At 44.4% G+C, this 71,334-nt stretch overlaps 2 protein-coding genes across 11 annotated transcripts; one reads left to right on the top strand and one right to left on the bottom strand.

Moving 5' to 3' along the window:
- The first annotated feature begins 46,804 nt into the window (after positions 1 to 46,804).
- On the top strand, positions 46,805 to 58,361 carry TARDBP (TAR DNA binding protein). Of its 5 annotated transcripts, XR_011560810.1 has the most exons (8): positions 46,805 to 46,954; positions 47,942 to 48,189; positions 49,702 to 49,865; positions 50,095 to 50,235; positions 50,868 to 51,038; positions 51,413 to 53,635; positions 54,403 to 54,499; positions 58,013 to 58,361. XR_011560810.1 is itself a non-coding variant. In XM_019976315.2 (6 exons), the coding sequence occupies exons 2-6, from the start codon at positions 47,952 to 47,954 to the stop codon at positions 51,941 to 51,943; spliced, it is 1,245 nt and encodes a 414-aa protein (XP_019831874.1). In that variant the 5' UTR covers positions 46,805 to 46,954; positions 47,942 to 47,951; the 3' UTR covers positions 51,944 to 58,361. The 5 variants fall into 5 exon arrangements, 1 of the variants encoding a protein (XP_019831874.1); XR_002182467.2 differs by having other exon boundaries at positions 51,413 to 52,621; positions 53,356 to 58,361; XR_002182466.2 differs by having other exon boundaries at positions 54,403 to 58,361.
- On the bottom strand, positions 55,744 to 70,406 carry MASP2 (MBL associated serine protease 2). 6 transcript variants are annotated; one of them, XM_070768229.1, is made up of 12 exons: positions 70,287 to 70,406; positions 69,975 to 70,203; positions 69,678 to 69,855; positions 68,782 to 68,913; positions 66,472 to 66,668; positions 66,251 to 66,398; positions 62,684 to 62,802; positions 60,852 to 60,930; positions 58,585 to 58,716; positions 58,010 to 58,084; positions 56,253 to 56,788; positions 55,744 to 56,007 (listed from the first exon to the last, which is right to left on the bottom strand). In XM_070768229.1, the coding sequence occupies exons 1-12, from the start codon at positions 70,289 to 70,291 to the stop codon at positions 55,984 to 55,986; spliced, it is 1,854 nt and encodes a 617-aa protein (XP_070624330.1). In that variant the 5' UTR covers positions 70,292 to 70,406; the 3' UTR covers positions 55,744 to 55,983. The 6 variants fall into 6 exon arrangements, 5 of the variants coding, with proteins under 5 accessions (XP_070624330.1, XP_019831870.1, XP_070624331.1 ...); XM_019976311.2 differs by having other exon boundaries at positions 55,744 to 56,788; XM_070768230.1 differs by lacking the exons at positions 66,472 to 66,668; positions 70,287 to 70,406 and having other exon boundaries at positions 55,744 to 56,788; positions 69,975 to 70,113.
- Positions 70,407 to 71,334: the final 928 nt, after the last annotated feature.

The raw sequence follows: 71,334 nt of genomic DNA, 5'->3' as shown, positions 1-71,334 counted from the left end.
CAATCCAGGGATCAAACCTGGGTCTCCCACATAGCAGGCAGACTCTTTACCATCTTAGCCACCAGAGAAGCTATAGCTTAACTCTGTCCTCCAACTATCTCCAGTGCCAGCGAGGATGGGAAGTGGAGGACATTAGCTCGGGATCTTTAATACCCCCACCCCTACTCCATCCCATTTCCTCCCAGCTTGCTCAGACAACAGCCCAGTGGACCCAGGCATCCAGCCAGTGCCCATGAATGTCTAGAGGAGAACTGTGCCACCTGTCACTTCCAGCTGCCACCTGTGGGCCCAGCCACATCTTGAGGCTCAAGAGCCATGGCCTCTGGAAGGAAACTCGGCCTGGGAACCCCAACCCCACCCTCAGGCCTCTGAGCCCTTTAGCTGAATGAACGTGGGCCAGCAGTGGACACATTCTTGCCCCCGTCTGGACATGATCACTGGACACTTCATTATGTAGCAGTCACTCTGCTTCAAACTTTCACCCCTCCTTTGGGATATTCTGATTTCTAACCCATAATTTGTTTTCTGGAAGTAGAGAAAAATTCATGTGTGCAAATGAAAGAGGAAAACATAGTTAATAAGCTGCAATTATAGGTCAGTGACTGTTCATAGCAAATATGATTAACATCAACCCACTGGAAGCTGGGCAGTTCTCATGGAAGAGTCTAAGAAGTGAGCTGAGGCTGCTAGGGATGAAAATCTGGGTCCAGCTTCCAGAATCCAGTAGTTCAACCCCCACCAGGGAAGCCCTTAAAGCCAAGGGACACTTGTGGATTTCAGGAAAGTCCAGCCTTGCCAGACTGAACATCCCTTGACCGGTGTCAAGCATCTCCTCATATCTTGTCTCCCTTGACCCTCACCGATATCCCATAGGGTTGGCTTTCTTATTCCCATTTTACAGATGAATCAGTTGAGGCTCAGAGGAGGTAAATAGCCAAGCCAAAGGCATGTCGCCACTCTGAGACTGCCTGGCTCATTCCAGCACTCAACCATGAGCAAGACGGATCTTCAAAGATGTCAAAGCAGTGGTTCCCATGAGGGATGCTGGAGTTGACCTCAGTCAGTCACACAGCACATACCCAGGTCAGTGCTATGTGGTGGGGCCTGAGAAGAGAGTGTATTGGTGGGGTGGGAGGTGGGGGACATTAAAGAGGAGAGTGATTACAGAAAGGAAAAGAAAGAGAAGGGAAAGGAGAGTTACTGAAATTTCTCCCCCACTATGGACCACAACCCTCCCGGGAGAAATTCTGGGCTGGGTTAAGGGAGGGAGGACAAAAAATGAAGGAAAGAGGAAATGGAAGTGAGGAGAAAAACAGAAGAGGAAAACAAGAGGGTCCAAGGAGCAGTTCACACCCTCCTGGGGGCCAAGCAATTGAATGAAGCGACAGGTGTGCTCAGGGAGCCGCAACCCTTGGGCTCCCAGGCCATCAGAAGAAAGTGAAAGTGTTAGCCGCTCAGTCGTATCTGACTCTTTACAACCCCATGGCTCTTCTGTCCATGGAATTCTCCAGGCAAGAATACTGGACTGGGGAGCCATTCGCTTCTCCAGGGGATCTTCCCCACCCAGGGATTGAACCCGGGTCTGCTTCATTGCAGGCAGATTCTTTACCATCTGAGCCACCAGGGAAGCCCCCCAGGCTATCAGTTGCTGCCTAAATCAGGGCGGCTTCTTGTCTTCCTGACTCTCAAAGAAGCATCTGCCGCCCCTCTAGCCGGCATGAGCCCACCCCTCCAACCGCAGCTCTGAAACCTGCTTCTCTGAGCCTTCCCTGGGCATGGTCCAGGTCGTATGGGGTCTGCAGCTTGTGTAATTTGGAAGAAGGTGGTTTTTAAGAAAAAAATACAAACATATCTCACTTTTGCAAATTGTACTGAATCATATGGTCTTGTGAGTAATAGACCATGCATGTGAGGGACCCTGAGCTTATGCTCTATCAGCTTCACAGTCAGTCAGCATTTTATTCACCCCAACCCCCCATTAAGCAATAATTGAGCGCCTACTATGTGCCAGGCCCTAAGGCAAACACTGTGGGGGTGACTCCCTTCCCCAAACACACTCCAGACCTACCAGGAGAAGCTGTGTGAGCAGATGTTATTCATCAGGGTGGCAGGTGTTGTGGTAGAAGCAGGTACAGTGCGCAGAAGAGGAGTGATCCACTATTAGGAGGACTGCCTGGAGAAGGCAGCATCTGAGCTTAGCAGTCTTCCTAGATCTGTGCCCATAAACTCTGAGAAGGCAAGACCTGATCTTCCCTCTGTCCGTCTCTCAGCTGGGTTTCTATGGAGGAAGGGTGGCAGTGTCCCCTTTCTGGACATCTGAGCTCAGGCTTAGCACCTTTGGTCTCCTAGAATGGAAGCTTCCCAAGAGACATCACCAAGTCTGGTATTGCCCAAACCCACCTCCTTCTGCATGAAGAAGGCTAAGTATCAGGCTTGTGAAATGAAGATACCAGGGCTTCCCTGATGATCCAATGGCTGAGATTCAGAGCTCCCAGTGCAGGAGGCCTGGATTCCATCCCTGGTCAGAGAACTAGATCCCACATGTTGCAAATAAGAGTTCACATGCCACAACTAAAGATGCCACATGCTGAAACTAAGACCCAGTTCAGTCAAATAAATAAGTAAAAATAAATGTTTTTTTTTTAAAGAATGAGGTTACCATCAGGATCATGATGCAGGAAGTGGTCACATTTGGCAGGAAAAGAATCCAAGCGTTTGGGGGCCTCCAGGTCCCTGTAATGAGAAGAGGACAGAATCATGGGCTGAACCTGCTCAGGCTACTTCTCTGCGAGGCTGGAAATCTCGGACACCCAGATAGAAGCTAAAGGGCTGCTCTGCCTAGAAGCCCCTTACATGAAATAGATTTTTTAAACAGCAGTAATAGGAGAAAGTCTGGAAAGGTACACACCAACAGGATATTCCATGGGTTTGTTGTTGTTTAGTTGCCAAGTCACGTCCAACTCTATTGTGAACCCATGGACTGTAGCCCACCAGTCTCTTCTGTCCATGGGGTCTCCCAGGCAAGAATACTGGAGTGGGTTGCCATTTCCTCCTCCAGGGGATCTCCCTGACCCAAGGATCAAATTTACATCTCCTCCATTGACAGGTAGATTCTTTACCACTGAGCCACCAGGGAAGCCCTCACATTGGTTTTACCTTCAAAATATACCTAGAATCCAGCCCCTTCTCCCCACTCTGGCCCTGGGTTTCTGCAGCTTCCCCTTCCCTGTTTCTGGGCTTCCTCCCTCACCCCTGTTTGTCTTCATTCCATGCAACAGCTGCAGGAACTTGTTCAAAACTAGATCAGATCATGTATCTGCTCTGCTCAACCCTCCCTATTTTTCACTCCAAAGAAAAGCCAATGTCCTTGAAGGCCTTTCCCCTCTCTGACCTCCTCTCCCACCTACTCACCTCCCTGCCCCTGCTCCAGCCACCTTGGCTTCCTGCTATTTCTCAAGCATGCCAGGAACACTCTTTCCTTAGGGCCTTTGCACTGGCTGTGCCTTCCGCATGAACTCCTCTTCAATATCTGCACAGCACGCGCCCCGACCTCCTTCAAGTCTTTGCAAAAATGTTGCCTTTTCAGTGAGGCCCACCCTGACCTGCTTTATCCTACACCTCTGCTTCCTTATTCTGTAGCACTTGATACCTTCTAATCTGATTTGTTATATTTAAGGTTCGCCTCCCCCCTCCCCACAAATGTCAGCTCTGTGGGGCCAAGGAGTCTTTTTGCTTATTGCTGCATCTCTAGCAGGGCTTCCCCAATGGCTCAGTGGTAAAGAATCTGCCTGTAATGCTGAAGACGCAGGACACGTGGGTTCAGTCCCTGGATTGGGAAGATCCCCTGGAGGAGGAAATGGCACCCCATTCCAATATTCTTGCCTGAGAAATCCCATGGACAGAGGAGCCTGGTGGGCTAGAGTCCATGGGGTCACAGAGAGTCAGACACGACTGAGCACATATGCATCCCTGGTGCCTTGAGCAGTCAAGCATCTAAAGGGCTGTCAATAAATACGTGTTGAATGAGTGAAACACACAAAGGACTATCTCTGGATAGAGAGATTATGGGTAGTTTTTAAATTTTCTCTAGTCGCCATAATTATCTCATACTGCTGCTGTCATGATTTTTTGTCATTTTTAAAAGCTCACGGTTTCTTTTTCAAATCCTTGACTCAACTGTGTATTTGATAGAAGATGAATGTGCTATTTCAAAGAACAGCTCTGGAAGCCTTTCTGGGGGACCTGGAGGGGATTCTCTGGCAACATATTTTCCTTTTAAATGCACACAGCTTCCACCTCTATCTTTAGCAAGCGATCAAGGCCGTGCCTCTGGCAGAGGGAAGTTCTGAAAGGTTGATCGCTGGGGAAATAAAGCGTCTTAGCCTGGATGTGCAAATTGACCTGCATCGTTTTAGTTTTGCATTCACGTTTGCACTTTGTAAATATTTGCCTGGCATCCCGCTGCTCACACCTGCTTGCTGTCCCCTCAAGTTTATGGAAGGCAGCAGGCACTGTCATTTCTCCAGCCCCACCTGGAGCTGCTGCAAGAAAAGGAAACGCGCCCGCGAAAGCCACAGGTGTCTCTGACAGCGCCTAAAACTAATGGCCTGTGGCTGGCCGCTGTGACTAATTCTCTGATTATTGACTTTATGATTTTACGCTTAAAACTTCTTTATAATAACACACAGAAATGTTTAATGGGCTCTATCCAGAGCCATAAAAATTACTTATTGAACAAGCGTTTTAAAACTATTAATCTATTGTTTTCCATTAATAATGGCTCTCTAAAGAATGGGCGACAGCTTAATGTATCCACAGCATTTCTCCTCGAAAAGTGCCTTTTTAATACATAAATGCCACTCCCCAGGCATCACAGGTTGGCCGGCCATTGGGCAGTTGACCCTCCCAGGACAGATTCAGGCTTGGCCAGTCCCAGAGGGTACTTTAAGGATTTCCAGAATGAACACGGGCCCTGAGAGATGTTGCTAGTCTCTAAAAGAGAGCAGAAAGTCCCTCTTCTCAATTTTTCTCTTTTCATGCAAAAGAGAAGAGGAATTTCAAGGATCTGCTCTGCAGTGCCCAAGATGGAGAGAACAGAGGAAAGCAGGCAGTTTACACTCTACGTGTGTTCCTGGATTTCCCTGGTGGCTCAGTGGTAAAGAATCCGCCTGCCAAGCAGGAGACGCAGGTGGGATCCCTGGGTCAGGATGATCCCCTGGAGCAGGAAATGGCAACCCACTCCAGTATTCTTGCCTTGTCCCACGGACAGAAGAGCCTGGCAGACTACAGTTCATGGGGTCATAAAGAGTCAGACACAAATTAGCAACTGAAAAACAACAACCACCCTTGTTCTTTCTGGAAGGTTCCAGGTAACCATCTGGTGGCACCCACCGCCCCCATTCTTCTGTTGGCAATCCCATAGCTGAAAGTTTTCTGTGATACCATTCCCTTTTTTTTTTTTTTTTTTGCCATTTTTCCTGACACAGTTCTCCCACAAAGCATGAGATGGCTTCCTGCTTCAACTGTGTAGAAATCACCCCTTGAAAATAAATCATCCATTTATTTTTCTTGGTAATTTTGATGGTGGAGCTTATCAGCACCAGATGGGTATTTCTTCGAAAGGCTTCAGGCTCTTCGCTCTTTCAGTGAATATTTATTGAGCATCTACTAAGTACCAGGGTGTGTTCCTGGTTCTGGAGACATAGGAATAAATCAGAAACACAAGGGCTTTGCCTTTGTAGAGCCCTTCTGTTGGATGGGAGTGAAGATGACAGCAGTTGAACATTACAGAAGATCATTTTAAGATCATTTAAGTAATATGTGCTGGAGGTAGGCGGGGACTGCTTTGGATGGAGAGTCAGGAAGGCTTCTTGGGGGAGGTGGCCTTTGAGCAGAGATTTGAGTGACAAGAAAGTCCCAGCCATGAGACACATTCCTGGCAGGGGAAAGGCAGTGCAAAGGCCCTGGGATGCAGTATACCTATAGGCATCTCTCCCTAGGTGAGGTATCTGCCCAGATAACAACTGTCCCTTACCTGGCAAGTGTGGGATCTCTCAGCCATGCCTCAACCCCCCGGAGTGGCTCCTGGGATCCAAAAGGCATGTACTGAGATGGCCAAAAAGATGGTTTGGGTTTTTCCAAATCAGCGTGTGGAAACCAGAACAATCTTTTTGGCCAACCTAATAGTTTGAGACATACACTACTTCATCTATTGAACAATAAGATGCTTCTCCCAGCCCTACTTCAGTGGAATGGTTGGGAAGAGGCACAGAGGAGTCTTACTCTCATAACTGAGAAAGACCCTTTACTCCATGCAGAGATCATACCATAGAAAGTCAGAGGGGATATGCCTAAAGACACAGCTCAATCTTCAGGTGCCTACAAATCACCTGGGGGTCTTTTTCAAATACAGATTCTGATTCAGCAGGTCCAAGGTGGGTCCTGAGATTCAGCAATTCTAACAAGCTCCCAGGTGATGCCAGTGCTGCTGGTCCAGGGACCATACATTGAGCAGCAAGATCCTTGAGGCCATTAAACCTCACCACCATGTTTTATAGGGGGAGACGGAGAACAATGTGACTTAATGGTAACAGGAGACAGGACACCTGGGTTTGAATCCCACTTCTGTTCTCTGTGAGTGTGGGTGTGTGCACGTATACCAGTTCCTTAGTTTCAGTTTCTTTCTGTGAACTGATTGTATGATGACAATGTCAATGATGATGGTCACAATGGTGGTAGAGATAGTGGTGATAATGGTGATGGTGGTGGTGATAGTGATGATGGTGGTAGTGATAATGATGGTAGTAATAATGATGAGCTAGACCTAGACAGCAGATTAAAAAGCTGTCATTTTTAATTCAACCATGGGGTCGCAAAGAGCCAGACACGACTGAGCGATTGAACTTTACTGAACACAGTCAAAGACTTTAGCATAGTCAGTGAAGCAGAAATAGATGTTTTTCTGAAAGTCCCTTGCTTTTTCTATGATACAATGGATCATATAAGTCATTCTCTGTCTGACTTACTTCACTCAGTATGACACTCTCTACGTCCATCCGTGTTGCTGCAAATGGCATTATTTCTTTTTAATGGCTGAGTAATATTCCATTGTTTATATGTACCACATCTTCTTTAGCCATTCCTCTGTCAATGGACATTTAGGTTGCTTCCATGTCTTGGCTGTTGTAAACAGTGCTGCAGTGAACACCTGGGTGTACCTACAGTTCAGTTCAGTCGCTCAGTCGTATGCAACTCTTTGCGACCCCATGGACTGCAGCATGCCAGGCTTCCTGTCCGTCACCAACTCCTGAAGCTTGCTCAAACTCATGTCTATCGAGTTGGTGATGCCACCCAACCATCTCATCCTCTGATGTCCCCTTCTCCTCCCACCTTCAATCTTTCCCAGCATCAGGGTCTTTTCCAGTCAGTCGGCTCTTCCCATCAGGTGGCCAAAGCATTGGAGCTTCAGCTTCAGCATCAGTCCTTCCAGTGAATATTCAGGCTTTATTTCCTTTAGGATTGACTGGTTTGATCTCCTTGCAGTCCAAGAGACTATCAAGAGTCTTTTCCAACACCACAGTTCAAAAGCATCAATTCTTTGGCGCTCAACTTCCTTTATTGTCCAACTCTCACATCCATACATGACTACTGGAAAAACCATAGCTTTGACTATACGGACCTTTGTCGGCAAAATAATGTCTCTGCTTTTGCACCTACAAGTCATTTTTAAGTAGCCACAGTCCCAGCAGCAAGAAAGATTCTTTTGAAATATGAGGGCAATCCTGTCCCTTCCTTGCTCAGATTTCTCCAGGGCAAGAATCTCCATTCTTAAGATAAAGTACCAGTCTTCAATTTTTTTGTTCTGCCCCCTTGCCTGCTCATCTCACCTTGTGCCCACCACCTGTCCCTTAGTCACCGGCTCCAGCCCCACTGACTTTCTTTCAGTTCCTTAAACATACCTAACTCATCCTCTATTTTAGGGTCTTTGCACCTACTATTCCATCTGCTGGGGATGCCCCCTCCCCAGAGTTTCTCTTGGGACTACTTGACACATCATCTTGGCTCAAATACTACTTCTTAGCAATGTTTTACCCTGATATTGTTGTTCAGTCACTGTCATGTCTGACTGTGACCCCATGGACTGCAGCATGCCAGGCTTCCCTGTTCTTCACTATCTCCCAGAGTTTGCTCAAACTCATATCCATTGAGTTGGTGATGCCATCCAACCATCTCATCCTCTGTCATCCTGATACAGGAAACTCGGAATAAGCAGAAAAGATTACTGCCTGTCTCCAGTGTTAACAGGGCACCCTTCCTGCTATCTGACTCCAGCTTTTCATCGTTTCTGAGATATTTTACAGCACTGGAAGTTGTAGAGCACCCATGGCAATGAGTGATCCTTGTCTTTGGACGGGCAAATAAATTGCATCCAGGGGAGTTCAATTGACTTCCATCACCCTCCGTGGAAGAAGCCAATTTCAGTCTATTTCTAAATTCATTCCAACATTTTTCATCTATAAATGTGTCTATTCTTTGATTTCTCCTTTGAACTGGTTGTAACCTCTGTCCAATTTCCTCATTAATAATTAGTTAAATAAAATCATTAACATTTAAAAAAATCAGTACAAGAGTCATGATGTTACCTTTTTTTTTTTTAAGTTATCTTTTAACACTGACCTTCCTCCACCCAACTCTTCGTATTGCATTGCTTTACTTTCTTCAGAGCTAGATCGTCTTCTGAGATTACTTTGTTCATTTATTTCTTCACTTGTTTTTTGGTGAGTCTTTCCCTGTCTTGGTCATGGCACAGGGTGGGCACTCCAAATAAATATAATGGACTGAATGAAGGAAATTAGATCGTTAGCAGCTGTCCCACCCACAGCCCTTCCCTGTTCCTTTGTCTTATCTGTGTTCACCTGTGGTGCTCCTAGGGCACCTTCCCTTTGGGTCAAACAAGGACAGGTTCATCCCTGTGTCTGAAGTTTTCACAGGTAAATGAATGATGTTTTTATGGCTTGCATCAGGCTTTGGCAATTTCCCCACTGAGCAGACTAATAAGCAGCCTGGTGAAACCGGGTCACTTGGGAAGTAAGAGGCCTTCTATAGGAGCCTGGATTTTTCTTTCCTTTTTTTTTTAAAGTTTTTTTCTTTTGGATAGTGACCATTTTTAAAGTCTTGAATGAATTTGTTACCATGTTACTTCTGCTTTATGTTTTGTTTTTTTGGCCCTGAGGCCGGTGGACTCTTAGCTCTCTCCTTGACAAGAGATGGAACCCACATCCCCTGCATTGGAAGGCCAGATCTCAACCACTAGACCACTAGCGAAGTCTCAGAAGCCTGGATTTCAGTTTCTCATTCTCCCAGAGAGGAATTAGGAGGCTAAGTGCTGATGGTCATGTCACTGGCTAGTGCCAGAACTGGGGCTGGATCCTCTGACTCGGAATTCAGCACTTGTTTTAGTAATGAAAACCACCACACGGAGCATGTGCCAGGCCTGCCTTCAGGGATTTATGTCCATTAACCCATCCTCATGACAGCATGACTTTTAGATGAGGAAACCAAGGTCTAGGGGAAGGAATGGCTTATCTGAGTTCCCACAGCAGTGAGCCAGAGGATTTTACCCCAGCCAGTGAGGCTCTGCCACCACACCAAATAGAGGACACTAGAAAAATAGCATGTCATGGGACTTTCCTGGTGGTCCAGTGGTTAAGACTCTATGCTGCCACTGCAGTGGGCCTGGATTTGACCCCTGGTCAGGGAAGTAAGATCTGCTTGCTACATGGCTCAGCCAAAAAGAAAAGTAGCACATCTTTGTTGAACACTTATTCTAAATGTTGTACGTACATCGTCTCATTTTATCTTCTTGGTACCCGAGGAGGGAGGTGCTGGCTCAGGGGTCCCCAAGACTAACCTTGCTTTTGACACTAGCTTCAAGTTGAGGGTTCAGTCATTCATTAAAAGGACTCACAGAACTCAGAAAAGCTGTTACATTCATGGTTCTGATTCATCATAGTGAAAAGATACAGATGGAGATCAGGCAAAGGGAGAGGCACACAGAGCAGAACCCAGAACAGATTCTGGTACAAGCGTCTAGTCACCCTCTCCTGGTGGAGTCGAGTGGACAGAATGACCCCCTTCCAACAACGATGACAATATGTCAGGGTACTGCCAACCAGGAGAGCTCACCCCAACCTCGGGGTCTAGAGAGTTTACTGGGGATCAGTCACATAGGCATGGCTGACCACCTGTGTGGCTGACCTTAGTTTTCAGCCCCTCTAGAGGCTGAACTGATATCATAAAATTCAAGGTCCTCTACCATATATCACATAGTTAGCACAGAGTATCTTGTGTGGTCCAAGGCCCCCAGGTAGACACAGAAAAACACTTACTGGGTGAGATAATCCAAGGGCTTAGAATTTATCTCCCAGAAACTGGGGGCAAAGGGCCAAACCTTTCTATGGGCAAATTAGTCCTTTACTGAACATGTGCCCATTTAAAAGATGTATTGATTTATTTTTGGCTGTGCTAGTGGTTGTCCTAAGAGGGCTTCTTATTGTAGTGGCTTCTCTTGTTTCAGAACATGGGCTCTAGGCACGTGGTCTTCAGTCACTGCAGCACATGGGCTCAGTAGTTGTGGTATGCGGGTTTAGTTGCCCCGAGATACATGGAATCTTCCCGGACCAGGGGTTGAACCCGTGTCTCCTGTGTTGGCAGGCTGAACTTCCAGGGAAGTCTGAACATATGCCTATTTTGCACAAGAGGAAATGGAGTCTCAGAGATGTTAAATAACTTGCCCAGGTCACACAGCTATATCCAGGTTCTGAAACCTGACAGTCTAACCCCAGGGCCCCATGTATCTTTATTCTTTCCAGCAGCTTTAATGTCTCTGTTGAGGGAGAAGTTAACCCAGGAGATAAGATTTTTCCATCTCCCGATTTCTCCAGTTGTCAGATAAGTCATGTTTAGAGTCTATTTAATTTAAGGTCTCTATCAACTCTATGCATTAGGGAGGCCTGGGCAAGGCTCTGTTTGAGGAACTATATTATGTCCAACAAGATTATGCCATCTCATTTGGTATTGTTTCCCATGTGGTTACAGAAAACTGCACGTATTTGGAATAAAAAACATGTATTTAACATTTATTTACCAGGCACTGGGCAAGGGATTGGAGTGCTATGGTAAATAAGTTAGACACAATTTATGCCTTTTCATGGAGCTTACCTCTTATGGGTCAGGGGGAAAAGGGAAATAGACAAATCACCAGACCATTACTTTGTCCATCATTCCCTGTCTTCTGGGCAGACTAGGCTGCAGCCAAAACCATTTACTGGAGAAATATTTACTAAGCAGTTACTGTGTGCCAGGCACTGGCCTTGGGAATAGAGTGTGAACAAAACAGTCAGTCACTGTCCTTCTGAGCTTGTTTTCACTTGAATGAGAGACGAGCTCGTCTGCGCCTGTTGTTGTTGTTCAGTCGCTAGGCCGTGTCCAACTCTTTGAGACCCTATTGACTGCAGCACACCAGGCTTCCCTGTCCTTCACTAACTCCTGGAATTTGCTCAAACTCATGTCCATTGAGTTGGTGAAGCCATCCAACCATCTCATCCTTTGTCGCCCCCTTCCCCTACTGCCCTCAATCTTTCCCAGCATCAGGGTTTTTTCCAAGGAGTCAGCTCTTCCCATCAGGTGGCCAAAGGACTGGAGCTTCAGCTTCAGAATCAGTCTTTCCAGTGAATATTCAGGGTTGAGTTCCTCTAGGATTGACTGATCTCCTTGCTGTCCAAGGGACTCCCAAGAGTCTTCTCCAGCACCACAATTCAAAAGCATCAATTCTTCAGCGCTCAGCCTTCCTTATGGTCCAACTATCACATTGTACATGACTACTGGAAAAACCAGAGCTTTGACTATACAGACCTTTGTCAGCAAAATGATGTCTTTGTTTTCTAATATGCTATCTACGTTTGTCATAGTTTTTCTTCCAAGGAGCAAGCATCTTTTAATTTTGTGGCTGAAGTCACCTTCTGCAGTGATTTTGGAGCCCAGGTAAATAAAATCTGTCACTGTTTCCATTGTTTCCCCATTTATTTGCCATGAAGTGATGGGACTGGGTGCCATGATCTTAGTTTTTTGAAAGTTGAGCTTTTAAGTCAACTTTTTCACTCTCCTCTTTCACCTTTATCAAGAGGCTCTTTAGTTCTTCTTTGATTTCTGCCATTAGGGTGGTGTCATCTGCATATCTGGGTTTGTTAATATTTCTCTCAGCAATCTTGATTCCAGCTTGTGATTCATCTGGCTTGGCATTTCATATGATGTACTCTGCATAGAAGCTAAATAAGCAGGGTGACAGTAAACAGACTTGACATACTCCTTTCCCAATTTTGAACCAGTCCATTGTTCCATGTCTGGTTCTAACTGTTGCTTCTTGACCTGCATACAGGTTTCTCAGGAGGCTGGTAAGGTGGTCTGCTATCCCCATCTCTTTAAGCATTTTCCAGTTTGTTGTGATCCACACAGTCAAATGGAAGAAAAGCCATGACCAACCTAGGCAGCATATTAAAAGCAGAGACATTACTTTGCTGACAAAAGTCCATCTAGTCAAAGCTATGGTTTTTCCAGTAGTCATGTATGGATGTGAGAGTTGGACCATAAATGACTTATATCCCTTACATATGGAATCTAAAAAAAAAAAGATACAAATGAACTTACAAAACAGAAAGAGATGCACAGACTTACTGTTGCTGGGGAGAAGGATAAGGGCAAAGGATAGTTAAGGAGTTTGGGATGATCACATACACTTGCTATATTTAAAATGGATAGCCAACAGGGACCTATTATATAGCACAAGGAACTCTGTTCAATGTTATGTGGCATCCTGGATGGGAGGGGAGTTTGGGGGAGAATGGATACAATGGCTGAGTCCCTTTGCTGTTCACCTGAAACTATCAGAGCTTTGTTAATTGGCTATACATCAATACAAAATAAAAAGTTAAAAGAAAAAAAAATTACTTTTAGGGAATTCCCTGGTGGTCCAGTGGTTAGGACTCATGGGCTTCCATCACAGGGGGCACAGGTTGGATAGCTGATCAGGGAACTAAGATCCCACAAGCTGCGTGGTGCAGCCAAAAAAATTAAAATGACTTGTAGGCAAAAACCTAAGCTTCCTGGGAGGAAGTTTTCCTTAGGGAAATTCAGAAAGTAATCCTGGAGCTAGAAGCCAGAAAGAAGGACCGATTACAACAGGAAGAGACAGTAGGATGCAGTGCAGTGAGAAAGGTCGTGCCTTCCAGTGGGAAGGAGATTGGCTCAACGTTAGGAGCCTGATGTGCGTGTGCAGTGTCAGTCATGTCCAACTCTTTTCGACCCCATGGACTATGGCCCGCCAGCCTCCTCTATCCATGGAATTCTCCAGGCAAGAATACTAGAGCAGGTTGCCATTTCCTGCTCCAAGTGATCTTCCTGACCCAGGGATTGAACCCAAGTCTCTTGCATCTCCTGCACTGGTAAGCAGATTCTTTACCTCTATGCCACCTGGGAAGCCCCTGGGAGCCTGGTAGGATCTGCTAAATCGAACATACCTCCACCCTCTGACCTCTAGTAATTCCACTCCAACAGAAGTGCAGACACATAGGCACCAAAAGACACAGAGAAGAATTCACTGCAACACTATTACTTCCTAAAACTAGAAACTGCTCAGATGCCTGTCAATACTAGAACAGACACAGCAGTTGTTGTTGTTGTTCAGTTGCTTAGTCGTGTCCTACTCTGCGACCCCATGGACAGCAGCACGCCAGGTTTCCCTGTCTTTCCCCATCTCCTGGAGCTTGCTCAAACACATGTCCATTGACTTGGTGACGCCATCCAACCATCTCATCCTCTGTCATCCTGTTCTCCTCCCGCCTTCAATCTTTCCCAGCATCAGGGTCTTTTCCAGTGAGTCGCTGTTAGCAACTGGTGGCCAAAGTATTGGAGCTTCAGCTTCAGATTCAGTCCTTCCAGTGAATTTTCAGGCTTTATTTCCTTCAGGATTGACTGATTTGATCTCCTTGTAGTCCAAGGGACTCTCAAGAGTCTTCTCTAACACTACAGTTCAGAAGCATTAATTCTTTGGCGCTCAGCTTTCTTTATGGTCCAACTCTCACATCTATACATGACTACTGGAAAAGCCATAGCTTTGACTAGATGGACCTTTGTCAGCAAAGTAATGTCTCTGCTTTTTAATATGCTGTCTGGTTGGTCATAGCTTTTCTTCCAAGGAGCAAGCCTCTTTTAATTTCATGGCTGCAGTCACCATCCACAGTGATTTTGGAGCCCAAGAAAATGAAATCTTTCACTGTTGCCATTGTTTCCCCATCTATATGCCATGAAGTAATGAGACCAGATGCCATGATCTTCATTTTTTGAATGTTGAGTTTTAAGCCAGATTTTTAACTCTCCTCCTTCACCTTTATCAAGAGGCTCTTTAGTTCCTCTTCACTTCCTGCCATAAAAATGGTGTCACCTGCATATCTGAGGTTATTGATATTAATACAATGGTAAGTTCATCCAATGAACAACTATTGAGTAATGAAAAGGAATGAATTACTGATATGTACAACAGCATGGATGAATCTCAGAAACACTTTGCTGAGGGTAAGAAGCCACACACAGAAGAGTATATGCTCTTCAATCACAGTGATAGAAGTTTAAACATAGACAAAAGTAGCCCTTGGGTTTGGAACCCGGAGAGTAGTTGCCTACAGGGAGGAAGACAAGAGAAATGAATGAATGAGAAGAAGCCCAAGAAGGACCACCAAAGAGATGATGATAATGTTGGTATGTTTCTTGTTCTGGATGGTATTTACAGGAGCGGTCACTATGGAACAACGAATGAAGGAGTCATACGCTAGAGCTGAAGGGAAAACTGAAATCCTTTGAAATAGATTTCAAAGATTATTAGGTGTCTTTATTGGAAAACTAGGAGTTGTCTAGTGCACACTTCCAGATTATTTGGTTCTGTGCACCTTTCATCAAATGATTCTTGTCTGGGACTTCCAGTGGTCCAGTGGCTAAGACTCCATGATCCCAATGCAGAAAGTCTGGATTGGATCCTTGGTTGGGGAACTAGATCACACATGCAGCAACTAAAAATCCCACACGCTGCAACTAAGACACCCCCCCCCCCCCCACCGTGCAGCCTAATAAATACATATTTTTTAAATGATTCTTATCTACAAAAATGGGTATATTGTATCCAGTGGAGTTTTGGAGTTACAATATTGAGCAATTTTGTATCTACTAAGCAAATTCATTCCAGCATTCCTGACTACCTATATGTGTGTCTGTTCTTTGGAGTCTCCTTTGAGCAGATTATAATGTGTTACTTAAATGAGTTAATATGTGCCTTTTTTTTTTGGCTGCAACCTACAATATGCAGAATCTTAGTTCCCTGACCAGGAATCAAACCTGTGCCTCTTGCAATGAAAGCCTTGTGTTCTTATTACTGGACAGCCAGGGAAGTCCCTACGTGTTCATTTAATATTTGTATGAAAGTCACGATTACACTATTTTAAAAACTTCTCCTTGAACAAGATCTAAAGGTTTTTTGGCCTATAACTTCAATTTTAAAAGTTAAATATATGGGGTGGGAGGTGAAAGGAAGGTTCAAGAGGGAGGGAACATACATATACCTATGTCTGATTCACATTGATATATAGTAAACCAACACAATATTGTAAAGCAATTATCCTCCAATTCAAAATAATAAATAAATAGTGTGTGTGTGTGTTAGTCACTCAGTTGTGTCTGATTCTTTGCAACCCCATGGACTGTAGCCAGCCAGACTCCTCTGTCCATGGAGTTCTCCAGGCAAGAATACTGAAGTGAGTAGCCATTCCCTTCTCCAGGGGATCTTCCTGACTCAGGGATCAAACCCGGTCTCCCACATTGCAGGCAGATTCTTTACTGTCTGAGCCTCCAGGCAAGCCCAAAGTTAAATAGAAAAGGGCAGAGCAGGGCATTGTGATTCCATCTAAGACTGTTGTCATCGAGCCTTGGGCCAGGGCCAGGCCAATTGCCAGAACCCACAGCCTTCCCAGAGTGAGTTGGCAAGAATGACAGGGTGATTCCCTGGCCGGGAATCTGAGCTGAGGCTGCAGCCTGAGAGCCAGAGGAGCAGGAAGCTGCCAGCTGCCTAACTTTATTCACCAAATTCACCAGCTACTGGGATCCCCTCAGAGGAGACGGGCTCCTCCCCACTCTCTGAATCTTCTGCGTCCATTGGCTCTCAGTAGGGGCAGGGAGCATTATTATTATTTGATTAATTCAGAAAACAAAGACCTGGCTGGGACAACTGGGCTTGAAGTAAGTTTCTCTGCAGGGGAGTAAATCTGAAAGGAGAACAGAGAAATAGACCAGGGAAGGAAAAGAGTCATCTCTGACATTTAGCACCGTCCTCACGGGGGAATTCCTGCCTCTGCCTCTGCATGAAGGAAAACTACCCAAAGTTGACCTTGCAAAACCGGACATGGGTGGACAGCCACCCCCGCTTCTGTACCCAATTCTCCTCCTTGAGTTTCTGACCCACTGCAGATTGACAAACAATTCGGAGAAAGATGCAGATTTGTGTTTTGCACCCTCATTTCTGCAACCCAGCTGAGGTGGCCCCTGAATCTGCCTGTCCCAGCTGCAGGGTGGAATGACACCCCATCCCGAAGCTGAGCCCCCTCGTTGGGCATCTGTGAGAAGTGGGTGGGTCCTGGGGACCTCAAGGAGGACAGAGCCCAGGCCTCCTCCTGGCCCACCCTCCTCCACCCACAAAACTGGAAACAGAAGCCCTGCAGTCATCTGCCAGCTCCCACCCCAGGGGAAGTGACAACAGCCAGCTACTGTTGCCATTCAAGCCGGCCCTTGGAGGCCTCCCTTCCCACTCACAGGAGCTTTTCAAAGTGCTTCTGAAAAGTGGTCTCAGCTGGGCAAAGGAGGCAGCAGTCCTGCTGTTGAGACCAATGACATTTTCTCCACATCCTGACCATTCACTAACTTGTGACCAGAGCCCCTGCCACTTGAAAACTCCTTGAGGGACTTCCCTGATGGTCCAGTGGCTAAGACTCCACATTCCCAATGCAGGGGGCTCAGGTTTGATCCCTGGTCGAGGAACTAGATCCCACATGCCACAACTAAGAGTTTGCATGCCGCAACGAAGATCAAAGATCCCGTGTGCCGCAACCAGCCAAAGAAAAAATGAGTAAGTAAAAATAAATATTTAAAAAGAGAAAAACTGCTTGAGATCAAGCATCTCTCAGTCAATATGAACCCTAATTTGTTTTAAGGATCCCCTCTAAGAAAAACAAGGCGTGTTCCAGTTTCTCCTTCACAAGACAGAATGACCCAGACTTGGTCACACCTCACACCACCCACTTAGCTGCAAAGTTTCAGAATTCTGATGAAATATTTGGCTTCTGCTCCAAGCAGTGCTCAGCACTCCAGTGGCCTCCCTGAGTCCCACAGTAGCCAGATGAGACCTTTGGGGACGCCCTGGATAAGTAACACTCATCAAATGACCACTGGGAACCCTTGTCATGTCTTCAGGCTCAGCAGTTCTCTCTAGCACTTGACAATTTCACCCAGAAGCAGTTCCAAGCACATGAATGAAAGGTCAGCCTCTCCCTGCCTCCTCCAGTGCAGGTCTCAAGGGTCACTCAGGAAGCATCCCCCAACTCCTGTTTTAGCTCTGGGGGCCCCAAGTAAGAGTGGGGATCAGAAGGATGACAATAGATCATCATTCTTTTGTCATCTATGCCTTCTAATAGAAAGGCAAGGGCTCAACCTCTGCGTGCAGGAGCAGCCTGTGGAGGGAGGAAAGAAAAGTTTCCTAGACCTTCTTAGGGTCCCTGGGGTCTCAAAATTGAACTGATCAGGCAGAGTAACAGGAGAAAAGCATACACATTTATTTCACAGAAGTTTTACAGGACGCGGGAGCCCTCATAAGACAATGAAGACCCTGAGAAATGGTTCAAACTCCAGGAGCTGGTGATGTACAGCAGGGCCTGGCGTGCTGCAGTCCATGGGGTCACAAAGAGTTGGGCACGACTGAGAGGCTGAACTGAACTGAACTGAAGAAATGGTTCAACCCAAGTGTTTCTATTCGAGGTTTGAGGAAGAATGGAAAGCCGTGGAAAGATAAGACTAAGGGTATGAGTGAGAGCAGTCAGCTGGACACGACTCAGTGACTGAACAACTAAACCACAGCATAGTTGATCTACAAGGTTGTGTTAGTTTCTGGTGTACAGTAAAGTAATTCAGTCATAGATACAAGGAATGATGCTGAAGCTGAAGCTCCAGTACTTTGGCCACCTCATTCAAAGAGTTGACTCATTGGAAAAGACTCTGATGCTGGGAGGGATTGGAGGCAGGAGGAGAAGGGGACAACAGAGGATGAGATGGCTGGATGGCATCACTGACTCGATGGACGTGAGTCTGAGTGAACTCCGGGAGTTGGTGATGGACAGGGAGGCCTGGCGTGCTGCGATTCATGGGGTCGAAAAGAGTCAGATACGACTGAGCAACTGATCTGATCTGATCTGACACATATGTACTTACGCTGAGTGCTCAGTCATGTCCGACTCTGTGTGACCACATGGACTGTAGCCCACCAGGCTCCTCTGTCCATGGAATTCTTCAGGCAGGAATGCTGGAGTGGACTGCCATTTCCTCCTCCAGGGGATCATCCCAACCCAAGGTTCAAACTAAAGTCTCCTGCATCTCCTGCATTGCAGGAGGTCTCTTACTACTGAACCATCGGTGAAGGCTCTCATGTACATATATCCATTCTTTTTCAGATTCTTTTCTCATATAGATTATCACAGAGGATTGAGTAGAGTTCCCTGTGCTATACAGTAGGTCTTTGTTGGTTATTTATCTTATATATAGTACTGTTCATATGTTCACCCTAAGCTCCTGATTTATCCCTATTTCCAACACTTTGCTAATATTTCCCCTTTGATCAGACTTTATTTTTAGGGGCTCCAAAATCACTGCAGATGGTGACTGCAGCCATGAAATTAAAAGACGCTTATTCCTTGGAAGAAAAGTTATGACCAACCTAGGTAGCATATTGAAAAGCAGAGACATTACTTTATCAACAAAGGTCCATCTAGTCTATAGTTATTCCAGTGGTCATGTATGGATGTGAGAGTTGGATTGTGAAGCAAGCTGAGCACCGAAGAATTGATGCTTTTGAACTGTGGTGTTGGAGAAAACTCTTGAGAGTCCCTTGGACTGCAAGGAGATCCAACCAGTCCATTCTGAAGGAGATCAGCCCTGGGATTTCTTTGGAAGGAATGATGCTAAAGCTGAAACTCCAGTCCTTTGGCCACCTCATGTGAAGAGTTGACTCATTGGAAAAGACTGATGCTGGGAGGGATTGGGGGCAGGAGGAGATGGGGATGACAGAGGATGAGATGGCTGGATGGCATCACTGACTCGATGGACGTGAGTCTGAGTGAGCTCCGGGAGTTGGTGATGGACAGGGAGGCCTGGCGTGCTGCGATTCATGGGGTCGCAAAGAATTGGACACGACTGACCTACTGAACTGAACTGAATCATAAGTCTGTTTTCAGGATCTATAGGAATCCAGTTACTTCTGTTCATCATTTTTGGATTTTTTAAATGGAGCTGGAAGAAAATTACCCCAGTTATATAAAAATTTTAAATTTGAGGGTTCAGGGATAACAAGACCTTATTTTTCAATTGGGTCTCTCCCTTTACCCAGCATTTCATTATGATAATTTTCAAATGAACAGAAGTCAGAAGTGTACAGTGAACACCTATGTACCTACCAGCGAGATTCTACTTAGACTGTTGAGCTATTGCTCCATCTGTTTCGGATTATTATTTTTTTTAACTCATCTCTCTGTTGATCAACTTTTCCTTAATCCCACATTGCTCTGGATTTATCATGAGCCACGTGAGAAAACATGGGATTGGACGTCGGCCCCCATTGTGGTGCCCAGGGGCTGCTCATCACCAGGGTCTATCCATGCACGGATGGGAGGCACTCACAACACCCAACAGAAGCAAACAAGAGCAGAACACACAGCTGGTTAAACCTTTACAGGGACTCTGGAGGGTACCAAGGGGCTTGGAGGCCCTGGCCCTCTTCAGAAGGTCTCACCGAGGAAGGCCAAGGCCAGTGCATCCTCATCTCACTCAAAAGAACCTGTGAGAACCTCCCCTGAGCTCTTGTTTAAATCTTTTTTTAAAATTGAAGTATAGTTTCTTATTTGTTTGTTTGTTTTTGCTGCATGGCATGTACGATTTTAACTCCCTGACCAGGGACCGAACCCTGTCCCTGCAGTGAGAGCTCGGAGTCCTAACCACTGAACCACCAGCGAAGTCCCTTTTGAAGTCTAATTGATTGACAGTGCTTCAGGTATACTGCAAAGTGATTCAGTTTCATATATATCTATAGATATAGATATATGCTTTCAGATTCTTTTCCATGATAGGTTATCACCAGATATTGAATATAGTTCCTTGTGCTATACAGTAGGTTCTTGTTATTTATCTATTTTATATATAGTATACAGTAGGTCTGTTGTGTGTCTATTAATCCTAAATTCCCAATTTATCCCTCCCCCCTTTCCCCTTTGGTAACCATAAGTTTGTTTTCTTTTTCTTTTCTTTTCCACAGGTTTGTTTCTATGTCTTTGTTTAAATTTGAAAAAGAGAAGAGGAAACAGGAATTGAAAAGCAAGTTTCTTCTCTATTTGACAACCCAAAGTCCATTTCTCCTACATACACATTCCGCTTCACACATAGCTCCACACTCCCACACACACCCCTATACAAACCCTTACACGTACACCCTTCACACACACACACACATATATATACACATGAGGGCTCCTGTGTTGGATATTCTTAGAGAAAGTGGTTTCATTGGGATCTTTTCATTTGCGCTCAAATTTCATTTCTCCATTTGGGAAAAATCACATTTTGAAAATTGCTTTTACTCAATAGACTGTATGCCTCGGGAATTGACTGAATCACAGTCCCAGCGTGGTTTCACCACAATTTTATTTATTAACACCCTCCCTCCCTTGCAAATAAGAAATTGTGAAATCCTTTTTAAACGAAGGGCTCTTCTACCTGCTCAGCTGGTTTTTCAAAAACAGAAACCACTGACCCACTCACTGGTTTCCTTTGATACTTAGAGGTCAAAGGTTAATAAAATATATTAACACCAATTGCCAAGCTTCCAAAGTATTCTAAATTCGCCCATCTTGTGAGATCTGGCACCATCATTACCACTTTATAGATGAGGAAACTGACATTTAACCAACCAATTACAAGGCTTGTTAAAAAGGTACTGATTAGTCAGTTGCAAAACACACACAGCACCCTGGGAACCAGGAAATGAATGGTCAATGAGCTGTGATAAGAAAACCCAACTTTCTTATTTGCTCTATTAGAAGCAGTGATCTAATTTATTCTTGAGAGGAGTTCCCTCTCCTGGCGTGCGTGCTCATTCACTTCAGTAATGCCTGACTCTTTACAACACTATGGACTGTAGCCCATCAGGCTCTGCTGTCCATGGGATTCTCCAGGCAAGAATACTGGAGTGGGTTGCCATGCAGTCCTCCAGGGGATATTCCTGACCCAGGGATCAAACCTGAGCCTCTTATGTCTCCTGCATTGGCATGCAGGTTCTTTACCACTAGTGCCATGTGGGAACAGAATGAAAATCTTTTATCATCCTTCCCTCCAAGAGGGCAACCAGTTTTTCTGCTGCTAAGAACCATCATTTATCAAGTGATTCCAGAATCAGGCTTGGTTCTAAAACATGGAACATCCAATGTGGGAATTCTTACCCAGGGTCCACCCCAAGGGCACATGTATAGAACTGGGGGTTTCTTCAGCTTGGATGGGAAAGAAAATCACATCTTTATTCCCGTTAACTTCTAACTGGAATTTAGCATTTCTATTACAATGAAGACAACAAGCCTCATCATTATTATGACTCTGTCCACAGTGGAAAACCCAGATATTTTCGTACAACATGACAGTTGATACAGAGATATCAAGATCTTTTACAAATATCACTATTTTTTAAAAATAATAGTGAATTAATCTGCTGCCATTTAAATTCCAGGTGGTACAGTGGTAAAGAATCTGCCTGCCAATGCAGGAGATACAAGAGACAAGAGTTTGATCCCTGGGTTGGGAAGATCCCCTGGAGTAGGAAATGGCAACTCACTTCAATATTCTTGCCTGGAAAATTCCATGGACAAAAGAAACTGGTGAGCTACAGTCCATGGGATTGCAAACAGTCAGACACAATTGAGTAACTGAACACACGTGCACACACACACACACACACACACATTTAAATCCTAATAAAGCTGTGCTTATTCTATCACACATCATACCTTATTAGTTTGTGTGTTTTCTCAGTCACTTGACAGTCATGTCCAACTTTTTGCAACCCTATGAATTGTAGCCTACCAGGCTCTTCTGCCCATGGGATTCTCCAGGCAAGAATACTTGAGTGGGTTGCCATGCCCTCTTCCAGGGGATTTTCCCAACCCAGGGATTGAACCTGGGTCTCCTGCATTGGAGGCAGATTCTTTACTGCTGAGCCACTGGGAAAGCCCCTATACGTTAGCTTAGTATCTTGATAACCCAGATAGGAGTTTTGATATCGGGTTTTGTAAACCACCTCTTTTATAATTTTTATTTGTAGTAAAACCCAGGTAGTAATATAAAATTGACCATCTTAACCATTTTTCGGTATACAATTCAATAGCATTAATTGTTGTTCAGTTGCTCAGTTGTGTGTGACTCTTTGCAACTCCATGGACTGCAGCACACCAGACTTCTCTCTCACTATCCCGGAGTTTGCTCAAACTCATGTCCATTGATTTCATTCACAATATTATGCCAACATCACCACTATCCATCTCCAGAACCCTGTCTTACAAAACTCAAACTCTACATCCATTAAAGAATAACTCCCATTCTCCTCTCCCTCAGCTGCTAGCAATCACCATTCTACTTTCTTTCTAATTTGACTAGCCAGACCTCAAATAGGTGGGATTATACAGTATTTGTCCTTTTGTGATTGGCTTATGTCACTTAGCTTAACATCCTCAAGGTTCATCCGTGTTGTAGCATGTGTCACAATTCCCTTCTTTTTTAAGGCTGAATATTCCATTGCATGTATGTACCACATTTTATTACTCATTCATCCATCTATGGAAACTTGGATTGGATATAATTATTTCTTTGTTGTATCATGTATTTTATTATGTGCATTTTAATCTTTTTTAAAGACCTTATTGAATTTATTACAATATGGCTTCTGTTTTATGTTTTTTGGTTTTGGTGCCGCAAGGCATGTGGGATCTTAGCTCCCAGCCCAGGGATTGAATTTGTACCCCCTGCTTTGGAAGGTAAAGTTCTAACCATCGCACTGCCAGGGAAGTTCTTTATTATATGCATTTTAAGAAGTTATCTTGAGAGGAAGTCCATTGACTTCATCAACCATCCAAGGGATTCATGTGTAATACATAAAGGGGGAAGAAGCCCAGTGAGACAGACATGAGGAAGTGGGCTCAGAGAAGTTGACATTTGCCCAAGGTCACCCAGGAGGGAGTCAAGTCCAGCTCGGTCAGACTTGACCGAGGTCAGGTATGACTTCCCTTGCACAGAGAATGGCTCTGGTTTCAAAGGACACTTGGTGTTTTTCCAGAGAGGCCTTCCAGGAACACTGTGAAAGGAATGAAGATGCCTTCATCCTAGCACTGAAATTCAAGGTGTAAGTCACCATTTGTGGGAGGAAAGTCCAGCCCTCTCTTCACTCCCATTTCTCAGGCAGCACTCCTGTGATTAGGTCTTCACTTGCCTCTGTCCAACTCCTGAGTGAAGACCCCAGGACAGCTGAGACACAAGCGGGCCTCTGATGTCTCATAAGGTACCTAAACCCCCAGATCTGGGACAGTGGGGAGTGTGCACCCCACTAAACCCTTAAGTCTGTGAGCAGACAACTAGAATACCCTCATTCTCACCCAACAGCTGGAAGAGGGCAGTGATTCGCAAGCCTCTCCCCAAGTCGTACTGACAAACAGTCACACAACTTTAACACCCAATATAAACTTTCAGGTCCTGTAATTGCTCTAGTTTAGCAAAACTTACCCCTGAGAAAACTAAATACTGAGATTATTCACACTGGTGTCATGGGAGACCCTCTCGAAAATGCTAAACTCTCTGACATCACCATATAATGATTCTTTTTCTTGTGAGCACTGATGGGGATAATAATAACAGGGTGGAAAGGGGAGGAGGGATAAATTGGGAGATTAGGGTTCACATATACACACTAATACACTATTGTATATAAATAGATAAGTAATAAGGACCTACTGTATAGCAGAGGGATCTCTACTCTATACTCTGTAATGATCTATATGGAAAAAGATTCTAAAAAAGAGTGGATACAAGTATACATACAACTGATCCACAGCTATACAGCAGAAACTAATACAATATTGTAGATCAACTATACTCTGATAAAAACTAATTTAAAAAAGAAATAATAGTCACTATTATTGATTGGCACTTTCTGTGTGCCAAGCATGTTAATTCTCCAACAATCATAGGTAGCAGGGGCAACTACTGTCCCTCATTTTACAGAAGAGGAAAGAGAAGCCCAGAGTGGTCAGTAATTTTTAAGAGTCACACAGCTGGTAAGTGACTTGAACTTTGACCCCAGGTGGTCTGCATGAAGCACATCATGCCAAGATCTGGGAATTCTCTTTCTACGACACAAGCCTGCACTTGCAACAAGGGAGGAAGGCATATAAATGTCTGTCAATTTCCTGGTTACACTCTTTTTTCACCTTGTGTAGGAGATAAAGTACAGTAAGTCCCTTACATGAAAACCTTCAAGTTGCAAACTTTAAAAGCTGCAAATGTGCCTGTCTACCAGGCTCTGTATGCCAGCTGTTGTACGGGTGTTGTTCAATTACTCAGTCATATCCGAGTCTTTACAACCCTATGGACTGCAGCCTGCCAGGCTTCCCTGTCCTTCACTATCTCCCAGACCTTGCTCAAACTCACGTGCATTGAGTTGGTGATGTCATCCAACCATTTCATCCTCTGTCGTCCCCTTCTTCTCCTGTCTTCAGTCTTCCCCAGCATCAGGGTCTTTCCTAATGAGTTGGCTCTTCGCATCGGGTGGCCAAAGTATTGGAGCTTCAGCTTCAGCATCAGTCCTTCCAATGATTATTCAGGCTTTATTTCCTTTAGGATTGACTGGTTTGATCTCCTTGCAGTCCAGGAGACTATCAAGAGTCTTCTCCAACACCACAGTTCAAAACCATCAATTCTTTGGTCCTCAACTTTCTTTATAGTCCAACTCTCACATCCATGCATGACTACTGGAAAAACCATAGCTTTGACTAGATGGACCTTTGTCAGCAAAGTAATGTCTCTGCTTTTTAATATGCTGTCTAGGTTGGTCATAGCTTTTCTTCCAAGGAGCAAGTGTCTTTTAATTTCATGACTGCAGTCACCATCTGCAGTGATTTTGGAGCCCAAGAAAATAAAGTCTGCCATTGTTTCCCCATTTATTTGCCATGAAGTGATGGGACCAGATGCCATGATCTTAGTTTTCTGAATGTTGAGTTTTAAGCCAACTTTTTCACTCTCCTCTTTTACCTTCATCAAGAGGCTCTTTAATTTCTCTTCACTTTCTGCCATAAAGGTGGTGTCATCTGCATATCTGAGGTTATTGATATTTCTCCTGGCAATCTTGATTCCAGCTTATGCTTCATCCAGCCTGGCATTTCACATGATGTACTCTGCATACTGTACTGTAAGATTAAAAATGTTTTGTTTTTGTGTGTTTGTTTTTTATGCATGTATTATTTGTCTGGAAAGTATTATAAACCTATTACAGTATGGTACTATATTACCAATTATGTTACTAAGGCACCTAGGCTAACTTTGTTGGACTTATGAACAAATTGGACTTACGAATGTGCTCTCAGAACAGAAATCCTTCATAAGCAGGGGACTTACTGTAGTTTTATTTCAAGAAGCAAATTAACAGCTAAGAGCCCAGATTCTAGGAATATTCAAATTCATTAGATACCAGAGAAGTGCAAATTAAAACAACATTACGACAGAGGATTTACACTCATCAGAATAGCAAAAATTATGGAGGTGGAAATGAGAGAGGAGGAATGTTGGCAAAACTGTGCAGAGAGGCAGGAAGGCAAAGAGCTCAGAGCCCAGGTGCCACAACCAGTCTGGGGAAGGCACACCCACCTGGGCACTCCTGAGCTGGTTTCCTTATCTGCAAATGGAGGTGATTTTATCTACTTCATAGAATTGCTGCAAGGATTTCAACAGCTAATGACACCCAGCGCTGGGAAGGGCACCTATGCCAAGTAAGGGCTCTGAAAACAGCACAGGCAAGCCTGAGCTCCCAGAAGGCAAGGCCTTTTCTCTTGTCATTGGCTGCATCCTAGTGCCTAGAAGATTCCCTGGAAAAGGGCATAGCAACCCACTCCAGCATTCTTGCCTGGAGAATTCCATGGACAGAGGAGCCTGGTGGGCTATAGTCCAAGGGGTTGAAAAGAGTCGGACACAACTGAGAGACTAACACTAACTCAGTTAATATTTGTTGAATAAATGAATGCATTTACAAATTGTATGGGGAGAAGGCGACATCTCAGCACCACTTGATGGAACATCAAATAGTTAAAAATTGAAAATCTTGAAAACTGGGACAACACGGAAGGAAAATTAAGTGTCTGACCACTCTGTGAGGCAGTTGTCTCACTTAGATGTATCTCAAGAGTTCCTCGTCTGGTTCACAAAGGGGGCAAACCAGGGGACAATCCAGGGAACAAGTGATTCAGTGTGGGAAAGCCACACGAGAGAAGATGCTGCAGCAGTTAGAAGCGATCATCCAGGGACTTTCATGACGGCCCATCAGGTAAGACTTTGCCTTGCAAGGCAGGGGCTGTGGTGGCTGTGGATCCCTGGTTGGGGAGCTAAGATCCCACATGCTTTGCAACCAAAAAGCCAAAACAAAACAGAAACACTATTGTAACAGACTCAATAAAGACTTAAAATAAAAAGTGATCATCCAGAGCAGGGCTTGGCAAACCTTCCTGTAAAATGTCAGATAATAAATATTGTAGGCTTTTCAGGCCACAGGATCTGTTACAGCCTTAGATGATATGCAAGGCTGTTCCAACAGAACTAACTATTCATGAACTCTCAAACTTGAATTTCATATAATATTTATGTGTCCAAAAATATTAATCTTCTTTTGAGTTTCCCCACCACCACCAAGTTGTTTAAAAATCTTAGCTTGCAGGCTGCTCAAAAACTGTTGGGAAATGTGAGACTGGACACTGCAAAACTCCTAGAGGAAAACATAGGCAAAACACTCTCTGACATAAATCGAAGCAATATCAGAATAATGGAAATAAAAACTAAAATAAACAAATGGGATCTACTTAAGTTCAAAAGTTTTTGTACAACAAAGGAAACAATAAACAAAACAAAAAGACAACCCACAGATTGGGAGAAAACATTTGCAAACAATGTCACCAACAAGGGATTAGTCTCCAAAACTTACAAACAGTTCATGATGCTTAACAGCATCAAAACAAACAACCCAATCAACAAATGGGCAGAGGACCTAAATAGACATTTCTCCAAAGAAGACATAAATATGGCCATGAGGCACATGAAAAGATGCTCAACATCGCTAATCATTAGAGAAATGCCAATCAAAACTAAAATGAGATATCACCTCACAACAGCTAGAATGGAACAATAGCATCAAATAGCATCAACAGCATCAAAAAATCCACAAACAATAAATGCTGGAGAAGGTGTGAGCCCTACACTGTGGATCCAACACTTACACTGTTGGTGGGAATGTAAATTGGTACAGCCCACTATGGAGAACAGCATGAAGATACCTTAAAAAACTAAAAATAGAGCTACCACATGACCCTGCAATTCCACTCCTGGGCACATATCCAGAGAAAAATGTGATCCAAAAGGATACATGTAGCCAAATGTTCACTGTAGCACTGTTCACAACCCACAAGATACAAAAGCAACCTAAATGTCCATTGACAGAGGAATGGTTGAAGAAGATGTGGTACATATGCACAATGGAATACTCCTCAGCCATTAAAAAGAATGAAATAATGCCATTTACAGCAATATGGATGGACCTAGAGATCGTCTTGGAGAAGGCAATGGCACCCCACTCCAGTACTCCTGCCTGGAAAGTCCCATGGACGGAGGAGCCTGGTGGGCTTCAGTCCATGGGGTCGCTAAGAGTCGGACACGACTGAGCGACTTCACATTTACTTTTCACTTTCCTGCATTGGAGAAGGAAATGGCAACCCACTCCAGTGTTCTTGCCTGGAGAGTCCCATGGACGGAGGAGCCTGGTGGGCTGCCATCTATGGGGTCACACAGAGTCGGACATGACTGAAGTGACTTAGCAGCAGCAGCAGAGATTGTCTTACTGAGTGAAGACAGACAGAGAATGAGAAATATTGTATGAAAACCCTCATATGTGGAATCTAAAAAGAAATGATACAAATGGACTGACTTACAGAACAGAAAGGGATCCACACACTTAGACAATGAACTTATGGTTGCCAGTGGGAAGGATGGGGTTGTTGCATGAAGGCGGACCCCTTCCAGGGCCCAAAACTGGGCTGTTGTCTAACACTCGGAAATGAATTGTCCAAGGAGACACATGTGCTGACAAAGCAAGAGATTTTATTGGGAAAGGGCACCCGGGTGGAGAGCAATAGGGTAAGGGAACCCAGGAGAACTGCTCTGCCACGTGGCTTGCAGTCTCAGGTTTTATGGTGATGGGATTAGTTTCCGGGTGGTCTTTGGCCAATCATTCTAATCCAGAAGTCTTTCCTGGTGGTGCACGCATCGCTCAGCCAAGATGGATGCTATCGAGAGGGATTCTGGGAAGTGGACGGACACGCGGTGTCTCCTTTGGACTTTTCCTGAACTCTTCCACTTGGTGGTGGCTTATTAGTTCCGTATTCCTTATCAGGATCTCCTGCCATAAAACAACTCATGCAAATGGTTACTATGGTGCCTGGCTGGGGTGGGTGGTTTCAATCAGTGTGCTTCCCCTAACAGGGTGAAGGGATAGTTAGGGACCTGGGGATGCACATGCACACACTGCTGTATTTAAAATGGATAACCAACAAGGACCTACTGTTTAACACAGGAAACTGCTCAATGTTGTGTGGAAGCCTGGATGGGAGGGGAGTTTGGGTGGAATGGATACGTGTGTATGTATGGCTGGGTCCCTTCGCTGTCCACCTGAAACTATCATAACATTGTTAATCAGCTATACCCCAGTACAAAATAAAACGTTTTAAAAATGTTAAAAAAAACTGCTGGGGCTCAGGTTTTGCCCATGAGCCATCATTTGCTGAGCCCTATTCTAGATATGTGTCAACAACATGGATGAATTCCCAAAACACAACCAACAAGGCTGGTAATCTTGGATAGGATGGGGGTTAAAGAGAAATGACCACACATTCGAGATTTCCAGAGAAAGACTAGTTTACCCCAGGTTGTCCCAGTAAATAATAGCCCATATCTCACTCTCTAAAGTCACAGATCAAATGATAAATTATATGTGCCCTCCCCAGTTAAACCATCATTCTTGTTACATAAATTACAAACAGACATTCAGAACAACCATCAACAGGAGGACACTGGAACCTACCAAAAAAAGATACCCCACGTCCAGAGACAAAAGAGAAACCACAAGGAGACAGTTTGATAAGCACCTAGTCTCTTCCTATCTAAAAAAATAAAAATAAAAAATTAAGCAAGAACAATAATTCTTCCAAAAAACAGACATTCACTCATGTATCCTCCAACATCTAGAAAAGAGGTTGGCAACTTTTTTCCTCATAAAGGACCAGATAATAGATATTTTAGGCCTTGTGCCATGTGACCTATTGATGAAGCCTGAAAACAGTCAGAAACAGCACAGAAATTAAGGTGTGAGGCCAGGTACCACTAAAACTTCCTGATGGACGTTGAAATTTGAGGGTCATATAATTTTCATGTATCAAAAAATTTTATCCTTCTTTGGATTTTTTTCAATCATTTGAATATGTGAAAACACTTTCAGCTCGTGGGTCGTATACAATCTGGCAGTGGGCTGGATCTGGCCCAAAGGCTGTAGTTTGTTGACTATCAGTCTGGAAGAACACCTGGCCCCATGGTAGGTGCTGCAGAAATGTCTGTTTTTAGCTGAGTGCACTTACCATCAACAACCATGCCTGTCTTACAAGGGCACATGCATATTTAAGGACAGATAAACACCTGAGAGGACTTCCCTGGTAGCCCAGATGGTAAAGAATCTGACTGTCAAGTAGGAGACCTGGGTTCGATCCCTAGGTCAGGAAGATTCCCTGGAGAAGGAAATGGCAACCCCCTCCAGTATTCTTGTCTGGAGAACCCCACGGACAGAGGAGCCTGGCGGCCTACAGTCCAGGCGGTTGCAAAGAGTCGAACATGACTGAGCGACTCACACAAACGCCTGACTGAGGGTCGAGGAGACACTTAGGAGGGAATAGGGATTGGGAATAAATGAGAAAAATAATGAAATAAGAAAAACTTCACTCAGACTGAGAAAGATGACATTTAATCATGAACTGAGTTGGGTGACAAATGAAACTCCACTTCTGAGGCAACAAAAAAGGGAAAAAAGAAGAAAAGAAAATCAGGGCTCTGGAGCTAGAGAGCCTAGATTTGAAATTCTGAGGCTGCCCCCACTATCTGGTGACTTTGAGCAAGTTTAACTTCTCAAAGGTTCTTTGGAAAATGGAACTAAATATGGGACCTTCTTCCTAGGGCTGCTGTGAGGACGGAATGAATCCATACAGGAAAGGGCTTGGCACAGTGTCTGGTCAATGAACAGTATACTGTTACGGCTGTTTTCCATAAAGAACAGAGAGAATCGTATGCCCCGGAGGTATAAACAAGGTGAGTGAGCACAGGTAATTAGGGCTTCCCTGGTGGCTCAGATGGTAAAGAATCTGCCTGCAGTACAGGAGACGAGGGTTCGATCCCTGGGTGGGGAAGATACCCTGGAGAAGGACATGGCAACCCACTCCAGTATTCTTGCCTAGGAAATTCCATGGACAGAGGAGCCTGGCAGACTACAGCTCATGGGGTCGCAAAGAGTTGAGACCACTTAGTGACTAAATAACAGCAACAAAGAGATGATTGAGGGAACAGGCTCTAGAGCCAAGAACCCCAGTTTTGCCACATACTGGCTGTGTGACCTTGACCAAGTCCTGTGTGCTTTCTGTACCTCAGTCTCCTCAGCTGGACAGTAGTGCTTGCCTCATCGGGTTGAGGTAAAAATCAAATTACTCAAAACATAGCTTAGCACACAAGTGCTCAGGTACGTTAGTATGTTACCACTCTGGACCCACAATTTCTGCCCCAGGGGAAATTAAGAAAGGAGTCAGAACAACAATCCCCTGTGACACACTCCAAAAGGTCCAAGGAGCTGGGCTGTGGGCTTTGAGCAAGGATTCAGTGGAGGAAACATCTAACATGAGAGACAAGACCAAAACAAACAAACAGAAAGTAATTATTCTGATGAAACAGACAGAATGTTGTGTGCAAGAAAATCTCAGAGAAACTATCATTAATAGCTTCAGAGAGTTAAATAAAAAAAATATTGCCTGCATGAAACAAGGATGGCTATAATCAAGGAGAAAATAAGGGAATAGGAATGATCTTTTGAAAAATGAAAATATAGCTGCTAAAAAAAATTCAAATAGAAAGACTGAAGGTAAAGTTGTTGGAGAAATTTTACAGAAAGTAGAACAAAAAGAAAAATTTGAAAAACACAAGAAAAAAAGATTTTTTAGATGATGTGTTATTGCAGGAGGTTCAGTAGCTAACTAAAGAATTTTAGAAAGAGAGAACCAAGAAAACCATGGGGAAGAAATGATCAGAGCAATAATGTAACAAACTTTTCCAGAATTGAAAGAGAAGACTATCTGGAAAGACGCGATCACCTTATGCCCAGGACAATAAATGAAAAACAAGATCTCCAGGAAGACAAAGTAAGTCACCATCTTCAATTTCAGAATACAAGTGGTAAGAAGATTATGAAATATGTTAGAGAAAATGCAGATTACTTGAATGACCAAGAATACAACGGCCTTCTCAAAACAACAAGAGAAGCTAGAGAGCAGTGGAAAAAAATATCTTCAAAGGGCTGAGAAAAAATAATTTTCAACCTGTTATTCTGTATACAACCAGACTATCAGTAAAGTTTGAAAAAGGAATAAATCCATTGTAAGGAAGTCCCAGGATGACAGCTGATACAACTCCCAGAAAGCAACTGAGAAATAAGGTTTGAAGACTCAAAAAAAATCTAAAAATGAAAGTGATAATTATCGGACAGATTGGACTATAAGGAAAACCTTAAGAACTTTCTACACCTTTTGGAAGGTATAGGGAGATGGAGATGGAGATGTTCAAAGAGAACAAAACAAATGAAAAAACAAGGCAATTAATAACAAAAAAAATTAAAAGTTGCACAGGAATAGCTACTTCTTGGCTCAGTATTGAATAAAATTTATGTAGTCACAATAAAAAAAAAAAAATTATATGTGTATTTAACCAAAACTTGTGATATAACTATATTCTAAAAATGGAGGAAATAATAATGGAGCATATGAGTTAAAAATCTTCACCAATCAGGACTTCCCTGGTGGTCCAGTGCAGGGGGACACTCAATCTCTGGTTGGAGAACTAGGATCCCAGGGGCCATGGGGCAATTAGGTCTTGAGCATCACACCTGAGAGGCGCCGCACCTCAAGTAAGACTTAACACAGGCAAATAAATAAACAAAAAGGAAAAAAGAGAGAGAAATAGATTTTAAAAAATCCTCGCTGATCATAACAGGAAATCAACAGGTGATCTCTAAGATAGGTGAATCAAAATATTATATAACAGCTGTACTATTTAAAAAGAAGGAAATCTGTAAGAAGCAACTAAAAGAATGGTTACTTTGAAAGGGGAGGTGGGGATTGAAGAGAATATGGGACTGCAGCCTTCATTACTGGTGTTTTGGCACTAATTGGCTTTTAACAAAAAGCATTTTAGGGCTTCCTTGGTGGCTCAGTGGTTAAGAATTCACCTGCCAGTGCAGGAGACACTGGCACCCCTGCATTGGCATGAGCTCCATGCCTGATCTGGAAGATCCCACATGCAATGGAGCAATTAAGCTCATGCATCCTGGAGCCTGCACTCCACCCAACAGGAGAAGCCACTGCAACCAGAAGCCTGAGCACCGCAAGTAGAGAAAAAGCCTGCACAGCAGTGAGACCCAGCACAGCCGAAAACAAATAAATAAACAACTTAAAAAAAACTTTTTTTAATCTAAGACCTAGGCCAAATAGGGGAGGCAGACCTTAATTCTGGCAGGTTCTAAGATATTTAAATGAAAAGGAAAGTAAGTCATGATGAAAGAAAAACAGCTTGCCTTGGTATTATATTATTTTATCTTTCAAAAATGCTTCTGGCGACCAAAGCAGTAATGAGTACACCTAATGCCTGGCTTCTAGTTTCTAAATGTCTCTTCTGACTGAAAGGAGCCAGGGCTCTTTAGAGGAATGGCTGATTCCAGGCTTGGCACATGGAAAGTATAAGGTGAGCCTGGAACACTTTGTTATGCCAGAAAGCAAGAATGTACTCAAAGAGTAATGGGAACACATCAAAAGGACCAAAAGCCAGTTTAAAGGGCTTCCCCAGGCCATAATTAGGACAATTTGATCATTAAAAACACTAATGACTATAATTATTGCAAAACATTGAATAAATAAAATCCAAGAGTTCATGGTAACTACAAAAAAAAAAAAAGTAGTTACCATTGCAGATGACTATTGGTGGTTTAGTTGCTAAGTTGTGTTTGACTCTTGCGACCCCATGAACTGTAACCCGCCAGGCTCCTCGGTCCATGGGATTCTCCAAGCAAGAATACTGGTGTGGGTTGCCATTTCCTTCTCCAAGGGATCTACCCAACCCAGGAATCGAACCCAGTTCGTCTGCATTGCGGGTAATGACTATCTACAGGAGAGGACTATTAGGCCAACCTATTCTGAAAATTGATAACAAGTTAAGCATTTAGGGGGAATTGCAGTTCATCTCCAGTTAATGAAGAAAAGTTCTTCTTTACAAAAGAATGCAGAATAAATTATATATTTAAAATTTTGCCATTCTGCAATCCCTAGTGAAGTAACTGAATCAGGCAAAGATCGTCAGTGGATGTTAAAAACATTAAGTAAAAGGTTGTAGGGAAATGGGATATTTGCCTTATGCCTGAGTATCATCCAGAGATCACTTGCAAATTGCAGAGGGAAAGTATACCTTTTCTGTGGAGGGATCCAGTGGTCACAATCTTAACTAAGGAGTCCAAATTTAGCATCATTGAAAGTAAGACAATCAGACATTGTGTTCCTGACGGGTGTAATAGGACATATTTGGCTGTACCCACAAAGTGACCTGGCCATTATCTAACCTGAATTTGATCAAGACTTTACACCACAGAGCAGGAAAAATGAGGAGAGAGGAATGCGCTAAGGAATGTCATGAGGAACAAATCAGGTGACTCCAGAATGTATCACGAATCCAGTTGATCCTTGAACAATGCAGGGCTTAGGGATATTGACCCTCCAAAAATTTGAAAATTGGAGTGTAATTTATAATGTTCCTCTGTATTTGTGGTTCCCCATCCTCCTATTCAACCAATCAGACAGTATTTGGAATCATCTCAGGGTATCTACCTAATTATTAGATTCCTTATTAGGTTTATTTATTAGGGGCTTCCCTGGTGGCTCAGACAGTAAAGAATCTGCGGGAGACCAGGTTCGGTTCCAGGGTTAAGAAGATCCCCTGGAGAAGGGAATGGCTCCCCACTCCAGTATTCTTGCCCAGAGAAGAATTCCATGGACAGAGGAGCCTAGTGGGCTACAGTCCGTGGGGGTTCATGGGGTCACAAAGAGTCGGACATGACTGAGCAACTAACACCTTCACTTTTATTAGTTCCAAAAGGGGGGAAATGGTATTTTTATGCTGATGGTAGTTTACAGTGGAGAATAGCAGGACAAAAAATACACCGCACTGCCTCTATGGTATTCATGCCAAAAATTATTATATTAATGAGAAAATTCCTGAATTTGATAATAGCACAATATTGAATTATACACATTATTATTATTTTATATATCTAGAGAGTGGGAGTGATAAAGCAAATGTGACAAAATTTTATCAGTTGCTGAATCTGGATAAAGAGTACACAGGAGTTCTTTCTACTATCCTTGCAACTCTATCCAAAATTTTAAATAATTTCAGAGAAAAAAATCTTTACAAAAATCTAAGTTAGACCTGGACCAGTTGGGGAGGCAATTCCTAAAAATATGGGGATTAAGAAAACATTTAAATCTTGATCAAAAAAGTTACCTTTATTTAAACACCTTGTATTATGTTGGCATTTCTTTTAGTGTTCAGGAATACTTGTTGACTTCATGGAACTGGCAGAGCTGGGACTCCAAGGTAAGGAGGCATGCATGGCCAAGTGACTGAGCTGCAAACTGAAGTCTGTTCCCAGACATTCTGGTTCTCAGCCAGTATCCTTTCTTTCCAGCTGAATTGCCTCATCCTTATGCTGGAAGCCAGCCCCCCAAAAAAGCTACTGTGGAACCCCTCAAGCCCTCAGCATCTGCCCAGCACTGGCACCCACGTGCTTTATACTCTAGAAATGCTTTCCAATTATTCTGTTGCCACTCCCGCCTGGATTAGGCCACTTCATCCAGGCCATGACTGGGTTGTGTGTTTTTACACTATAGTTTTAGCACAGTGCTAAAGGCAGAAGAGCATAAGGCATAAGAGCTCAGAAAATCTTTTCTGATCCATTATTTTCAGAAAGCATTTAATAAATAAATACTCAGAAGATAGGATATGGGTAAGAACAGATACTTTTGGGCCATCTAACAACCTTTGGGCTTAATGTGTAAGGGATATGAACACACAAGCAAACAAACCAAGATAATTTATAAAGCACATCGCAAGTAAGTAGAACTTTTTTTCTCTTTTAAAAAAAAATTTTTTTTTTTTAATATCGTTGCTTTAGGGCTTCTCTGGTGGCTCAGTGGTAAAGAATTGACCTGCCAATGCAGAAGATACAGGAGACTGGAGTTTGATCCCTGGGTCAGGAAGATCCCCTGGAGCAGGAAATGGCAACTCACCCCAGTATTCTTGCCTGGGAAATCTCATGGACAGAGAAGCCTGGTGGGCTGCAGTCCATGTGATCGCAGAAAAAGTAAGACATGACTTAGCAACTAAACAATGCAGTTGCTTTAACAATGTTGTGTTAGTTTCTGCTGTTCAGCAAAATGAATCAGCTGTACATATACAATCCATGAAGTCGCAGCAAGTCGGACATGACTGAGAAACTAACACTTTCACTTTTTTCCATACCTGTACATATATCCCTTCCCTTTTGGACTTCATTACCATTCAGGTCACCACAGTGTATTAAGTAGACCCTGTGCTACATAGTAGGTTCTCATTAGTTATCTACTTTTAACATAAGTATCAATAGTGTAAATGTGTCAATCCCAATGCCCCAATCCCTCCCACCCACCAGTAGAACTTTTTTTTAATTGAAGTATAGTTGACTCACAATGTTGTGTTAGTTTCAGGTGTAAACAAGCAGAACTTTTGACCTGTTTCGAAAGTACTGTTTCAAGCTGAAACTCAGAGATGAACTTGGCTAGGAGTGGGAGGACTGTCTCCCTCTGGCCTTATCAATTCTCTTCCTCAAGGAGTTATTTACCTTCTTCAAGATTGTGTTTGCTGGTCTTCCCAACTGGCCTGAAAACTTCTGGGGAAAGGGACAGACGTTGTGGTTTTGTCCCTCTGTGAACTTTCTCCCTTTTCTGCATACTCAGCTCCGCCCACTTGCAGCAAGCATCCCAGGCCCGGAGGAGCCACCTGCACCCAGTACCTCCTCCTCAGTCTTGCCAGAGAGAGTGGGCCAGGGAGACGGACGGAGCACAGCTTCAGGACCTGACAAATCCTGACAGTGACTTACGGGCCGGGTAACATTCTCACGCAATTCATACAGCCTCTGAGCTTCAGTTCCTTCTGCTGCAAAATGAGGGAAGTGGGAATTCCCCAGCAGTCCAGTGGTTAGGACTCTGAGCTCCCACTGCAGGGGGAATGGGTTCAATTCCTGGTTGAGGAACTAAGATCCCATCAAAAAAACAGAAAATGGGGTAGTAAAACTGACTTCTTGGGCTTCCCTGATAGTCTAGTGATTAAGAATCTGCCTGCCAATGCAAGGGACATGGGTTCAATCCCTGGTCCAGGAAGATTCCACATGCCACGGGGCAACAAAGCCCGTGCACCACAACTCCTGAGCCTGAGATCTAGAGCCTATGCTCCACAACAAGAGAAGCCACCACAGTGGAAAGCCAGCTAGACACAACACAGCACACCACGAGAGCAGCCCCTGCCGGCCACAACTAGGGGAAAGCCTGTGCACAGCAACAGGGACCTAGCACAGTCAGAACACATTTTTTTAGAAAACTGACTACTCCCCCAAAATGACTGGGTGGATTGTGACGATGAGGCCTCTGCGCTTCATCCAGTGTTTGGAAACCTTAGTGACCATCAGGGGCCTTCTGTCCAGTTTTGTCCCTTGTTTGCACAGCTATCCCTGGGGGGGTGGAGTGGGTAAAGTCACTCATTCTTACTGTCTCCGCTCCTTCCTTCCTATCTCTCCAAATTTTGTTGTTGTTCAGTCGCTAAGTATGTCTGACTCTTTGTGATCCCATGAACTGCAGCACGCAAGGCTCCTCTGTCCTCCACTATCCCCTGGAGTTTGCTCAGATTCATGTCCATTGAGTCGGTGATGCCATCCAACCATCTCATACTCTGTCACCCCCTTCTCCTTCTGCCCTCAGTCTTTCCCAGCATCAGAGTCTTTTCGGCTCTTTGCATCAGGTGGCCCAAGTATTAGAGCTTCAGCATCAGTCCTTCCAATGAATATTCAGGGTTGATTTCCTTTAGGATTGACTAGTTTGATCTCCTTGCCGTCCAAGGGACTCTCAAGAGTCTTCTCCAGCACCCCAATTCAAAAGCATCAACTCTTTAGTACTCAGCATCTCTCCAAGTTGGTTCAGGTATAATCTGGTCAATATCAACAGCAGGTATCAGAGATGGATGTGCAGGACAATATTTCTTCCCTAGGAGGCCATAAAAAGCAGGAGGCATCCACTCCAGAGTCAGGCTGCCTGGGTTCAAATCCCAACTCCACCATGTTCCTGCCCTGTGAACCTCTATGCTTCAGCTTCCTCACCTATAAAACAGGAACAATAACAACAGCAGCTACTCTGTAGGGTTATCCCGAGGATTAGATTCATCAACACATAATTACAGAGCGCTCTGCTAGTATTGCATTTCATTGAATCCAATATGATGGTACACACTAGGAAATTAAGTGTATTGCCAATTAAACTAAGACATATCATCAGTGGAACTGGAACTGAAATTACATATTGATATTAGAAAGTCTTAAATATGACATTCTTATATGTGGAATCTAAAAAGAAATGATACAAATAAACTTACTAACAAAAAAGAAAAGCTATGACAAACCTAGAGAGCATATTAAAAATCAGAGGCATCACTTTGCCGACAAAGGTCCTTATAGTCAAAGCTATGATTTTGCCAGTAGTCAAGTATGGATGTAAGAGTTGGACCATAACAGAAGACTGAATGCCAAAGAACTGATGCTTTCCAACTGTGGTGCTGAAGAAGACTCTTGAGAGGCCCTTCGATAGCAAGAAGATCAAACCAGTCAATCCCAAAGGAAATCAATACTGAATATTCATTGGAAGGACTGATGCTGAAGCTGAAGCTCCAATACTTTGGCCACCTGATGTGAAGAACTGACTCATTGGAAAAGACCCTGATGCTGTGAAAGAGTGAGGACAGGAGGAGAAGGAGATGACAGAAGATAAGATAGTTGGATGCCTCCACCAACTCAATGGACATGAGTTTAAGCATACTCTGGGAGATGGTGAAGGACAGGGAAGCCTGACATGCTGCAGTCCATGGGGTCCCAAAGAGTCAGACATGACTTAGCAACTGAACAACAACAACTTAAAAACAGAAAGAGACTCACAGACTTAGAAAATGAACTTATGGTTGCCAGGAGGAAGGAATAGTTAGGGACTCGGGGAAGGTCATGTACACACTGCTATATTTTAAATGGATAACCAACAAAGACCTATCATATAGCTCATGGAACTCTGTTCAATGCTATGTGCCAGCCTGGATGGGAGGGGGGTTTGGGGAGAATGGATACATGTATATGCAAAAAATAAATAAAAGCTATGATAAAAAAAAATTGATAGATGAAATATACTATTGTTATTAGTATACATAGCTGGAACATATTCAGTTCAGTTCAGTTGCTCAGTCATGTCCAACTCTTTGCAATCCCATGGACTGTAGTAGGCCAGGCTTCTCTGTCCATCACCAACTCCGGGAGCTTGCTCAAACTCATGTCCATTGAGTCAGTGATGCCATCCAACATTCTTATCCTCTGTCATCTCCTTCTCCCTCTGTCTTCAATCTTTCCCAGCATCATGGTCTTTTCCAATGAGTCAGTTCTTTGCAGCAGGTGGCCAAAGTATTGGAGCTTCAGCTTCAGCATCAGTCCTTCCAATGAATATTCAGGACTGATTTCCTTTAGGATGGACTGGTTTGATCTTCTTGCAGTCCAAGGGACTCTCAAGAGTCTTCTCCAACATCACAGTTCAAAACCATCAACTCTTCAGCAATCAGCTTTCTTCATGGTCCAACTCTCACATCTATACAAGACTACTGGAAAAACCATAGCTTTGACTAGATGGACCTTTGTCGGCAAAGTGATATCTCTGCTTTTTAATATGCTGTCTAGATTTAAGGGCCTAGATCTGATAGATAGAGTGCCTGATGAATTATGGAATGAGGTTCGTGACATTGTACAGGAGACAGGGATCAAGACCATTCCCATAGAAAAGAAACGCAAAAAAGCAAAATGGCTGTCTGGGGAGGCCTTACAAATAGCTGTGAAAAGAAGAGAAGCGAAAAGCAAAGGAGAAAAGGAAAGATATAAACATCTGAATGCAGAGTTCCAAAGAATGGCAAGAAGAGATAAGAAAGCCTTCTTCAGCGATCAATGAAAAGAAATAGAGGAAAACAACAGAATGGGAAAGACTAGGGATCTCTTCAAGAAAATCAGAGATACCAAAGGAACATTTCATGCAAAGATGAGCTTGATAAAGGACAGAAATGGTATGGACCTAACAGAAGCAGAAGATATTAAGAAGAGATGGCAAGAATACACAGAAGAACTGTACAAAAAAGATCTTTACGACCCAGATAATCACGATGGTGTGATCACTGACCTAGAGCCAGGCATCCTGGAAAGTGAAGTCCAGTGGGCCTTAGAAAGCATCACTACGAACAAAGCTAGTGGAGGTGATGGAATTCCAGTTGAGCTATTCCAAATTCTGAAAGATGATGCTGTGAAAGTACTTCACTCAATATGCCAGCAAATTTGGAAAACTCAGCAGTGGCCACAGGACTGGAAAAGGTCAGTTTTCATTCCAATCCCAAAGAAAGGCAATGCCAAAGAATGCTCAAACTACCGCACAATTGCACTCATCTCACACACTAGTAAAGTAATGCTCAAAATTCTCCAAGCCAGGCTTCAGCAATATGTGAACCGTGAACTTCCTGATGTTCAAGCTGGTTTTAGAAAAGGCAGAGCAACCAGAGATCAAATTGCCAACATCTGCTGGATCATCAAAAAAGCAAGAGAGTTACAGAAAAACATCTATTGCTGCTTTATTGACTATGCCAGAGCCTTTGACTGTGTGGATCACAATAAACTGTGGAAAATTCTGAAAGAGATGGGAATACCAGACCACCTGACCTGCCTCTTGAGAAATCTGTATGCAGGTCAGGAAGCAACAGTTAGAACTGGACATGCAACAACAGACTGGTTCCAAATAGGAAAAGGAGTTTGTCAAGGCTGTATATTGTCACCCTGCTTATTTAACTTATATGCAGAGTACATCATGAGAAACACTGGACTGGAAGAAACACAAGCTGGAATCAAGATTTCAAGGAGAAATATCAGTAACCTCAGGTATGCAGATGACACAACCCTTATGGCAGAATGTGAAGAGGAACTAAAAAGCCTCTTGATGAAAGTGAAAGTGGAGAGTGAAAAAGTTGGCTTAAAGCTCAACATTCAGAAAATGAAGATCATGGCATCTGGTCCCACCACTTCATGGGAAATAGATGGGGAAACAGTGGAAACAGTGTCAGACTTCATTTTTCTGGGCTCCAAAAATCACTGCAGATGGTGACTGCAGCCATGAAATTAAAAGACGCTTTCTCCTTGGAAGGAAAGTTATGACCAACCTAGATAGCATATTCAAAAGCAGAGACATTACTTTGCCAACAAAGGTTCGTCTAGTCAAGGCTATGGTTTTTCCTGTGGTCATGTATGGATGTGAGAGTTGGACTGTGAAGAAAGCTGAGCACCGAAGAATTGATGCTTTTGAACTGTGGTGTTGGAAAAGACTCTTGAGAGTCCCTTGGACTGCAAGGAGATCCAACCAGTCCATTCTGAAGGAGATCAGCCCTGGGATTTCTTTGGAAGGAATGATGCTGAAGCTGAAACTCCAGTAGTTTGGCCACCTCATGCGAAGAGTTGACTCATTGGAAAAGACTCTGATGCTGGGAGGGATTGGGGGCAGGAGGAGAAGGGGACGACAGAGGATGAGATGGCTGGATGGCATCACTGACTTGATGGACGTGAGTCTGAGTGAACTCCGGGAGCTGGTGATGGACAGGGAGGCCTGGCATGCTGTGATTCATGGGGTCGCAAAGAGTTGGACACGACTGAGCGACTGATCTGATCTGATCTAGGTTGGTCATAGCTTTTCTTCCAAGGAATAAGCATCTTTTAATTTCATGGCTGCAGTCACTGTCCACAGTGATTTCGGAGCCCAAGAAAATAAAGTCTGTCACTGTTTCCATTGTTTCCCCATCTATTTATCATAAAGTGATGGGACCAGATGCCATGATCTTACTTTTTTGAATGTTGAGTTTTAAGCCAGCTTTTTTGCTCTCCTCTTTCACCTCCATCAAGAGGCTCTTTATTTCCTCTTTGCTTCCTGCCATAAGGGTGGTGTCATCTTCATATCTGAGGTTACAGATATTTCTCCTGCCAGTCTTAAATCCAGCTTGTGCTTCATTCAGCCTGGCATTTCACATGATGTACTGTGCATATCAGTTAAATAAACGGGACAAGACAATATATAGCCTTGACGTACTTCTTTCCCAAGTTGGAATCAGTCTGTCGTCCCTTCAAGATGGTGGAGTAGGACGTGCACTTTTCTCCTACAAGAACTCCAAAATTGCAACTAACTGCTGAACAACCATTGACAGGGGAATGTTGGATCCCACCAAAAAAAGATACCCCACATCCAAGGGCAAAGGAGAAGCCCCAACAAGATGGTAGAAGGGGCAAAACTGTGTTTAAGAATCAAACCCCATACTCCCCAGAGATGCTTGGAGGGCTCAAATAAAACCTTGTGCACACCAGGACCCAGACACCCCACAGAGGCTGAGTCAGACCTGCCTTTGTGGTTTGAGTGTCTCCTGAGGAGGCACGGGTCAGCAGTGTCCTGCCGTGGGGACAGGGGCTCTGGCTGCAGCAGACCTGGGAGGCACAGCATGTGGCACAAGTCCTCTTGGAGGAGGTCACCATTAGCCCCACCATAGAGCCACCAAGCAGACGACTCATAAACTGGAGAACAATTATACCAAAAAGGTTCTTGCACTGTTGTGAAAATTCTAGGGCCCCCAGGAGATTTCCCAACCTGGGGATCTGGCAAAGGGACTGAGAAGCCCCAGGGAATTTGACTTTGAAGGCCAGTGGACTATGAGTACAGAACTTCCACAGGACTGGGGAAACAGACTCTTGGAGGGCACAGACAAAACATTGTGCAAACCATGATCAGGAGAAAGAAGCAATGACCTCAAAAGAGACTGAACCAGACTTGCCTGTGAGTGTCCATGACTCTCTGGAAGAAGCTCGGGTTGACAGCGGCCTGCCCTGGGGTCAGAGGCACTGAATATAACACCATGCGGCAGCATGCTGACATAAAGCCTTCTGAAGGAGGTTGTTACCATTGCTACCATTATCCTTGCCATAGTTTGGCCTCAGGCCAAACTACAGGGATGGAACATAGCCCCACCTATCAATAGAAAATTGGATTAAAGATTTACTAAGCATGGGCCATCAGAGCAAGACCCAAATTTCCCCACAGCCAGTGCCTCCCATCAGGAAGCTTCCACAAGCCTCTTATCCTTATCCATCAGAGGGCAGACAGAATAAAAACCACAATCACAGAAAACTAACCAAACTGAGCAGAAGGATCACAGCCTTGTCTAACTCAATGAAACTATGAGCCATGCCATGTAGATCCACCCAAGATGGACAGGTCATGATGGAGAATTCTGACAAAACGTGGTCCGCTGGAGAAGGAAATGGCAATCCACTTCAGTATTCTTACCTTGAGAACCCCATGAACAGTATGAAAAGGTAAAAAAGATGTGACACTGAAAGATGAACTCCCCACTGGGTAGATACCCAATATGCTACTGGAGAAGAGTGGAGAAATAACTCCAGAAAGAATGAAGAAGCTGAGCCAAAGCAAAAACAATGCCCAGTTTTGGATGTGACTGGTGAAGGAAGTAAAGTCAGATGCTGTAAAGAACAATATTGCATAGGAACCTGGAATGTTAGGTCCATGAATTAAGGTAAATATCGAAGTGATCAAACAGGAGATGGCAAGAGTGAACATTGACATTTTAGGAATCAGTGAACTAAAATGGACCGGAATGGAAGAATTTAATTCAAATGACCATTATATCTACTACTGTGGGCAAGAATCCCTTAGAAGAAATGGAGTAGCCCTCACAGTCAACAAGAGTCCAAAATGTGGTACTTGGTTGCAATCTCAAAAATGACAGAATGACCTCTGTTCATTTCCAAGGCAAACCATTCAATATCACAGTAATCCAAGTCTATGCCCCAACCACTAATGCCGAAGAAGCTGAAATTGAATGGTTCTATGATGACCTACAGGACCTTCTACAACTAACACCCCAAAAAAGATGTCCTTTTCATCATATGGGATTGGAATGCAAAAGTAGGAAGTCAAAAGCTACCTGGAGTAGCAAGCAAGTTTGGTCTTGGAATACAAAATGAAGCAGGGCAAAGGCTAACAGAGTTTTGTCAAGAGAACACACTGGTCATAGCAAACATCCTCTTCCAAAAACACAAGAGACAACTCTACACATGGACATCACCAGATGGTCAATACCGAAATCAGATTGGTTATATTCCTTGCAGCCGAAGATGGAGAAGTTCTATACAGTCAGCAAAAACAAGAGCAGGAGTTGACTGTGGCTCAGCTCATAAACTCCTTATTGCAAAATTCAGACTTGAAGAAAGGAAAACCATTAGACCATTCAGGTATGACCTAAATCAAATCCCTTACAATTATACAGTGGAAGTGACAAACAGATTCAAGGGATTAGATCTAACAGACAGAATGCTTGATGAACTATTGACAGAGGTTCGTAACATTGTACAGGAGGCAGTGATCTAAACCATCCCTAAGAAAAAGAAATGCAAAAAGGCAAAACGGTTGCCTGTGGAGGCCTTACAAATAGCTGAGAAAAGAAGAGAAGTGAGAGGCAAAGGAGGAAAGGAAAGATATACCCATCTAAATGCAGAGTTCCAAAGAATAGCAAAGAGAGGTAAGAAAGTCTCAGTGATCAATGCAAAGGGATAGAGGGAAACAACAGAATGAGAAAGACTAGAGATCTCTTCAAGAAAATTAGAGATATCAAGGGACTATTTCATGCAAAGATGGTCACAATAAAGGACAGAAATGATACGGACCTAACAGAAGCAGAAGATATTAAGAAGAGATGGCAACAATACACAGAACTATACAAAAAAGATTGTCAAGACCCAGATAACCACGATGGTGTGATCACTCACCTAGAGCCAGACATCCTGGAGTGCAAGGTCAAGTGGGCCTTAGAAAGCATCACTAGGAACAAAACTAGTGGAGGTGATGGAATTCCAGTTGAGCTATTGCAAATCCTAAAAGAAGATGCTGTGAAAGTGCTGCATTCAATGTGTCAGCAAATTTGGAAAACTCAGCAGTGGCCACAGGACTGGAAAAGGCCAGTTTTCATTCCAATCTCAAAGAAAGGCAATGCCAAAGCATGTTCAAACTACCGCACAATGGCATTCATCTCACGTTAGCAAAGTAATGCTCAAAATTCTCCAAGCTAGGCTTCAACAGTACGTGGACTATATCAGCATTAGAGTTATGGGTCAGATGTCAGGTTCACCATTTACTACCTGGGTAACCTTACTTTGGGGTTCCCCAATAGTTCAGCAGTAAAGAATCCGCCTGCAATGCAGGAGACGTAGCTTCAATCCCTGGGTCAGGAAGAGTTCCCCGGAGGAAGAAATGGCATCCCACTCCAGTATTCTCACATGAAAAATCCCATGGACAGAGGAGCCTGGGGGGCTATAGTCCATAGGGTGGCAAAGAGTTGGACAAGACTGAGCATCTGACCTTACTTATGCAAGATACTGAGCCTCTCTGTGTCTCAGTTTCGTCCTCACCTGTATATGCGGATAACATCAATAGCACCTACCATACAAGACTGTTGGGGTAATTAAATACGTGATGACTTAGGTAGTACCTAGTACACAATCGGAGAAGGCAATGGCAACCCACTCCAGTACTCTTACCTGGAAAATCCTATGGACGGAGGAGCCTGGTAGGCTGCAGTCCATGGGGTCGCTAAGAGTCGGACACAACTGAGCGACTTCACTTTCACTTTTCACTTTCATGCATTGGAGAAGGAAATGGCAACCCACTCCAGTGTTCTTGCCTGGAGAATCCCAGGGACGGGGAAGCCTGGTGGGCTGCCGTCTATGAGGTCGCACAGAGTCGGACAAGACTGAAGCGACTTAGCAGCAGCAGCAGTACACAGTAGGTGCTATGCTTGCTATTCTTTAGAACAAAGTTATTCTCTCCAGGTGTGGATGTTGACTGCGGGAGAATAGAGGACGCACCTGGCTGGGCTTAGGTTAAAAATGGCTTGGGCTCAACAGCCCTCTCCCAGCCTCCCGAGGGTCAGGATGGCCTAAGGGCCTTCGCCCCGCCCAGCCCGGCCCAGCCCCGCCCAGCCCGGTCCGGCCCCGCCCCGCCCCGCCCGGTCCGGCCCCGCCCCGCCCCGCCCGGTCCGGCCCCGCCCCGCCCCGCCCGGTCCGGCCGAGCCCCTGCGCTAGTCTCGCGCATTTTAAAAGTGCGCGAGCTCCGGCGGAGACCCGGGGCCGGCGGTTGGTCGGGCGAAGCCATCTATTACGCTACGTGGGGGGAGGTAAAAGCCTACCCATCTACATTTTTTCCATATTTAGCCTTTCTGGCCTAGGTGCTGGCCTCCTTATAGCCTTCAAGTTCACTCCCTGTGCTCAGACTGAGGGGGGGGGGTTCTACCTCTCTGGGGAGAGGGTCGTTGTCTCTGTGCGGCGGTCCCCCCCACCTGCGGACGGGAAGCCGGTGGGAGAGGACGATGGCCGGAGGGGGGAGGAGGCGGCCCTAGCGCCATTTTGTGGGAGCGAAGTGGTAGCTGGGCTGCTCTTGGATTCCTCCTTGCTTCATTCTCCCTGTCGGGCTTCCTAGCAGCGGCCTAGCGGGTGAGTTGCAGATGCTTCTCACTAAGGACGCCCTGTGTGCCTCGGCTCCCGCGATGGGGCGGCCGCCGACCCGGAAAGGGAGTCGTGGGACCAGGCCTGCTTGGTCCTGCCGGAGCGGACTCGTGTGGGAGCGACGTTAGGGCCTGGCGCGGGGTGGCAGCCGGCGCCTGAGCTAGGGTGCTGGGCCCACGCAGCTGTGCAGCCCGAGGCAGCGGTTTGGCCTGGCTTCCCGGCGCGGGTATTGCTTTGTGCTTTCGTACTTTTGCACCGGGACGGAGTTTAGGGCCTGATACCCCAGCGGTCCCACCTCGGCCGCGCTTAGAAACTCCTCCCTCGGTTGTCACGCACTGGCTTCTGGGAGGTGGCGGCCCGCGTCGCGAAGGACCTGTCGCCGCTGTCCCTGCGGCTCAAGTTTGGAGAGCCTCTGGACAGCCCACCATCTGGAACAGGGAGGAACTTTTCCGTTGTTCTTTTCGGCTGGCTCACTGCTCCTATTCAGTCCTCAAAACTCAGCTTCTGCATCGCTTGTTTGGGGAAGTCACTTTGACACCCCTGTACACCCACACACACAACACATCTCAACCAGCTTAGGTTCTCCCAAACATCCTCAGACTACTTTCCAGTAGTACTTATCACGATTGTAATAAAATAAGTACTTGCTTGAGATCTTTCTCCTGCTTTCCCCTTCCCCCCCCCTCTCCCCCGCCTTGCCACTAGCATGCCATCTGAGACTAGTTTCACAATGGCAGCACTTGATGTATAGTAGGCATTCATCAAATACTTAATGAACTAGCGAGGCATTACATTTTAATAGCTATCCTTGCCTTTACTTTCTCGTTTTTCGGGGATAATCAACACCTGTAAGAATCCAGAGACCAGAGAATTTTTCTACAAGTTACAAAACAGTGCCGTATAAATCAGCTGGGATAAGGAAACAGTTACTTTGACCACAATTGTTAAGTCATTTGTATCTCTTTTCCCTTTAAGAGAAACAAAGATGTCTGAATATATTCGGGTAACCGAAGATGAGAATGACGAGCCCATTGAGATACCATCGGAAGACGATGGGACAGTGCTGCTGTCCACGGTTACAGCCCAGTTTCCAGGGGCATGTGGGCTGCGCTACCGGAATCCAGTGTCTCAGTGTATGAGAGGTGTCCGTCTGGTAGAAGGAATTCTGCACGCCCCCGATGCTGGCTGGGGGAATCTGGTATATGTTGTCAACTATCCCAAAGGTTTGTTGCCATTTGGTTTTGCAGTGATCCTAAAGTATAGGTTTGTATCTCGTTCTCAAGCATAGATCATGGTCTCTTCGTGGTAAACCATCTCCTATTTATTGCCCAAGTATTTCTTCAAAAGTTACTGTCAGACAAGCTTGGAAGACCACTAAATGAGTGAGAATTGGAATACAGAACATGTTTTTAAAACTATGTGTTTAATTATCTGCACTAATTTTGCTGAACTAATGCCAAGTTTAAGAAATTAAGAATGCTTTGCAGTTCTATCAGTCTGTTGAAAATAGTCCTCTGAAGTGCCTCAATATTTTGGTTTGTTCTTAATCCTTGCAAGCTACGTCATTCATTCAGCTAATTTTACTCCTTTTTTTTCCCCCTTAAATGAACATCAGTTGCAATAGCCCAAATCTTGAAGTAATTCAGTCCTAATTATAGTTTTAGGTCTGGGCTTTTTCTCACTGTGTCTTATCAGTGATGGTTTTAATCTAAAAGGAAGCATGAAGATTTAGAAGTGTGCCAAGGAACTAAGTACATATTATCAGTAGGTACTTTGTGCTAGTTGATAGATCTGTTACTTTTATTGTAACTTTATATTGCAACAAAGGTGTACTATTTGGTCAGTATTTAAGATGTTGCCTCAAGAGATTTTTTCATGTATCAAAAATTGTACTGAAATTAACTTGGTTTCTTTTAGTCTGCAGTTTCTTGATCCATTGGTTGTAGGTAAATACTTACCCAAATTTGAAATGTCATTTAGATAGTAATGTATTGATGTAGGTTCATAGTTGTAACAAGTGTACCACCCTGGTAGGGGATTTTTATAATGGGGTGGGGCTCTGCCTGTGTAGAGGGAAGGGTATATGGGAAATATGCCTTCCTCAATTTTGCTGTGAACATAACGCTACTCCAAAAAATGGTCTGTCTTTTGTCCAAATGTCATTGAGTTTCTCTGCTCTTCCAAATACTGGTTTTTTTTTTTTTAATAACCTTAAGTTTCTGTTATTATAAAATTAATGTGAGCTTGATGTTGAAAGTTTGGACATAAAACAGAAAAACTGAAATCAGCCTTAAAAATCTATAACTGGAGATTACAGTTGCTAATTTTGTGGTAGTCAGATTATTGACATTAAAATAATCAAGGAAATATATTTAATAGGCACAAAGATAGCATCATTGTTTTTCAACCTGTTTTTTTTCCTTCCTTAATGTATTTTAAAGTGAAAATAAAGGAACTTTTGTTTTGATACATCTTTTGAGAGGGGAGAACATACAGTTGTAATCTTGAGCTGTTACAGAACCAGAGGTTAGAATCCCCAGATTGGCTCCAGAAAAGCAACTGAGCCGCTTATTTAAGCCTTATTCTGTCCATGAGAGCTAACATCACTCATTACCAGAAGTTTCCAGTGTCTTACTATTCCTAGAATGTTTTTGTTTCTCATTTCTGCATGAAGGGGGTGAAGTGTTTAAAGTGTTAAATGAATGTTCTAAAAGATTTCTGCTCATTTTGTTTAGATAACAAAAGAAAAATGGATGAAACAGATGCTTCATCAGCAGTGAAAGTGAAAAGAGCGGTCCAGAAAACATCTGATTTAATAGTGTTGGGTCTCCCATGGAAAACAACTGAACAGGATCTGAAAGATTACTTCAGTACCTTTGGAGAAGTTCTTATGGTTCAGGTAAGCTTTGATTTCACTTAACAGTTTTTCAGTGAATGAGCGTCCAGAACTCCTTGTTCTGGTGATGCTACCCTTCATGTTTAGTAGGTGATATTTTTAATATTTATTATATGTATGCGTAATGGGTGCTGAAAAGAAATTTGGTTTATACTATTTCCCTTCATGTGTGTACTCTGGGTTGGTTATATGTGTGTGTAGATTTAGTGAATTTAAATGATTTTTTTTCTAGGTCAAGAAGGATATTAAAACTGGTCATTCAAAAGGGTTTGGCTTCGTTCGCTTCACGGAATATGAAACCCAGGTGAAAGTAATGTCACAACGACATATGATAGATGGACGATGGTGTGACTGTAAACTTCCAAATTCTAAGGTACTTTCTCTTGTTTTCTCTGCTTTGGCCATTTGTGGTGACAAACTTAATTAAAAGACACTGTAAAATAAAACATTACAGTTGGAAAATGTGGCAGGGTGTGTTCTTGAAATCTTTTGTTAAAAGTCTCAGGACCTTAATGCATGGTGAATATTTTATATATTTGTTTGAAATACTTAGTTTATTGCTTCTCCAGAATAAAACATGATTCATTTTATTCTTTCTCTTGTTATTTAATGAATTAGCAATTTCTTACATAGTTACATGTGAACAGAGAATATGTGGATCTCGTTAGTGTTAACAAAGACAATTAGAATATGTTGATCTTGTTACAAAAGCCTTACTTATTCCAAGCAAGCAAGACTTGCTTATTTGGAACATTATCCTCTTTGCCAGGACATTTCTAATTCATCAATTTTCCTTAATCCAAATATACTTTCATCAGCTTTAAAATTAAAAGCATTGAAGTCTTACAAGAAGATGTGCTAATACAAAAAAGAAAGGATGTACCTACTTTTTAAGCACTCACCTAAAGAAAAGGCAGGTAGATTGTGTTACATCCTCCACCAGAATGCTGTTTTCATTGCTTGTAAAATATTTCTGATGGTTTTTCTTCCTTTTGATTTGATCAGCAAAGCCCAGATGAGCCTTTGAGAAGCAGAAAGGTGTTTGTTGGGCGTTGTACAGAGGACATGACTGCTGATGAACTGCGGCAGTTCTTTTGCCAGTATGGAGAAGTGGTAGATGTCTTCATCCCCAAACCATTCAGGGCTTTTGCCTTTGTTACGTTTGCAGATGATCAGGTATTTTTCTCTTAAAAACTTTGCCCCAGTTAGGTGATTTCTGTTGAACATTGCCCTTCCAGCTAATTACCATCCTTACTAACTAAGCTCTCTGACCCTGTATTTGGGTCTGAATATTTGTGATAAACCCCTTAGGTATATTTTTAATATGTGACATTTAAGTGGGAGTGTTACACATCCTTTGAAAATGAACGGAAAAATCCCTGCTGCCATTACTATAAAGCTAAAGGCTATTTTATGGGTTTAAATGAAATAAGTGCTCCTTGCTGATTTTTTTCTCCAGCGTAGATGATGGCTTGAAATCTAAGTTTTATTGCTACTTTGTATGAATCAATGGTTTAATCTCCTCTATTTACATCCCTTATTTTTTATAGGTTGCCCAGTCTCTTTGTGGAGAGGACTTGATCATTAAAGGAATCAGCGTACATATATCCAATGCTGAACCTAAGCACAATAGCAATAGACAGTTAGAAAGAAGTGGAAGATTTGGTGGTAATCCAGGTGGCTTTGGGAATCAGGGTGGATTTGGAAATAGTCGAGGGGGTGGAGCGGGTTTGGGAAACAATCAGGGTAGTAATATGGGTGGAGGGATGAACTTTGGTGCTTTTAGCATTAACCCAGCAATGATGGCTGCAGCCCAGGCTGCTCTGCAGAGCAGCTGGGGTATGATGGGCATGTTAGCCAGTCAGCAGAACCAGTCTGGCCCATCAGGTAATAACCAAAGCCAAGGCAACATGCAGAGGGAGCCAAATCAGGCTTTTGGTTCTGGAAATAACTCTTACAGTGGTTCTAATTCAGGTGCAGCGATTGGTTGGGGATCGGCATCAAATGCAGGGTCAGGCAGTGGTTTTAATGGAGGCTTCGGCTCTAGCATGGATTCTAAATCTTCTGGCTGGGGAATGTAGACATTGGGTTACAGTTAGTTGGTATACTGGTGGGAATTCAAATTTTTCTAAACTCATGGTAAGTATATTGTAAAATAACATGTAAGAATTTTCAAAATTGGTTTGTTCAGTGTGGAGTATATTCAGCAGTATTTTTGACATTTTTCTTTAGAAAAAGAGGAAGAGCTAAAGGAATTTTATAAGTTTTGTTACATAAAGGGTTGAAATATTGAGTGTTTGAACGTGAACTGCTGTTTGCCTGATGGGTAAACCAACACACTACAATTGATATCAAAGGGTTTCTCCTGTAATATTTTATCCCTGGACTGTCAAGTGAATTCTTTGCATGTTCAAAATGGAAACCATTGATTAGGACTACATTCTTTTCTCCTTGTTTTAATTTGAACCCCACCATATGGATTTCTTTCCTTAGGAAAATCTCTTTGGAGATCATGGTGTCACAGTGGTTGGTTCTTTTGTTTTTTTTTGTTTTTGTTTTAACACTTGTCTCCCTTCATATACAAAAGTACAATATGAAGCCTTCATTTAATCTCTGCAGTTCATCTCATTTCAAATGTTTATGGAAGAAGCACTTCATTGAAAGTAGTGCTGTAAATATTCTGCCATAGGAATACTTCTGTCTACATGCTTTCTCATTCAAGAACTCGCCATCACGCTGCGCAGGCTGCGTCTTTGACGGTGGGTGTCCCATTTTTATCCGCTACTCTTTATTTCATGGAGTCGTATCAACGCTATGAACGCAAGGCTGTGATATGGAACCAGAAGGCTGTTTGAACTTTTGAAACCTTGTGTGGGATTGATGGTGGTGCCGAGGCATGAGAGGCTAGTATGAGCGAGAAAAGGAGAGAGCGCGTGCAGAGACTTGGTGGTGCATAATGGATATTTTTTAACTTGGCGAGATGTGTCTCTCAATCCTGTGGCTTTGGTGAGAGAGTGTGCAGAGAGCAAGGATAGCAAATAATGTACGAATGTTTTTGCATTCAAAGGACATCCACATCTGTTGGAAGACTTTTAAGTGAGTTTTGTTCTTAGATGACCCACGTTAGCTGAATGTGTTAAGTGAAACGATACTTGTATTTCCCTTACCCCTTTGTCAACTGCTGTGAATGCTGTATGGTGTGTGTTCTCTTCTGTTACTGATCTGTAAGTGTGGTAATGTGAACTGAAGCTGATGGGTTGAGAACATGGACTGAGCTTGTGGTGTGCTTTGCAGGAGTACTTGGAAGCAGAGTTCACCAGTGAGCTCGGGGTGTCTCAAAGCAGGGTGGAAGTTCTCATGTCTGTTAGCTACCCATAAGAATGCTGTTTGCTGCAGTTCTGTGTCCTGTGCTTGGATGCTTTTTATAAGAGTTGTCACTGTTGGAAATTCTTAAATAAAACTGATTTAAATAATATGTGTCTTTGTTTTGCAGCCCTGAATGCAAAGAATTCATAGCAGTTAATTCCCCTTTTTTTGACCCTTTTGAGATGGAACTTTCATAAAGTTTCTTGGCAATAGTTTATTTTGCTTCAAATAAACTTATTTGAAAAGTTGTCTCAAGTCAAATGGATTCATCACCTGTCATGCATTGACACCTGATACCCAGACTTAATTGCTATTTGTTCTTGCATTGTCCAAAGTGAAAAGTTTTTTTTGTTTTTTGTTTTTTCAAATCTAGTTTTTAATAAGTCTGGGTGACCACACCTAAAATGGTAAGCAGTACCCTCCAGCTTTTTCTTAGTGCCTCTGTGCATTTGGGTGATGTTCTATTTACATGGCCTGTATAAATCTCCATTGGGAAATCATCCTTCTAAAAATATTCTTATTTGAAGGAATGGGCAAAGCAATGTTAATTTAAAATGCTTTGTAGCAAAGCCTATCAATTGAAATGAAGGGAATATCAGCACCTTTCTGGATGGGGATTTGAAAAGTGGAATTAATTGCAATAGGGATAAAGTAGAAGAAACCACAAATTATCTTGTGCCTGAAATCCATTAAGAAGCCTGATAGCTTTAAGAATTAGCAGGGTGGGTTGTCTGTCTGTGGAAGTGTTAAGTGAAAGGGGCTTTGTCTTCCAAAGATGGGGAGATAGTATAATGTCAAATAAATCTACAAAACTCAAGACTCTCACGGTGCATTGTTAAGTATGTAAAAGCAATAATATATTGATTCTCTATTGTACTTAAAATGTAACTAACTTATGTGAGAGTCAGCTCCTTTTCTAGTGGAAGAATGTAACAGTTTTTGTGTTGATAATTTACCTAATGCCCTTATCTAATTAGATTATGATAAATAGGTTTGTCATTTTGCAAGTTATGTGTTTTAAACTTTTATAAATGAAGTCGTCTTTTAGGCTTATGGTCGCCACATTGTTTTATTCAGTTTCCTCTGTAAAGGATCTTGCGTTGTTTTAATTTTTTTTTCTGCATCTAAATTGCATGATTTCCAAACCCTGTACCATCTGAATTTTGCATTTTAGCACTTGCACTATTACTCAGCAGCAGTAACATGGTAACTTAAAATGGTATTCGGGGACCTCCAAAGACTAAACTGACAAGCCTTCAAGAAGCCCAGGGGTAAGTTAACTTTGTCAATGGCATGGTTTTAATCCCTTATTTACACTTGTATAAATCTAGTTACCAGTCTTAGAAGGCTTTCAATGTTGAGTAGCCTTCTATTAACATGTTTATGGTACTACATAGCTATGGGTATTTAATTCTACCCTAAAAAAAAAAAATTGAAGTTTAGAAGTAAACTATTTGGCAAAGATTTGTTTAAGTCTATTTGGTCATCTAAATGCATTCATTCTAAAAACTTTTTTGAACCAGTTGAATAAAAATTTTTGTTGCCACCACAGTTTAGTGTCTGGAGTCTTACTGGAAAAATACAGTTTCTTTTTTTATTTATGTGACAAAGATGCTGGAAAGTTAGCTTTAAAAAGTGAGTCTCTAGAAGTTGCACTTTATATGTACAAGAGAAGTTAGTTGAAATCACAGTGAATTTCTACATAATAATGGTGACTCTTTGGCTAGAATGAGGAATTTTGTTGAGTGTTAGGTATTAAAACTTTTTAGGGAGGTCAACTAAATGAAATTTTTTAAGGTTGGGTCAGGGCTTAAATTTTGTCCTTAGGAAAGATGTTAAGTACATAGTAATTCAGATGTATGTGATAATTAGAATAGTTTTTTGTTGTTGATTACTAGGAGAGCAACTCTTAACTGTGTATTTGAGTTCTGTACTCAGTTGTTGTACGATCTGTAATCTATTTTTAAGTGTGCCCAAGTATTTCATGTTCATGGTAAGAAAAAAAACTACATTTATTAATAATACTGCCACTTATTTTTAATATATTTCTTATGAAAATGACACTTTTGAATCAACTGTCTTCTGAATTTGAACATTATTTAGGTTATTTCCAAGTGCTAGGAATATTCTCACAGCTAAATTAAAATCTTAGCATTGTAATTACCAGGTCAAAGACTATGCACGCTTTTAAGACTTGTGAAATATATTGCCAAATTGTCCTTTAGAAAATCTCTTGACAATGTGAAATAGTGCTGTTCGTGTTCTTTGTTTGGCAGTTTTTTATAATTAAAAAATGATAGTGTTGTTTTAACATGGAAATCAATCTATACATAGGCCAAAGTGTTGCTATTTCCAATTTATCTACCCAAGAAAAACATTCAAAGTAACTCCTGAACCAATACTGCTGTAATATATAACATTCTCAGATCAATAAGAACAAATACAAAAATAGTTAAAGAACATGAATAGGAAATTTCATAGAAATGCAAATGGATAGTAGAAAAAGACACTGGACTTTGTTAAGTAAGTAAATGCAGATTTAATCCATGAGTTTGTAATGGATTGGCCAAGATGAGTATCACTACAGTGGCTTATGTCCCCTTAAATCAAAGAGTTAAGTAGTGGAAGAGTGGCTAGTGGACACATGCCTGAAAGGCAGGCTCACCTGCAGTCTGGTTCAGTTGGGGTGGAATGGCAGCGCTCCTGTTCATGTTTCTCAGGTCAATTTGCCACTAAGATCTTTTACGGATATTTTTTAAAACAAAGAATCACGTACTAGCTGAAGACACAAAGTTAAAAATTACTATTAATGATGCTCTTGATCCAGGGAATGTAGTTTATGACTTTGGTGTAGACCCCATACTGATCTGCTTCCCCGCAATTAATGGAACCCCAGGACACTATTCCTCCCACAAACCACTTCTGGGTCTCATTATCTAGAAACACTAATGCCCCCCCACTGTCACCTCTACAGCTGTCCTTGCCCCCACTTTGCAAGCCAGCACAAAGCATGTTATCAGTTACCCTTCCGTCTGGATAGGACTTCTTTTCGTAGGCAGCAGTACATTTTTGATGGTCAACAACTGGTATGTCAATAAACTTTAGATTTCTGGCAAGAAACCCTCTTTGGGTTAATCCCCATCCAGATGCAGTTCCAATGTCATTTGTCCTCATGAAAGATTCTGCTTCTTTTCTTGGCAAACAAATAGGCATGATGTTGCTGTTGATTGCAACTTTGTTCTTCAGTTTAATCAGTGCTATGTCGTTATCGTAACCAGCATCATGAATGTAACTTTCATGTATAAAAATGGCCTCCGCCCAGGCTTGTGTATAATTAGGTGATATTCTCTTCAGGGCACCCATTCTAATCTGTAGGGAGGCAGTGTCTTCCCTTTGGTCATATACAGCATGAGCAGCTGTTAGGATCCAGTTGTCGTACAGAAGTGCACCTGCTGCCATAGTTTTACCTAGTAACAGCACTTGCCAAGGAAAATAACCAAGCTTTGCATTTTGTCCTCCATATATACGACCTTCTGTAGTACGGGTGGATATTCCACACACTGGGGAAATAAGCAGATGTATAGAGGCTTTACAGAAACCTGATGGTGTTTTTCTCTAATTATTACCACTTTGGAGTTGTCAATTACTCATGTTTAATGTCACCCAAAAATTGTATCACACGAACTGGTGTTTGTCCACCTGTACAGGCAAGTGAGTATAGTATATATATGTTTTACTGCTCGAAACATTGTTCAAAGATCCGATAAAACCATTCGGTGTTTTTTAGCTCCTCAGAAAATGAGGTGAGTGAAAATTAATATGTAGAAACTAATTTGTTTTGCCAAAGTAACTTGGTCTCAGGACTGGGAATGTGTTCGGTAGGGCTAACAGTTGTCTGAGCTGGTGTGCACAGGAAGTGAAAGTAAATAACCTCTCCATTGCTTCTGTTTTCCTCCTTGTAAAATGGGGTATCTACACTGTAGTTCTGGGAAAGCAGGAACTAGGGTCAGTATCATAGGATTTGCAGACTACTTTCACCTTTGAACATTTAAATGTTTTAAAAATGAGAATGTTACAGTTGTAGCCAGGAACCTTCAGGTTCAGAAATTATTTCTGGTCTAGTTGTTCCTTCCAGACACTAGACTTTACTGTATATTGCTAACTAAATATGCTTATTAATGTAGCAAATCTGTTTCCTGTTGTGGCAGAATACTCGTATGAAAGCTTATAAACATTGTGTCAACTGAGAAGACTAAACCCAGTAACAGGGGTAATGGATATACTATTACTTTTCTGATTTTTTTTCTTCTTTGTCAACTATATCTTCAGAGCCAATTCTGGTAAAAACTTTTTCTGAGTACTATTAAAAGGCAAATTGCATTAATGTTTAAAAACTAGATGTCATTGGAAACAATTGCTTAGGGAAATAATGAGGTTATTAGCTTTGGGTTTTAATAGCATTTCTATAGAGAAGAAAAGTAACAGAAGAACTCGTGTTTATAAATGTATAAATGGTTCAAGATAATTTTAAGTATTTAATTTTTTATGCTTGCCTAGTTGTAAGGTCAAAAATAATCAAATGACTGATGCAGTCAGGACCTAACAAACCTCTCCACATGGAAAGGGGTAATGAGAACATATTATTTGGAAATAATAAGTTGGTCTAAGAGCCAAGTGCTGAAGTTACATTTCTGCCAACACAGCTAAAGCCCTACTTACTGTCTTCTACCCAGTTCTACTTTCCATCAATTACAAATCTCTTGTATAAATGTATCCATTACCAGGCTCACAGACTGGGAGTGATTTTTCTCTTTTGGAGCTCGTCCAGAATCCATCAGCCTCACACACATATTTACCTGCAAATCATTGGAAAAACAAAAATGTTTAACTGCATGTAAAAGGTGGTTGTCATTTGCTTGAATACCCCCTTGAAAAATGTTGATTCTTGAGCATCAGTGGGAAATAGAGGTTCTGAATAACCGTTTTACATGATTTCATAAATAGGAGGTCTCTGCATTACCATGTTTGCTTGCAAAGTGGAAACCTTTTAGACGTGTAACTTGAATATGTATCAAGATCTCAAGTGCTTAATGATAAGGTTTTGACTTGTTAAATTAAACCATTTGGAATATATTGTGTGTTTGTGGTAGTCATTTACTAGATAAGATCTGTTTTCAGATTCTTGTAAATTGACATTAAAGTCACTTCAGCTGCAATATTTCACTTAGCAGGTGGGAGACGTGCCTTTTAATCTTTTGCCTAGCCTTAGCCAAAAATGTTGGGTAAGTTTATTTTCAGATCATGAGGGCTTAGGTTCCAAATATTACCCACCCCCAACTTGGAACAGTTTGCTTACCATCGTTGGTTGTCATCGTGTAGAACTCATTACAGCGGTATTTAACCACAGCCCTGTATGTGGTCACAGCAGGACCTGTGATGTACTCCACCTGGCCACTGGGTAGATCGTCAGGAGGGCCACAGTCCACAACTAATAAATAATAAATAATGGGAGAGGGAAGTCAGTTTGTGCTGAATTCTAACATTAAAATGATGTGTGGAGATTGTGATGGTGGTTGGCTGTGTGGTGCTGTAACCTGAAGGCACATTCAAGGTGGACATCATTTCGTCTCTGAAAATGAGCATCACCTTAAGTGTGGTTTTAAAGCGTCACTCCTTCCTATCCCTCAGTAAATGGCTAGACTGAAGTGAAGGCCCTGGGCAAGGAGGGTAGGATGCTTTCCCTAAAGGAAAGGGATTTGAAACCACTTGGACTTCCTTAGCATTCCCACATGTAAAAAAAGTGGCTGGCATTTATTGAATATCTCCTCATGCAACAAAATAGCAACAGAAGAAAACAGCGCGGCGTGCAGGTGGCATGTACAGTCTGGCTCCATGTAAATGGTGCAATTTGATTGGCCTTAAGGGTAGAACAATACAAAAATGACTGAAGGACTCAGCTTGTTATGATCCTTAGCTTTTTAGAAGGCCTAGAAGTCATGCTACCTTGAGTTTGGGTTGGAATTCATACCTGTTCGGACATTAATGTGAAATAACCAACTCGTTGGTGAGAAAGTGGTATCAGTCTGAAAGTCATAGTTTTGTACACAATAAAACGTTGTTGATGTATTTCTGTGGATACTAAAAAAATAATACTTGGTTTTCAGCAGCTTAATAGCAGTGTATCTGGCTCTGTGCCAAGTGCTTAGTCCACATTGTCTATAATTTCTCCACAGGTAATATGCCCATAACCACAGAAGTGGCAAAACCGGGGCTCACACCCATACCTCTTACTCCAACACTCCCTTCAGTGCCAACTCTTACTGTTTTTTAAACTAAAAATTGGTGGTATATTGGTGGTATATTCTGACAGGAATATAAATTTTAGAGATGAAAATATTTAAATTCCCCTAGGAATTTTGTAGAAACCATTGAACAAGATATGTGAAGATATAGGTACAGAGGTATTAACTACAGCATCTGTAATGGTAAACGAAATAAAGATCACATGGACTGAAAATCAGGTCTCATGGAATACTAGACAGTCATTAATAAGAATGAGCAGCTCTGTTAGTACTTGAATTGATGTGGAAAGATAGCCCAGCAATTATGGAGGGGAAGGGTAAACTGCAGTCAGATTTGAGAATCCCACTTTGGTTCAAAAGTATGTAATAGTGAAATACATTAGTATGAATAGCATAGGAGATAACGAATGTGAAGGAATGGACCCCAGTGTCCTAAAGGTATCAACAGTTTGAGGATTTGGGCAAGAGAGGTTTTCACTTTTTTTTGTTTTGTAAATTTGTTACTTCCACTAACATTGATGCTTTTGAACTGGGGTTCTTGGAGAAGACTTGAGAGTCCCTTGGACTACAAGGAGATCAGTCATTGGAAGGACTAATGCTGAAGCTGAAACTCCAATAGTTTGGCCACCTGATGTGAAGAACTAACTCATTGGAAAAGACCCTGATGCTGGGAAAGATTGAAGATGGGAGGAGAAGGAGACGACAGAGGATGAGATGGTTGGATGGCATCAGCAACTTGATGGATGTGACTTTGAGCAAGCTCCGGGAGTTGGTGATGGACAGGAAAGCCTGGCATGTTACAGTCCATGGGGTTGCAAAGAGTCGAACACAGCTGAGTGACTGAACTGAACATGTAACATAGTTCATTAGATACATGACTCAGTTCACAAAATGGTAATGGACATTGTCATCCCAGTTTGATGTGGATATATGTCTGTGTATGTACGTGTATATACACATACACATACCGCCGTTGTCTGCATCAAGTGGTGGCCTGAACATGTTTGTATGTGTGATATATGTAACTGAGATATACACCAAAATAGCAACAGTGGTTATACTCTGATACAGTGGGATTATGAGTATTACAATGTAATTTTTCTCTATTCCCCATCTTTTTACTTAGAAAAGTACTTTTGCATATACTAAAGCAAATACTTTTCCTAGTAGCGTGGTCCCGTTTTAACTGCTTAAGAGTACACCTAGACACTGGGTAAGACAAGCATACTTAGAATTCAAGCCCTGATAAAATCATTTTCTAAAAAGACCAGAAGCAGTAGTAGCAGAAGCAGCTGCGGGCGTTGTGGTCGCACATACGTACTGCTGCACACTGGCATCGGTCGGTCCCAAGACCCGTCTTTCTGACAGACTGCAGCAAATGACTTCAGGGGTAAGTTACCCTAAAGAGGAATTGAGAAAATATTAATTTCCTCGTTTTCATCATAAAGCACTCCACAGTAGTTCCTCTTCCAGTGTTTCGAGAGATGCTCCCAAGGAGGGTGATGAACCCACATGACACAGCCCAGCTACCTCGATACATGTGTGTGCTTGGTAATGTCTTGCGTGTGTCTCTCAAAGATGTTGACCTCTTGCAGCAGTTTTTGCCTTCCATTTTAATCCAAGAATATGTCAGATTTCAAGTTCCTGCTGATGCTGCACCATTTCTTTAAGTGCCAAAGGGTGATGGTCAGAAGTCTGGGGAAGGTCAACCTGATCAGGCATGGAATGAATATGTCTGGATTTTTCTACCCTGCAGCTATTAGCTGGAGGAAAGTCATTTAAAATACTTCCTTAAACTTCACAAGGGTGTTTTCTATCAGTTCCATTGCTAATATCTAGAGGGACATTTTTGACATTGAGATATTTTCCTGAAACGGACTTTAAATGAAAGAAAGTGGCTTTGACAGAAGCTTTATGCTTCAAAGGAGAGCAGGATGATTTTTTTTTTCTTTCATCAGAGACTGAACAGGAAATACTAAAAAAAGAGAGTGAGACTTCCCTGGCAGTCCAGTGGTTATGGTTAGGACTTCAAGGTTTCACTGCCAGGGACTGGGTTCAATCCCTGGTCGGGGAACCACAAACAACGAGGCATGGCAAAATATATATATATCTTTAAAGATAATGGCTGATAAAACTAGATGTTCAATAGATGTTTATTTAAAAAGAAAAACAGATTTGCAGTTCAAGGAGCTATGGTAAGAGCCCGCCCAGAAGTTTGCGAATTGAGAAAAGTGTTTCATTTTTCCCCCCTCCACAGGACTGGATTGCATAGCCAGCTATCATTTCAGTGTTATTACTTTTTACCATTGGGATTCAGTGACAATTTTGAAGAACATAAAGAGGACATGTTAATCTCCTACCTGGGCCCCTAAAGCAACACACTAAGCATTTTTTGAAATTATCCTCCCTCTCCCTTAACAGTGGTCACTGTTTATAACTCTGCAGAATATACTGTTTGCAAGGGCTGTTTAATTTTTTGTGGGCCCAGGAGTTGTTTCAGGTAAAGGTCATTTGACCACGAGGAGTTTGATTATAGCAAGGTGATAACATAGAGCACAATGGCAAACATTTCAGTGGCTTTACCAGGAGCTGCAGTAATGTGTATGAACTGAGAAAGGTGTTCATTTATATCACCAGCGCTCCCCAAGACAAAGCTTTTTTAAATAGCAGACTTCTGGTGGTTCAATGGTTAAGAATCCTCCTGCTAATGCAGAAGATGTGGGTTCAATCCCTGTTCCGGGAAGATTCCACATGCTGCAGAGCAATTAAGCCCTTCATCCTTGTGCTCAAGAGCCTGTGCTCCACGCAAGAGAAGCTACCACTATGAGAAGCCCACACACTAACTAGAGAGTAGCCCCCGGCTTGCTGCAACTAGAGAAAACCTGAGCAGCAAGGAAGAACCAGCACTGCTATAAACAAATTAATTATTTTTTTTAAATAGCAGAATTCCTAAGAACAGAAATTTTTCTATAGCCATTTCTCTTAGCAAATGTATCATTTCTTTGAATTTTATTGTTTAATCACAGGGAAAAGAAACCACCATGCTGACAGCTGTTTTCCCATCTTCCTTTCACATACTTGCTGATATAAATGTGTATTCATTTAAAAACCATCATGATTGTGGTTGCAGTTAGCAGTTTTATATTAACTTACTTGCAGAAGTTCATAACCGGTCTCGCAGAAGACGGAGAAGTGGTCTTTCAGGATGTATTTGGCTTGCACAGGGGAGATGCGGCCATTAGGTGGCGCCAATGGATCAGGGCAAGGCTCAGCTGAGCAAGGAAATGAGACGAATGGGTTTGGCTGTGGTCTACAGCAGGCAAGTCTGAATTGAGCAATTAGAAGTTCTTGATTTATAAGTGAAACACTTATTGTGTAGAGAGAGCTTTCCACAAGTGGGATAGAGTTCTTAAGATTTAAATCCAAAGGCAAGATTAAATTTTCCGTTGCTTACTGTACAAATTAGGATTTGTTGTCTGGCCTGGGCTTCAGCCAAAGTGATGGAAAGAAAGTCAGGCATGCAATAAGGGAGCATGGTCATTGCAAAGGGTGTGTCTGGTCCCCACCAGGGGCCTCACACACACTGCAGAGAACTGGGGAATGTAACGGGGGCGGTGGGGGTGGGAGTGGAGAAGAGTTGCACCACGTGCATTTAAATCACAGGAAAGTCTCAGTTTCCTCATCCATAAGTCTGATGAGACTGTTTGCTCACCTCCTGGGGCTTTGTGAGGACTGAGTGTGAAGCACAGACGAACGTGCTTTGCTAATAAAGTGTTAGTCGTTCAGTTGTGTCCTACTCTTTGTGACCCCCATGGACTGTAGCCCGCCAGGCTTCTCCATCTGTAGGATTTCCCAGGCAAGAATACGGGAGTGGGTTGCCATTTCCTTCTCCAGGGGATCTTCCTGACCCAGGAAGTGAACTCAGGTCTCCTGCATTGCAGGCGGATTCTTTACCGGCTGAGTCACCAGGGAATAAGCACTGGAAGGGGATCAGTCCTGGGTGTTCTTTGGAAGGACTGATGCTAAAGCTGAAACTCCAGTACTTTGGCCACCTCATGCGAAGAGTTGACGCATTGGAAAAAACTCAGATGCTGGGAGGGATTGGGGGCAGGAGGAGAAGGGGATGACAGAGGATGAGATGGCTGGATGGCATCACCGACTCGATGGACATGAGTTTGAGTGAAGTCCGGGAGTTCGTGATGGACAAGGAGGCCTGGTGTGCTGCGATTCATGGGGTTGCAAAGAGGCAGACACAACTGAGTGACTGAACTGAATTGAACTGAACTGAAGAGGTGGTCACAGCCAGGGAGCCCTCCCAGCAGACCTCGTGGCTCAGAGCCAGACTGGCACCTGGGAAGCCTCTCCTGTCCCTCATGAGCATGTGCACACAGGGCTCAGGACTGGCTTCCACTTTGGCCCCCAAACCCTGGCCTGTTGTCAGCCCATGGCTTCAGCCCATCCCCCATGGCTGACAATCCCCCAAGGCCACCCCTCAGCCCACGCAGGCCATTTGCCTGTCCTCCACTTCCTCCAGCAGCCGATCTCTATGTGTCTGGGTGACTCTCAGTCCCAGGCAGGCCCCAGAGTCTCCAGGGACATCCCAGGGTTTACTGAGACCGTCTTAATCCCAGGCCAGGGTCCTGCTCACACCCTCCTTCACACACACTGCCAGGCCATGTGCCGGCCCCTTCTCACTCAGCAGCTGGCAAACCTGACTTTTCCCTCCTACTCGCTCTGAAACCAGTACTCCAGGTTTAGAAATTTTATTACTTTGACCCACAGGAAAACAAAAGGCTTTTAAATAATGAAATGTTTGGGACTTCCCTGGCCATCCAGTGGTTAAGACTTTACCTTCCAACACAGTGGGGTGTGGGTTCGATCCCTGGTCAGGGAGCTAAGATACTATATGCCTCGGCCAAAAAAACAAAAACAGAGGCAATATTGTGGCGAATTCAATAAAGACTTTAAAAATGGCCCACATCAAAAAAAAAGAAAAGGCTTCCCAAAGTGCTGGTCTCTGCCCTCCTGACCAGGCTCTCATTCTTTCCCACATGTCCAACAGAGGCGGCCCAAAGGTTAATCTTTGTTAATCCAGTCTCCTCATTTTAAAAAGTAATACCTCCTTCACACACACCCCATGCCTTCTACATTAGCCCACCAACCCCCACCTTTCCACAGAGATGTTATCCTTCATTAGATAATTGAGACATTATATCTCAGGAAAGTTACTTTAAGAAGCTCAGTGTCACACGGCCAGGAAGCAGGTGGCACTACAGCTGGGACATCAAGCTGGGCAGCCTGACCCTCAGCCTGCACTCTCAGCACAGCTTGGGCTGCAAATATTTTGCTTTGGAGTTTCTCCAGTTCAGTTACTCGGCCCTTCCAAAAACATCCTCAGAGACCAGTTGGCTGAGAGTGTCAACTCTCAGGGGGACAGTCACATCCAGCGGTCAGTGCCCAGAAGATGGGGGACTTGGACTTGTGTCTAAGGAGGAAGTACCAAGAACCATCCAGTGTGTGAGGGTCTGTCATGAGGAAGAGGTGGGGAAAGCCCAAGAGGCCTGGAGGGTGGAGGCGGATCAGGGAGGCAGAGTGTAGCCCTAGCTGCAGATGCCCTGTCCAAACTCTGTGTGACGGGAGCCCCCATCTCTGCCCACCCCATCACACCCACTGCAGCTTCACACCAAGAAAGATGGAGCCTCTGGGCTTTTGCACATAACAGTTCCCTTGCCCTTGGGACAACACCCTTCCATATTCCTCCCTTTACCTCTCCCTTCTCCCCTGAAGCAGGTTATAAGACCCTTGTGTGACAGGTGTCTTCCCTACACTCAGAGGGAAGCCTTGTCACCAAAGACAAAGGGATGCCAAGAAGAATCCTAACAAACAAGGCTGGCTACATTTGAGTCATTGAAGGGACTGAGGCTGAAGCTGAAGCTCCAACACTGGCCACCTGATCCCAAGAACTAACATTGGAAAAGACCCTGATGCTGGGCTTTCTCAGGGTAGGAGAAGAACGGGACGACAGAGGATGAGATGGTTGGATGGCATCACCGACTCGATGGACATGAATTTGAGCAAGCTCCAGGAGTTCATGATGGACAGGGAAGCCTGGCATGCTGCAGTCCATGGGGTCGCAAAGAGTCGGACATGACTGAGTGACTGAACAACAAGTTTCCCCCAGTTCACCACCCTTACTTTATATTCCTCAACCTGTCACACTCCTTAGCAGACCCAGCACAGAAGTACACAGCTGTCTCTCTGGGTCTTCATTTCCTTAGGAAGGCAGTTGTGCCATGTAAAGCGTGGAGTGTGTGTAGAGTGTTAGTCACTCAGTCGTGTCCAATTCTTTGTGACCCCATGGACTGTAGCCCAACAGGCTCCTCTGTCCATGGGATTCTCCAGGCAAGAATGCCAGAGTAGGATGCCATTCCCTTCTCCAGGGGCTCTTCCTGACCTAGGGAGTGAACCCAGGTCTCCTGCATTGCAGGCAGATTCATAGCATCTGAGCCACTGGGAAGCCCTAGTGCCACATAAAACTTACATGAAATGAACAAGTATACTTTTTCCCATTAACCTTTCAGTTTGCTTTTCAGACTTATCCAGGGACACTGAGCAGGTTAAGGAAAAATTGTCCCTTCCCAGTTTCCGGGGCCCAGCCAGGAAGAGTTCCATCCCTTGTGGTTCCTTGATGCTTCTGGAAGAGTCCCTACCTGCCCTCACCTGTGCTGTTGTATCGGACCTTCCAGCCCATGTGGTCCCCCGACTGATCGGTGGTAAAGGTGATGGTCACGGTATTGCTCTTGGTTTCAATCCTGCTGGGCAATGTCTTCCCACAGAACGGGCCGTATTCCGCCTTGTCTGTTCGAATCTGAAAACGGAGAGATACCCGTCACCCCAGGACCTACCGGGCCAGGATGAGGTGGGGGCCAGAGGAACCAGACCTTGAGGGAGTCGTAGGGGCACAGGGTCTCGGGGTGCGTCTCCACGTCAAAGGACTCCACAAAGTCCAAGATGACGTGGAATCCCTCCTCCAAGTGGATGCTGTAGGTGCAGCTGGAGAGTTTGGGGTATGGCTGTGGGTATTCAGGGCTGCTGAGCTCCCCAGACCGGGCAGTGAAGACCTGGTCGGAACACAGGGCTGGGGAGAGGGGGGAAGACAGGCACGGTGAGCCGGGCACAGAAGCCTGGCTCAGGCTACTGGTCGAGCTCAGACACCAGCCCCAGAAGCCCTTCCAGAGACAGGACACTCCACCCAGGGGCTGAAGGGACAGTTTAGGGAGGGGCTTCCTCTGGCTTCCAGGCTTTAGCTGACACCCTCGACACTTGAATGTACATTCTCTGGGGCTGCATTCACACCCCCAGGGAAGGTGGGGGCCCTAGGCCAAGGCTTCTGTTGCAGGAATCACTGGGCCAGAGTCCCAATTCCAGGAATGAGGGGTGTGGGATTTGCCCGGGGGAAGGAGGCACCAAGAGAAGAGAAGGGGACTTTCCTTATTCCCCAGGAATTGGGTGGGGAGTGGATGGGAGGAGGGATATCTCCTTGGGCTGAGGGTCACCCACCCACCCCTGACTCTAGCAACCCCCAAGTTCATTTCCCCCAGTCTTGGACAGTCCAGCCCAGCCTCCCTTGGGCCCTCCCCCCACCCCCCTTCCCTGGATCAAGACAGGGGGGCAGTTGAGGGAAGTTCAAGTCCACATTGATCACAGATGAGTCTGGGGCCCACATTCCCCACTGAAACAGCTGATTCTGCCTTTGAAGAGGGAAGTCAGCATCACTCATGGGAGGGTCCTGCCCCCCTCCCCCAGGTGGTGGTGCGGGGGACATTTCAGGAAGTAGGAGCCCAGCACTGCCTTTCTTCTTCTACGTGGCTGCTTCCCAGGGTGCAGAGGCAGTCAGCCCCAGACGTGGGGGACCAGATTACCTGTCAGTGAGTTGATGGGCAATCAGTTTCCATCCATCAAAACCTCCCTGGCCTCTTCTGCTCTGGGTCAGGCTCCCCCTAGCCCATCACACACAGGACCTGAATTGCCCTCTGAATAGGAAGTGGACCCAAGGATGCTCTGAGCCCAGTCCTTGGATTCCTGGTAGGGGAGCAGCAAGAGCTTGGCTGCCCTGTGGGAACTCAGGCAAGCCTATGCCCCCTCTCTGGACCTCAAGGCCCCACCATCAAAACGAGGGTGGAGGTAGAGCAAGCCCTTCTGGGAAAGACGCCTGTGGCCCCATGGAGGGGGCCACCCCACCAACTGGGGCCCCTCAGACTGAGATGAGGGTGGAAGAGGAGAGGGGCCAGGAAGCACATCACGGCCCTCCCCCACTGTCCCCCCAGAGACAGGCAGCAGGTGGAGGTGGAGCCACGTTTATTGTTAGGTCCAAGGGGGCGGTCAGTGGGGGCTGCAGGCAGCAGCAGACTTGCCCAACCCAGACGGGAACTGGAGGGGAGGCTAGAGGCTCTGCTCTGGAAGAGAACAGAGACAGGGAGAGACACGGGGGAGGGATGACTGAGCAGGGGGCGCAGGGTCAGCTTCGAGGAGGGATGCGGCTGCTCACTCCCCAGGGCGCCAGCTGGTTTTCCATCCAGGCCCCTGGCAAAGGCGCAGAGGGGCATCCAGGCAGTGGAGGACAAAGGGGTTGGCTGGCTGGGCACCAAACAGCAGCTTTGAGCAGGACCTGCCCTCACCCTGAGGTTCCATGAAGGGAAGCTTGTGTGAAGCAGGCCTGGGGCCCCCCACTCCTCCATCCTGGAGCCCCCCCACCCCAGGGAGGGTGAGCCAGGTACAGAGTGAGAGCCTAACACATGCTCACCAAGTGAATGAGCTGAAGGGGATGAGAGTGAGCCAAGGACAGGGCAGAGGTGAGTGAGGAATTGGAGAGCACGGGTGAATGGATGGATGGATGTGTGGATAGATGGACGGATAGATGGATGGGTGGATAGACAGATAGATGGATATATGGATGGGTGATAGATGGATAGATGGATGGATGGATGGGTGAGTGGACAGATGGATGGATGGATGGGTGAGTGGACAGATGGACAGTTGGGTAGAGGATGAATGGGTGGATGGTGAGAAGGGACAGAAGACCAAGAAGGGGCCACCACCTAGGAGAAGTGTCTAGAGGGCCAAGGCCAGTGGTCCCTCCAGTCGCCTGGGCAGAGCAACTGTGGCCTTGAGGAGCCAGTGGTATCTTGGGGCAGAGTGGGGGCTGGGCCAGGCATAGTGTCCCCCTTTTCCCCTTTCCAGCTGTGGCTCACCTGAGCAGGTGCGCTTGTTCCTGTGGAGAACATAGCCCACACGGCAGGAGCAGTAGAAGCCACCCAGGTAGTTGTGGCAGTGGTGGTCACAGGTGGGGGCCTCTCCTGGGGGCACCTGGCACTCGTCAATGTCTGGGGGAGGGCCAGGCAGGCAGGCAGCAGGAAAGGAGAGGGGATATCACTGAGGCCCGGGCTCAGGCTCAGAGGCCCCCAGCCTCACAGCTGCCCTGAGAGGAGCCTCCTCGGGAATGGAGGTGGCTTGTGCCCGGCCAAGTGCTAGAGGCCAAACAAAGGTCACTGTGGCCTTCCTGCAGCAGGTGGAGGGAGACCTCAATTTCACCCTTTTTAAACCAATGAAGGTGAAGTGTCCTGCTCCACGTAGCCAGGCCAGGGAGCAGCCTACAAGGGAACCCGGTGGGTAGGCCTCTGTACAGGTTTCACTGAACTCTTAGAGCAGCCTCAGGACAAACACAGAGAGGTTGAACCACTTGCCCAAGGCCACACAGCAAGTCCCTGCAAGAGCCAGAATCTGAAATCAAGCATCGAAGTCCACATGCAGACGCAGTACTCAAGCTAGTGGGGCTTCACCTGCCCATCTGCAAATGGGCTCACCTGGCCCTTGCATCACAGGGGCCCCTAAGGATGTCCCTGGCACAGAAGGGCATTCAGTCTTAGCACCTGGCACCCAAGGGGGGCTTAGTTTAGAGCAGAGATCATGGCCTGTTAGGGATATTTGCATTGTGATGATGTCAGACCAGGTATGCACTCTTCTCCTGCTGGTCTGGCAAGAAGCCAGCCTCAGGGACTAGAGTGGGGGTGGGGAGGAGACCAAAGGGAGGACCAGTCTGGCCTGAGACCGAATCCCGCCCCCACAACCGGCCTCCTCCCCTGCTCACCCTCTGCAGAGTAGAAGGCCTCAAAGCCCGTGAACGGCTTCTCGTTGGAGTAGTCGGAGCGGAAGGTGACATCCAGGCTGGAGCCCGGTGAGTAGAAGGTGTCGTTGCCAGGCGCCCGCTCTGTGTCCGTGCTCTCTGAGCCACACAGCGTGGCCAGCTCCTTGGTCCCGGCGCTCAGCTGGGGGGTTCGGGGGTCACGGGGAGCAAAGGCGCGACGCCAGGCCTGACTGCCCTCCCACCCTCCAAGGTCAGACCCTGCTCCCAGGTGTCCCATCCCCCCGCCTGCCCTGCTGGCACCTTGACAAAGTCATACTCGCACAGGTAGGAGGGCTCCAGCTGGAAGTGGGTGAAGTAGAGGCGCAGGCGATAGCCGGGGGGCGCCGTCAGGGCCCAGCGCCGCTCCTGGTTGTTGGCGTACTTGTCGGGGAAGCCGGGCGATGCCAGGCGCCCGAACACTGGTTTGGGCCACTGTGGCCCCGAGGACGCAGCCACCAAGCCCCACAGCAGGCCCAGGAAGACCAGCAGCCTGAGGGCGGTGCAGGGCAGGGGCGGTGAGGCCTGCTCTCAGCCCTCACCCCTGCCAAGCAGGTCCTGGGGGCTTCCACCCACCTCATGGTGCACTCGGTGTCCTCCGGCTGACTAGGCACCGTCTGGAGCCCCAGGGAGCCTCACCTTTGATCTGTTTGTCCAGCGCCTGGCCCTGCCCCCAGCCACCCTGGCCTTCTGGGAACAGACCCCATGATTCCTGCCTGCCCAGATTTCTGGGCAGCGAGGGCAGGATGCTCCAGGAGCCAGGGGCTGGGCCTGGATGACGGCCAGGCCTGGGAACAAATGCTAGCTCTGTCTTCACCCTTGACCTCTGGGGTTCCCCAGCAGTGTGTGACTTCCAAGGTCACGCAGAGTCCTGGGGACAATGATCTCAAAGGTGGTGGCTTCTAGGTGGACATGGGGGAGACACACAGGCATCTACCTTTCCCTCCTGGCAGAGAGAAGAGGGGAGCTTTAAAAACACGAGTCCACAACAATGGGGAACAGGGGCAAGGATATGGAATCGACATTTAGGAAGCTGGAGAAACAGATGGACAGGTGGAAATGATGCTCCAGGAAGCAACTCTGAGCTTGCAGTGAAATCAGGAATTTGCGGCCCCAAGTCCTTCTGGACACAAGTAAGCATCTTGCCAATCCCTGCTTCCCATCCCCCAACCCCAGCAGAAAAGGGTGACTTATTCTTGGAGGAAACACCTGTCAAAGCAGGAGACGAAAGAGACACAGGTTTAATCCCTGGGTTGGGAAGATACCCTGGAAGAGACCATGGTGACCCATTCCAGCGTTCTTGTCTGGAGAATCCCATGGACAAACAGCTTAGCAGGCTACAGTCATACGGTCACACAGAGTCAGACATGACTGAAGCCACTTAGCACACATGCATGCATTCTTGGAGGAAGGATTTGGAGAGTCCCATCCTGCCAAGGATGGCAGGGCCCAACAGCAAACAAGGAATCCATGCAGACAGACCAGCCGTCCTCTGACTCAGCTCCTGGAACCTGGCAGCCACCAGACTTCTCTCTTTTCCCGGGAAGAGTGAAGAGGTCAGGAGGAAAGATCTAAAGATGCTGACTTGAAGGTTCTACATGCAAATGGCTCAGCATATTATCCA

This window comes from Bos indicus, chromosome 16 (genome assembly GCF_029378745.1).
Source record: "Bos indicus isolate NIAB-ARS_2022 breed Sahiwal x Tharparkar chromosome 16, NIAB-ARS_B.indTharparkar_mat_pri_1.0, whole genome shotgun sequence".
NCBI classification, from domain to species: Eukaryota; Metazoa; Chordata; class Mammalia; order Artiodactyla; family Bovidae; genus Bos; species Bos indicus.
Note: the sequence above shows the minus strand (reverse complement) of the source record. Positions and strands in the feature narration are given on the sequence as shown.

Bases quoted from the DNA above. Each gene is read 5' to 3' on its own strand.
- TARDBP (XM_019976315.2), top strand. From the start codon at position 47,952: ATGTCTGAATATATTCGGGTAACCGAAGATGAGAATGACGAGCCCATT. The intron at 50,236-50,867 runs GTACTTTCTCTT...TGATTTGATCAG, and splicing joins GTAAACTTCCAAATTCTAAG to CAAAGCCCAGATGAGCCTTT. The intron at 51,039-51,412 runs GTATTTTTCTCT...TATTTTTTATAG, and splicing joins TTACGTTTGCAGATGATCAG to GTTGCCCAGTCTCTTTGTGG.
- MASP2 (XM_019976311.2), bottom strand. The intron at 62,803-66,250 runs GTGAGGGCAGGT...TTCCTTGCTCAG, and splicing joins GGTCCGATACAACAGCACAG to CTGAGCCTTGCCCTGATCCA. The intron at 60,931-62,683 runs GTAAGTTAATAT...ATTCCTCTTTAG, and splicing joins CCGGTTATGAACTTCTGCAA to GGTAACTTACCCCTGAAGTC.